General features: G+C 38.1%; 3 protein-coding genes and 3 pseudogenes across 3 annotated transcripts; 5 read left to right on the plus strand and 1 right to left on the minus strand.

Moving 5' to 3' along the window:
• Window positions 1-4,972: 4,972 nt before the first annotated feature.
• LOC119519794 (olfactory receptor 2T3-like) lies at window positions 4,973-5,953 on the plus strand. The gene has a single exon (XM_037817524.1). The coding sequence runs from the start codon at window positions 4,973-4,975 to the stop codon at window positions 5,951-5,953; it is 981 nt and encodes a 326-aa protein (XP_037673452.1).
• A 7,507-nt stretch (window positions 5,954-13,460) lies between these two features.
• On the plus strand, window positions 13,461-23,767 carry LOC119519795 (annotated as a pseudogene).
• An 11,307-nt stretch (window positions 23,768-35,074) lies between these two features.
• On the plus strand, window positions 35,075-36,013 carry LOC119520106 (olfactory receptor 14C36-like). The gene has a single exon (XM_037817865.1). It carries the CDS (start codon window positions 35,075-35,077, stop codon window positions 36,011-36,013), a length of 939 nt encoding a protein of 312 aa, XP_037673793.1.
• A 205-nt stretch (window positions 36,014-36,218) lies between these two features.
• On the plus strand, window positions 36,219-41,220 carry LOC119519796 (annotated as a pseudogene).
• A 16,791-nt stretch (window positions 41,221-58,011) lies between these two features.
• Window positions 58,012-60,994, minus strand: LOC119519797 (annotated as a pseudogene).
• Window positions 60,995-65,260: 4,266 nt separating this feature from the next.
• Window positions 65,261-66,211, plus strand: LOC119519798 (olfactory receptor 14C36-like). The gene has a single exon (XM_037817525.1). It carries the CDS (start codon window positions 65,273-65,275, stop codon window positions 66,209-66,211), a length of 939 nt encoding a protein of 312 aa, XP_037673453.1. The 5' UTR covers window positions 65,261-65,272.
• The last annotated feature ends 5,878 nt before the right edge of the window (window positions 66,212-72,089 follow it).

Raw genomic sequence — 72,089 nt, forward strand, 5'->3', positions numbered from 1 at the left:
CTGAAGCTCAAGAAATCTTCAGGGTCAAGACATTCAAAGGAAGAAAGGCATGGACTTCAGAATCGCCAGATACATATTTCTTATTTTTATTTAAAATATTTTATTACAGAATATTGCATGTGCAAAGGAAAATATATACAGTAATATAATATTCAATATTCAATTCCAAAAATTAATTTACTATATTTAAACTCTTAGCTATATATTATAGAGGCATTGAAGCCTTGTGTGCCCCCCGCTAGAATCCCTTCCACTCAGTGTCATCAGAGAGAGCCTGTTTCCACTGTGTGGTGTATATTCTTCCTATACATTTGATCATTTTTATTGACAATATGTGTGTGCAGATTTAATATATTGTGGTATGTTTTTTGGTAAATTGTATCACACTGATCATTTTTCAACCTAACTTTTCCTTTCAGTTTTATTTTTGAAGTATTTTTAAGTTAATATTAATGTTGACTATTTATATATCCAGTTTCCTGTAGATGAATGTTTAGGTTTCTCCCCTATTTTTCATGTTTTACAATAGTATTTATAGTGCGCTACCATTTATACTGTTGTACAGTCTCCTAGGATAGAAGTGCTAGTTTATAGGATAAGAATATCTTCAATTTTGTGAGATATTATCAAATTCTTCCCCAAATAGTCTGACTAATTTACTCTCTCACTTTCATTTTCCATTAGTCTTGTATTTATTCATCAACAGATATTAATTACTTAGCACTATGTATCAGGCATAGTGCTAAGGCTACAGGATAAATGACAGTCAGCTAAGCACATTTTGCCCTCCTAGTGCAGGGAAAATAAAGTAAAAAAAGGAGAAAACATAGGTCATATAATGACATATGTTATGAAAATAAAATAAAGCAAAGGAGATGGGCAACGACTATGGGCAAGTAGTGTTGTAATTTTAAGTATAATAGTGGATCAGTCAGAATGGACAAGATTATGCTGCAGAAAAAAATAAAAAACAAACAAAAAACCAACCTGAACATCCTAATGGCTGCAGCAAAAACAAATGTTTATTTCTTGACCACACTATAAGTCTGGCAGGTGAGAATGCATCTCCACTCATCAAAAGTCCCTTGGGGATCCAGGATGCTGAAACATTTTGATGGCCATTTTGTCACTGAATTTTCTTGCATTTATTTGTATTTGTTGCTATAGATGAACTTTATAAAAACTCATAATTGAAGTATAATATAAATACAGAAAATATTCATAAGTGTATAGTTTATTCATATTTTATAGTATTTATTGAAAGTTATATATAATTTTGCAATTTTATATCAATCCTCCACATGTAATTTTTTAACACTTATTTTATATTTGTAATTTTATACTAATACATCATTTATATATTCACCCTTTAAAATGAGCTATCATTACTATTATCAATATAGCTATGTAATTCTTCTGGAACTTTTCTTGAAATTTAAAGACAAACTAAAGTATAAGGGGTAAACGACATAAAGCTGCAATTGAGTATAAATGAATAAATGAAGTGCCGTGAAATTTCAGAGGAGTGGGTACTCTCGCTGATAAGTGAGCAGAGAAAGGCTTCATTTAGAAACTGTCATTTTCGCTGACAATTTATGGGCTATTAGAATTTATACAGAAATCGAGGGAGTAAATTTACAGCAAGAAACAGCACCCGGGAAGTTCTGATAGGAAATATGCAAGTGTCTGGCTGGAGGGCAACCCGAGACTTTGGAAGGAAGGAAGCCGGAGGGTGTGGACTCCAGTCAAGCAGAGGATGTGTGGATTCTCGTCCCTGGTGTGGGAATCCACGTATTGCTCAGTGAGAGAGACTTACTCAGGATTGGTACTTTTGGCATGTTGAGAACGTCTTAGCACAGCACCCAGCACAAAATTGCAGGTACTGATACAATGTGGCCCTGTTTCCCAGTTCTTCTCCATTCTGAAAGTATGTGGTTTAAGTTCAGTAACAGTAATCTTCAAGAGAATTCTTTCTCTGAGTCTTTGAGCTTAGGGGCTTAGGAAGGAGGATCACTCTCTCATAGGGGAGCTAAGACCATGTCCAGATGTCAGAATCATCAATGTCTTGGGATTTATAGAAGCATAGAAAGAATATAATGCTCTTTTTTTTTAATTCTCAGAAACTGATATTAGCGACTACACTAAGATTATAGTTAGGAGCAAAGCTAACACTTGAACCATAACTTCTAGTAATTAAGGTCAAATATTCTTTTCTATTATAACATTTTACTTCCTAATGCCTGGAGTTCAGATCACATTAGGCTGAGTGTTCCAATGGAAATAGGAAAGTGGTATTTCACATACAGACTCTTAGAGTTTTAGCACAATGATAATTAGATAGACAATTGGGAAACAATTTTTTACTGTAAATAAGTGTTTCACACATATGGTGAGTTTCATCGGTCAGGTGGTATGGAACAGAAGTTTGAACTGCAGATGTAATCTCCATCTCTAAGACTAATATATTGATAATGCCTAAAGCACCTAAATCCATCACTGGGTGAGAAATGGTGGCACACCAAATCAATGTCTAATTATGAATGTGTGAGGTGAAGAACAGAAGATTTTAAATTATTTCTGGCTTCAAGTTCTGGTTTTAGAATTTATGTTCTTCCTGATACTACCTTTTTGAGATTCAGATACTTTTTTAACAAAGAGTCAGAATATTCCCCCAAATATTAAATATGAAAATATATTTTACAAAATGGAGAAATGAAACTGCTTTTTAAAGTGTACAGTAGCCTCGTGAGAAAGCTGGATTTGCTTTTTGACAGCTACTCAATCTAAATTTCGAGCATTCAATTCCCATGTGTTCCATGAGTGAAAAGTAGCAAAACAAATGGAAACACAAAAACACACACACACACAAAATGGTGGATTCTGGATTCTGAGAGGTCTTGAAAGTAGAGATTCCAGGAAAGATTCAATACCAAGTGCGAGAAATACGAATAAACAAATAAATTGCAAATTCCTCCTGGCTTCCCTAATCCTGTTATTTTTATGCTTATTCCATAGTACACCTAATGTAAATAATGGATGGTTGATAGTACTATTTTAATAATCTTTCATCAGTTGTAGCACATTAGTACTCTTAAAACATAGTACAAATATTAAAAAGTGCTACCATCAATTGTAACAAATGGTCCGCACCAATGCAAAGTGGATGGGAATCCTGTATTTTATTCATAATTATTTTGTAAACTCACAATTTCTCTAATTTAAAAAAAAAAATTTAACAACAGGAACTCATCTCAATTCCCTAATGTGAAGAAACCAATGATGTAACTTACTTACTTTCTACCATGAATTTAAACCCAGTCACCCTCACCATAGAACAGTGACAGCAGCTAGTCATTTCACTTGGCGGGCGAGGTTCAAATTTACTCTCCGGTATAGCAGAAAAGGTATGAGCTCTCCATGCCTGCAGTTGTCTCTTTGCCTGAAATGTGGCTTGTTAACTTGTCTCTTCATATCTTTATAAATGAACAAAATAAGGAACAAAGAAGTCTGATTCCTGTAGGTATCTTTTTTGTAATTCTGACTTTTTACCTCCATGTGTTGCAGTTACTATGCATGCTTTCCTCTGCACATTTCTCTATCTGGAGGTACAGCAACACTGAGGGCTTCTATCTTGTTCTGGATCTCTTGACATTTCTGTAGTATAGAACTCAATTGTCCCCATAACTTAAAAGATTTTAAGATAAGTGAATCAAGTGTGACTCAAGCAGTTGAATTGGAAAATTTAAAAAATGGAAATATTCAGTCTAAGCAGTTGCTGAGCAAAGCTGTGTATTTATAGAGCGGAGGATTTTGCTGGTTTTCTAAACAACCTGAGACCCAGGTAGTAGAGCTGCAGTTGTGTGTGTTTAACCCATTTGTTCCAACCAGCACCTTAACATATTCATTCATTCAGTACATATATCTGGAATGCCTCCCATTTTAGTCACCATTGTGGGGGATCAGGGTATCAGCAAAAGGAAGAATAAAAGCTGTTTAATTATATTTCCAACTAAATATTTGCTGCTTACGGAATCTGCAATCTTTTGTTTTTGTGATTTTTACAAGGAGTTCATATTCTTATGCATCAAATTAATACCTATTTCTCGTAAAAAATCATTTCTCTGCATGACCATTAATAATTTAAATGCCTCACACCTTGCTTTGGAATTACGGGGGAGGGGGGAACTCATCAGCACACTGTGGTTCTCCTGCCCTGCACCAGATCCACAGACCCGAGCTGTTCACCCCCATCAAGCTGGGCTCCCTCTGCTCAGGGCTTCCTGGTGGTGATATTTATAGAAGCCTTTGTAGGAGGAAAATTTAAATGGAATTGATATGTTTTAGTGAGGGGGAGGGAGTTAATGGAAAGACGTGATGGCACAAAGATATTCAAAGAGATTTCGCTGGGTTTCTGAGTTTTCAGAGAACTTCAGTTTTGATATTAACACTATTAGTTCTCGTGCTGTTAGAAATATTAATACTAATATTAACATTGGTTATTACTTCCATTACTGAGTGTCTGCAATGAGCTTCTGTGTCCATTATTGGACCGGGAGCTTTAGTGCATTGCTTAATTTAGCACTCACTGTGCTATGGCCACAATGTGCATTTCCTCATTTAGTCTTTCTAACCATCTAATCAGACGGGTGCTTTTATATTCTGAATATTTAGGGAAATAAATAAGGCATAAAGAGATTAATTACATCCCTCTTTATACAGCTTCTAAGAAGTACACCTCACAGGTCTGTTTGATAATATCCCATAGAATTTAAACCAATATGTTGCATGGCCTCTCTGAGATTTGATGTCATGATTATATATCCATTCAACCTCACTTTTGGAAAAATAGCCCAAAGTACATGAGCACATATCTTACTGGAAAAAGGTAAGAATGTCACATATATATATATATGAAAGATCTAAAAGTAAAGATTATTATTTTCTTCCCTAGGTAAAAACTGGAAACTAGACCATGTACTCAGGAAACCAAATTTCAGAGAATCAAACGTCAAGCATCAGTTTCATCCTCATGGGGCTCTTTGGTGACACCAGGCATGCTGTGCTCCTCTATTCTGTGGCCTTTATCTTTTTCCTGATGGCCCTGGCTGGGAATGCCCTTCTCATCCTCCTGATCCACACAGAAGCCAGGCTGCACACCCCCATGTACTTCTTCATCAGCCAGCTCTCCCTCATGGACCTCATGTACATATCCGTGACTGTGCCCAAGATGCTTTTGGGCCAGGTCACGGGAGATAATGCAATTTCCCCTTTGGGCTGTGGGATCCAGATGTTCTTCTACCTGACCCTTGCTGGAGCTGAGTTTTTCCTCCTGGCTGCCATGGCCTATGACCGATATGTTGCCGTTTGCAGACCTCTCCATTACCCCCTGCTGATGAACCAGAAGGTCTGTCAGCTCCTCGTGTCTGGCTGCTGGTTTCTGGGCACGACTGATGGCTTGTTGCTCACCCCCATTACCATGAGCTTCCCTTTTTGTCAGTCTAGGAGAATCCAGAACTTCTTCTGTGAGGCCCCTGCCTTGCTGAAGCTCTCCTGCTCTGATATCTACCTCTACAAGATGCTCATGTACCTGTGCTGCATGCTCATGCTCCTGATCCCCCTCTCTGTCATCTCCAGCTCCTATGCTCTCATCCTGCACCTCATCCACAGGATGACCTCAGTGGACGGCCGCAGGAAGGCCTTCACCACCTGCTCCTCCCACATGATTGTGGTCCTGCTCTTTTTCGGAGCTGCCGTCTATACCTACATGCTCCCCAGCTCCTACCACACAGAGGAGTGGGACATGATGGGCTCTGCCTTTTACACCGTCATCACCCCTGTGCTGAACCCCCTCATTTACAGCCTCAGGAACAAAGATGTCACAGGGGCCTTGAGGAGTGTGATGCAATCAGGGATGAGCCTAAGAAGAGTTGCAAATGGGAAAACCTGGGAATGACCATCTCCCTTCTTCCCCTTCCTTCTCTCTTCCCCTCCCTGTCTCTCCACTCATTCTGTCCTCTGGTTCTGGGGAGCCCACGCAGTGTCCTTCTTTATGTCCCCTCTTTCTCATTCAAGTGGTATTTGTCCCCCACACTGCTCTCTTCCCAATTTATCTCTTTATCCTTAAGTTTGTTGGAGTCCATTTATCTGTGATGCAATAGATGATGTAAGGAAAACCAGATAAAATGTCTTCATTTTGTCTTCCTTGTCAAATTCATTGATCAATTAGGTATGTCTTGGGGAGTCAACTCTTAACCCTAAATGTGCCTCAGGATGAAGACTTTGGAAACTCACAGAAAACTGGAGGGAATATTGGCTATTCCCTCACCTTATAATATCCTTAAATTTACATGTAGCCATCGCTGCATTGCAAAGTCCGCTGCTGTCTCTCCAGTAAGTGCATTTGAACACATTTTTTCTAAATGTTGAAATGAGGTTCAAAGAGTAAGTGCCAATGTTTCCAATGTTGTTTGGATAGCATTACTACCTGAACCAAATACCAATCCACATCAAATCTGAAGAAAAAGTTAACAGGTTTGTCTAATTTCACAGTCATAGGATTGCAATTAAAAATGGTTCCATATTCACATTCTTTAGAATTTAACTAAACTATAAAGTCTTTGAGGTGGTGTGGATTTAGGAAACCTTGATCTCCTCAGTCTTCTCCTTCTGAAACTGGGAAAATGAATAAAATGCTTTTGGGCTTGATATCAGCTTTACTTCCCCAAATGTTTATCATGCTACAAAGGGAATTTCTTTATACCTATCAGTGGCATAAAATCACTGTTGTCTTCATCAACAAGATAATTCATGTGTCTAGGTGTGCTCAGACACAAAAGATTAGGAAAGAATAACTTGAGCTCTGATTAATTTGCAAGAAGGTGATTTGAGTCCCAAAGTTAAGTCACTACCACTTGACACAGAACCCAGACCTTATCTTATTAAGTTGAGGAATGGATCCCAGGTGTTTCTTTGTCTGCTGCATTTTCAAATAGACTGATAAGTACACTCTTTACGTGACATGCGAAGTGAATTCTTGTGCTTCTCACTGTATGATTATTCCTACTGTGTAAGAATGGAATTCTTCTTAATTTAGAAGCAATCCCATCAACTCAGACAAACAAGGTACAAATGAAATGTAATAAGGGTTGTCAAGACAAGGCAAAACTAATTTTAGAAATCAGCATGATTAAAGAAATATAAGGAGCAAAAGTGCTTAAATGGACATTATAGATCAAAGAGTAAACAATGTTAGTTATTCTTATTGTTATATTATAGATATTATTAGATAAGTAATATTTTCCTTAGGTATTGTGGTTTTCTTTCAGAAATAACAATTTTACTCCTGTGTTTGTCACCCTGGAGAGAAGAGTGATAAGAAAATCTAAAATCTTAAATTTGAGTTACTAATAGATAGGGGAACTGTTTGAATTGATTGAATAAGTTAAAGGGAATTGGATTTAGATCAGCCAGAGTTGGATTTCATTCCTGGCTCTGTCATTTAAAAATCTAAAGTGCTGTATAACACTTGTAATTTTGCCTAAACCTTCAGGGTTTCCCTTACATCACCTGTAAGACGAGGAAAGCAAATTTGAGAAGCGAGTGGGTTAATACACACAGACAGCCCATAGTTCCTGCTCCAACCTGGGTGTTGGTTTCCTTCCTTTGCACTTTCTGCACTTCTCTTATTTCTTCCCAAAATGCGAGCCTTGAAGGCATGGAAGTGTGGGGTGATTCTGCAAAGTAGGGAGACTGTGGGCTAAATCCTAGATTTGCTACTTGCAGTTCCAATGATCAGGTTATTTATTACACAGTGGCCTTGGTTTCTCTATCATTAAAATAGAACTAGCTAAATAAATGTCACAAGGGGCTTTGGATGTTATGTGAGTTTAATATCTACGAGGTGCTCATCCCAGGGTCCTCCCCTTGAAGGGTCTAGAGAAGGTTAACCCTCTCGCGTTCTCCCAGGTGTGAGGGATGAAGGGTGGTTTCACCCATGACTCCACCTCTCCCTTCTGGTCTGGTCCTTCGTTGTGCACCTGGGAACCAGTGTAGCACCTGTCACAGGTAGGGGCTCAGGAGGTGCCTGTTGAATGAACCAACAGTACTTATGGTGATAGTCCATCTTCTGATTAGCTCTCCCTCAGTATTTCATTGGACTGCAAAATCACATGCAAAAAATTTGTTTTGTTTTTCACAAACCTGTTTTTTCACAAATATTCACCCAATCAAACTGCTTTGAAATGCAAATTATCCTAAATGCTTGTACCGTTCAATTATTTGTTTAACCCTTTTTGAGTATGTTCCATGTCACAGAGGCTGTGTAATTGGTGAGGGATACTGCAGTGAAGATAACACACCCCCTGACATCGAGAAGCTTTTATGAAAGTGGAGGAGAGAGCTGTGTACACAGGAGGTCCCAGTTTTTAGGAGCTGTGAGAAGGCGGCATGTAGAGGGGAAACCCAGCTCTCAGCAGTGAGCCTGAAGGAGTTATGCAGGCAAAACAGCTTGCCATGTTAAGAGACAAAAGAGCATTTCTAAGAGAGGGCTAGTATGTTCATAGATAGGAATGTAAAAGGCAGATGGAAATTCAGGAATTTTAAATACCAAATCCAGTATGGCTGGAGCCTCGAAAGAACAGGACAGATATAAACCTTGAAAGAACAGATAAAGGACAGTGAAGATGTTAGCTACAGTCAGATCATTAAGAATATATTATACCATGCTTATATGCTTGGCCTGTTCTTGCAGGAAAGAGGGAGCCATTGAAATATATTTATCAATATAAATTATGTTTATTTTATGTTTATTCTAGATTTAGGATTACTGGAGGGGAATAATATAGAAGCAACAATATCCAAAAGGAAGTGGATTTACATTCCCAGGGAGGGTTATTGATAATACTCTACATTCAATTAATTATCACTTGAAAGGCTTCTAAGGGGAATACCTGATTCCAAACAACATTATATTGTGACAAATAACATTGGAAAGTGTATATAAACCATATGGGTCCAGTTTGTAGAATGTTGTAAAGAGAACTCAGTGCCCATCCCTCAGACCCAGGAGTGCAAAACTCGTGCCCAGGCTCTCCTTTTATTTCCACCACCAGCTCATGCCCCACCTCTTCCACAAGTTACCACCATTCTGGATTTTATAGAAATCATTCTCTTGTGTTTATAGCTTTACTACCTGTAATGCATAACTGACACCCCCAATTAATTTTCTGTATATTGTTGATTAATATATATGCTGTCTTCAGTATTTAGCATTACAAACAATGTTGCTATCCTCATTTTTGTACATGTTTCCTGATAGAGTGAATTAGTATGTATTGCAGAATCAATAAACATATCCAAAATCATTAAATATTGTTTTATTATCCATTTATTTTTCTAGTATCCCTAGTGAGATCCCCTTTTTCACTGATAAAAATGGTTATTTGTGACTTCTTTGTTATTTTTTGTTGAATTTCAACATACGTTTTTCGATATTATAAATCTTTTCAAAGAACTGTCATCTAGCTTTGCTAATCCTCCAGTTTTAGTTTCCTAGGTTGCTTAAAGTAGATGCGGTGAACTGAGTTATCTTAAACAATGGGAATTTATTAGCCTGCACTTTGAGGCCAACAAAATGTCCAAATCAAGGCATCATCAAGATCGTGCTTTCTTCCTGAAGCCCAGCTCCTCCGCCACGTGGGAGGACACACAGCAGCAACTGATGGTCTCTCCCTTCTCCTCCAGGTTTCATTGCTTCCAGTTTCTTGCTTCTGTGGCTTTCTCTCTCTCTCTCTCTGTATTCGTTCTGTGTATAAGGGACTCCAGCTAGAGAATTAACACCTGTCCTGGATGAGGTGGATCACACCTTAACTGAAATAGCCTTGACAAAATGGCCCTAAGTTGGATACATACCCACAGGAATGGATTCAATTTAAGAACATGCCCTTCTAGGGTACATACAGCTTCAAGCCACCACACATCCCTATTCATATTTTATGTCTTCTAATTTCTGTGTTTTCATTTGCTTTTTTTTCCTATATGTTTAAAGGAATGTTTGATTGATTGACTTTGTCTTTTTTTTATATGTAGTATATGTATTTGTTCTAAATTTCCCTTAAAGTGGTAACTGAGTAGTATCCTACTGATGTTGATATGTGGAATTTTTATTTTGACCCATGTGTTATTTAGAATAATTTTTTAATTTACAATATGAGCCATTTGTGTGTACATTTTTGAAAAAATTTTTGTTAGAAAAGTTGTGAGTTTATTAAACAATTATGCATAAAATACAGGATTCTCATATACCATCGTATTATTAATACCTTGCATTGGTGTGGAACATTTGTTACAACTGATTAATAGTCATTTTTATAATTGTGCTATTAAATAAAGTCCATAGTTTAACTTAGGGTTCTCTGTGTAATATAGACCCATGTTTGTTTGTTTTTTTTAATTTTATTATTACTATATATATAATCTAACACTTCACCTTTGACTCACATTCAGATATATATTTCAGTGATGTTAATTACATTCACTATGATGTGCTGTCATCATCACCATCCATTACCAAAACATTTCTGTTATTCCTGTACATTTGAAGCCTTAACTTGTCATTCCCTATCTTCACCCCATCCTCCAGTAACCTACATTATAGAGTCCGACTCTATAAATTTGCTTATTCTAAATTATTTTATATTAGTGAGATTATACAATAATTGTCCTTTTGTGTGTTGCTTAGTTCTCTCAACATAATTTCTTCAAGGTTCATGCAGGTTGTCACATGTACCAGGACTTCACTGCTTTGTGTACACATTTTAACTGAATTCTAAATTCAAGTATTTTGAACTCCTGTAAATGATTAATATTTGTAATATCCACCGTTTTTGTGGGTATTTTGTTCCATATGTTCGATATGAATTTTTCTGTTTAAACCATATTAATTTTTGTCTATTGGGAATGTGATATATCCTACTACTTTTTGTCCCTTTAGTTCTCTCTCTGTATATATATTTTAATGCAATTTTATTGAGATATATATTCACAAACCATATAATCCATACAAAGAATACAATCAATGGCTTACAGTATCATCATATAGTTGTGCATTCATTGCCACAATCAATTTTAGAACATTTTCATTACTCCAAAATAAAGAAAAAATATAAATAGAAATAAGAAAGAACACCCAAAACATCCCATACCCCTTATCCCCTCCTATTATTTATATATTATTTTGTCTTTTTCTGTTTTATATATTTCTTCAAATCTATGCTTGTATCTTTCAAGATTATTTTAAAGTTTTCTGCATTATAAGTTTTGTACTTCTCTGGTTGAGTTTAATCCCTACAATTTTATCATTTTTCTTGCATTTTTAAATGGGATTTTCTCTATGCTATATATTCTAACTGGTTATTTTTGCATATGTGAAGATACTGATTTTAGTATATTAATTTTATATTCTGACCCTTTATTATATCTTATACATCATTTATTTAAGGTAAAGCATGTAAAATAAATGCTCAGTATCATTCTTGAAAGTGAAACATTAGATGGAAGTCTCATTAAAAACAGTAAAGAGATAGATGCTACTTGTCAAAATCAAAGGATATAATTTTTGGAGGATAGTACATTGAATTAATACATGAAACAGAACTAAAATATGCAATAAAAATATCCAGATGCATGAAAATTGAAGTTAACAGCAGAATTCATTAATGTAGACAGATGTAGTTACATAAAGATCAACAACTTTCCTGTCTCTATAAATAATTAGTACGAATAAATGGGGAAATATTCTTTTAAAATAAAACAGAAAGTAACTGAGAATAGTCTCAACAATTAATGTGGAAAAATTCTATTAAAAATTAGTCATACTTTGTTTCTATATAAACAAATCATTTTAATAATCTGGAAGGACTATCATATGTCTGCATGAAAATCCTCAACATTTTAACAATATCAATTCTTCCCCCCAAAATATTATTTATATTCTAATCAAAATTCTAATTAGATTTTCTGAATTAACCAAAAGATGTAGAAGTTGAACTTAAAGTAGAAACTAACGTAAGAATTTGAAAACTTCAAATGCAAGAAATTATCATGAAGCAGCAATCAATAAAACAATGTATTTCAAAAGGAATTAAGCACAACACCATTACTTCATCTCGCCACTTTTGGTCTAAAAGTCATCTTTTCAGGCCTGTTCTCCCCCCAGCTCCTGAAACATGTACCCAGTGGCGCTGCATCACCTCCATACAGAGGCCTACTGGGATTCTAGGGTCTCAAACTGATTTCTAATTTCCCTTTCCAACCTGCCCAGGCCCCGTATTGCTTGGTGCACAAACAGCTCTACCTACCAAACCCCCCACCCTCGTCCAGCCACCATTTCTGTCACTGGGACCAGCTCAAACCCTTGCCTGGACGTTCACTCCCTCATTTGTTCTCCAAAACACTTCCCTGCTGGTGCTTGCACAACTTAAGTTCTATCGTGCCTTCCTCCCTCCCAATCCTCCCATGATATCCCAGAGTGGGATTTATGGATAAACTGGGGAGTGGAAGCTTTAGGCCCCTCACTTTCCAGGAATTTTGTTAGTGCCGGCAGTTGCTGAGGATAGCATGAATCCATCGTACTCTCCAAAAGTTGCTATCCTCGGTGTAAAAGCCCTTTTAAATTTATAAGAAAAGGAATAAAATGCATAAAGGATATAAATGTATTTCACAAATGCAGTGATATAGGTGAATAAACATGAGTAGTCACATAAATATACTAATAACCAAGAAAGGCAAGTTAAATAGCAATGCACCTATCAAATTTTCAATGATGAGAAAGCTTATAAGATTCAGTGCTCATTCAGGTGAAGTTTGATGTTGTAGCACAATTTGCAGAAGCTTTTGGATATGCAGTTCAAAGCTATGTGTTAAGGACTTGAAAGACTTTTTTTAATAGTCTAGTAAGTTATCTTAGGAAAACTTAAATCCAGAGAATGATTCCTATGTAAGCATTTTATTTCACCACAATTTATAATTTAGATATTGGGAACACAGTACATATTCAATATTTTTTTTTTGAATTGTGTAAACTTTATTTTCGTTATCGATAAAGGAGAGGTAATAGTATCTATGTCACTACATTGTTGTGAGATTAACATAGTCAATATTAAGGGTGATTGTAGTTGTGGTATAATTAATTGGATGGAATAGTAAACCCACTGGTCAGTGTACATTTCATAGTAAAGCACTTTAGACGTTTCTAACAGGGATTTAAAGCAGGAGGCTGATTTCAGAGGTGGAAATAGAGCTGGAAGGAAAGACTGGAGAAGTAAGTGAAGAGTGCTGTTTCCCAAGGGCCAGAAAGTCATCACCAGATCCCCACATGCACCTCGCTGCTGAGCTTATGGGGTTGCCTTGCCCAGGGTTGCAGGTGGAACCCACCCTGCTAATGCACAGTTACCCAGGCCCACATGCCCATCAGTGAACTTGGTCCCCATTGCCCACGGCTGCTAATGCAATGGCCAGAAGCAATTTGCTTCTTCCCCCAATCCTTCAGTGCTCCCCCTCCTCCAGTTTCCCTCCTCCACTCTCCAAGTCTTGTAGGAAACCAGTTAGCAGAATGGTGGAAACCCTGTCTGCAGGCTGAAACCCTGGGGATTCAGGGGAAGGTAAGGCAGGCAAGAGTGGACCAGCCAGACAAAAGGCCATGTTTTCAGAAACTCCCTAACATAGGGTGAAAGTGATGAAAATCATCCCACATGCTTCTAGAGAAACAAAGGTTCATAATTATTTGGCTACAAGTTCCACGAGGGTGTGGGTTGCTTCTCTCCCGTTTCCGCTTTTATCCCAGCAACCTGGATGTTGGTATGCACTCAATGAATATTTGTAGGTTTGGGGCAAGTTATTACTTTTAAAGAGTGTTTTGTTTTTTATTCTGGGTGATTATGTGGTTGACTACAAATTTTCTGTATAGATGTTTGTGTTTTTAGATTTGTCTATAATTAGCACATTAATATTTAAAATAAGAGCACACATTTTAAAATTAAATACAAAAACAAGGCAACATAGATGTAAGTGAGCCCCAGGAGAAAGACAACAATAAGTAACCTAACGAAGAGTGATAGGGACAACGATGTTCAAGGAGGTGACCTCAATCCTAGTTGTCCTACAGCACTGATGGGTGGGGTTGGCTTCGATGAGTTAATTGAACTCTGAGTTTCAGGTTCTGTGGCTTTGAAAGTGCAAAGTGCTGTATATAAAGTAACTCATTTTTCATAGATAAGATTTTTATTGAAGGTGAGGTTTGGGATTATTATTAATATTGATTAAGATATTGATTCACTTTGGGTTTCACAATAAAATGGAACTTTTTTTTTAAAAAAGAGATAAGTTGAAAACAAGAAAAAGTGCAGTGGAGATATCTATTAACTTTTTAACCCTCTTAATTGCATTCTACTTCAAAGGCCCATAGGGTTTTATCAACAGACAACCTGCATCTATGGCCCTGAATGGGCAGAGAAGTTTGGGATGATGTCACTGCCCTACTTAGACTTGTGCATTTAAGCCCCTCCACACTCCATTTCCATCTGGATGAGTCCTGCCTCTTCATCTGATGGTTGCTTCAACCAGACACCAGATACAGAGGCTGGAGCAAAACGGTAACCAATGTCCTCGGATCATCTATGCTGACACATCCTGTGCGTTCTTGACAATATCTGCGGTCGCGGTTACTACTTCTAGGGGGAGAGGCGGCCGGTAGCCGAGCCCTCAGCTCTCGGGGCTGCTCAAGGGGTACCGGCGGCGGGGGCTCTTTCCCGGAGGCGAGGGCGAGGCGGAGGACGTGGCCGGGGTCCTCGGCGGGAGGCGTGCAAGGTATGGAGGGCAGCGATAGGGACAAGACACTCTTCATCCAGTAGGAGTATGCGCCAAAGAGATTTATTCAGGGGTGATTACAGGTTATATAGGCTGGTAAGAAGGGCAGGGCTGGAAAGGAGGTGAAGCAGCCTTAAATGGCAATATTGAAGGGATAGGGGCTAGGATTGGTTCTGAGAGGACGCAGGAGCCGTTGCAGCGGGGCGGGGGTTGTTCTGGCCACGGGCATGCGCGCTGGCGGTGGCAGGAGTGGCCTTGGCACCAGGGAGTGTGTGGGTAAGATAAGGAAGTGGGGAAAGGGCAGTTGGGAGAAAGGCGGTTTCCTCCGGCAAGCCTCCCCTGCCAGTGGCATTTTGGGTGAGGAAAAGGGAGCTGCCTTGACCTCGCTCCCCAGGCTCGGGGGGGCTGCAGAGGGCACTCACGCCCGTACCTACTACCCTCCCCAGGGGGTGATATCAGGTCCCCTGGCCCAGGCCTGGTAAGTTGAGGTACAAGCTCAGACACCCGCAATTCCCCTTTCTTTTCTAATTAGAGGAAGAGGCTTTACCGGAGAGGCCCACTACGGGTGAGGGAAGGGGGAGGTTAGGGAAGGGAAAAAGGGGTTGACGGTGGCTCAGCGAGGCTGGAGCTCAGTGTTGGTGTGGTGCCCGGGCGCTTGACAATGGCTTCGCTGCAGCGGGCTGGGTGAAGGTGAGGGGTTTAAAGTTCAGGGGTTCAGAGAAGCTGGAACTCGAGGCGAGAACGATGTTCAGGTAATTGAGAAGGGTCTCGCGGTTGGCGAGTCGACCGGTGGCGTTGAGGTCGCGGAGGGTTGGCTGTCATCTTGGAGTGGGGGGCGTCAGAGGTGGCGAGTCGCTGATACTGGATTTGCACGAACGAGGAAAAAATGGCATCCGTTTGTTTTCTTACAAGCTGGACAATTTTGCGGATGAGGCAGGGTCCTAAGATGAGAGCTAGAATAATTATTAATAGGGGGCCAAGAAAGGGAAGGATATATGGGAGAATGGGAGTGAAAAAACTGGACCAATAACTGGTGGCTTCACGATCTCTTTTACGCTTTTCCAGTCTTTCTCGGACCCTTTTCAGGCTATCCTCGACGAGACCTGTGGAATTGGCATAAACACAGCACTCTTCTCCTAGGGCGGCGCAGAGGCCTCCTTCTTTGAGGAGGAGAAGGTCAAGACCTCGGCGGTTTTGGAGCACTACCTCAGAGAGGGAATTGACAGAATTTTTTAGATGGTGAATAGCGTTTTGTAAGTGATGAATGTCTTCGTCAACAGCCGCCCTGAGGTGAGTTAGGGCGGAGTCTTGACTGGCTAGTGCAGCAATTCCGGTGCTAGTGCCGGCAAGACCTAGGAGGGAGGCAATTGTAAGGACGGTGATGGGCTCTCGCTTTTGCAGAAGGGCAGGAGCCGCAGTTTTTTCCAGACGGAGGAAGAAGTTTTCTTCGCTGTGGTATAAGACCCTAGGGATAAGGACAATTAGGAGGCAAGTTTCTTTATATTCATTGATGACATTCGTGCTGAGACAGGGGGTAAGTCCTGTAGAGGAGCAGAGCCATTGGGAGGAGTTATGAGGAATGAGAAATTTTGCCGAGCTGCTGGGAGATGAATAGCTGGCACAGGCAGTGAGGTCGGGAGAGTTACTGGAGCGAGGGCGGACGCACTTTCCCGTATAGGAGACTGAATGAAAGGTTAGGGGGACGGCAGAGGTATTCCAATTGCATTTCAAGGGGCTGTTTTCTGTGCTTTCTGAAAAGGAGAGGTTGGAGGCAACGGGCTCGTATAGAGAGGAAGAGGTGGAGAGGCAGAGCCAGCAGGATGAGGTAAAATTAGGGTTGGAGGAGTTTACTGAGGTAAAGGCGGCTTGGATGAGGCTGAGGAGGGGAGAGGAATAACGAGAAGGGGGCAGAGGAAGCTGGGGTGGTGGGGTTGGCGATGCGCTGTTTGTAGCTGAGGTGCGGCTGGAGAGCTGTGGAAAAAGAGGGTTAATGACCTTGTTGGGACTAATGCTAGAGGGTGTTTTTAATGCAGTATTTTGGTATGGTTGGCTTACAGCCTCCTTTTTTATTAGAATAAGTGATTCTCGGTCGGCTCCTTTCTTGTAGATTTTGAAGCTCCAAATTTGACCGAGTAACCAGGAGGGATTAGTGGGGAGCTGCACTGTAAGATTAAGATGTGTGCAGGATCCCTTACTTTCTTGGCCGAGCCAGTTAACAGTAGGGAGTTTGCACCCTGTAGGGGCCCACTTTAGGGTAAGGTAATGATTAGGAACAGGAGGCTTCCAATTAGTGGCTAATGTTTCACACCCCCAGTATGCACAGTAGTACTCGTTGGGGGAATTACAGTACAATTTTCCAGGATTTGAGGATGGGTACATGTAATATTGGGCTTGGGGATCACTTACCTTTCGAGCGCAGGTTTCTTCGACTCTGGAGACAAAGGTGGCGAAAGGCTTACTCGGCTCCTGGAAGAGCTTGGTGAATTTATTAGGCCGACAGGCAAAGCAGTTGGCAAACGCGCGTAAGGCGATGCCTCTGAGGACAGTCCAGAAGGTAGCAGGGACATTAATATAAGCAGACGCATTTAGAAATGCTCCAGTGCCCAAATAGGCTTCAGGGGGATGATAGACTCCAAGGGCTGCGTCTTGCTTACTTTGCTTAGCTGCTTCTGCCTGGAAGTGAGCACGCCAGTCAACAAACTGACCGGGGTTAAGAATGGAACGGGCAAGCGAGGCCCAGTCTTGGGGGATGCAATAGTCCATGCCGAGATCCTGCAGTATTTGGGAAGCATATGGGCTACCTAACCCGTCCTCCCTGACGGCCCTGCGAAGTTGCTTAATAGTATCTGAGTCAATGGGACACCAGTCATACGGTTTCTGTGGGGTGGGGGCAAGGTTAAGAGGAAAGCAACGAAAAGCACGAGAGAAAGGAGGACGCGCTTGCAGAAGGCTTGGCGCGGGAGTGGGGGTAGGGGGAGCGTTGCCCCAAGGGTTGCCTTGAGGTGTAGAAGGCAGCCAGGGGTTGTTAGTCGGCAGGGTGGAAGGAGCGGCGGCAGCTGCCGGTAGCGGCTCCGAGGGGGTGCTTGCCGAAGGGGGAAGCGGAAGTGGGAGGCCCCAAGCGTCGCAAGATGGCGGCGCTGTGGGCGTGGCTAAGACGCAAGATGGTGGATCAGCCCCGCCCTGTGAAAGGGTGGGGCCCAAGGCATAAGATGGTGGACTAACTCCGCCCTGTGGAAGGGCGGGGTAAAGCGTATGCGGTTTCCGGCTCAGCTTAGGGCTGATGTCATCGCTGGAGCATTTCCTCCCCTCGATGGAAGAAGAAGGAGGAAGTTCGCCATCTTGGCGTGGCGCAGTGTTATTTTGCTTTTTGGGAGTCACCTCGAGCGCGTTGTTAATCTGCTCGACTAAGGACTCCGTGTCTGAGTCATGATTTGAATTAGTATCGCTATCTGAGTCTGTTGGCTGGGTTGATAGGGCCTCCTTGGATTTAACGAGGCCTCGATCAGGGGGGAGGGAGCCTTGAAGGCAGGAGCGGATGGTTATCAAGGTGGGGAGCAAGCCGGGAGGGAAGCGCTTGCTCTCATGTTCCATGGCATTAGTGACTCGATCAATAAGACGATCATAAGTAACAGGGTCCCAAAGATGGCAAGTGGTGAGCCATGGGTTAAAGGGCAGCAGGAGGTCCCAGTACACCTGCAGCTGCCGGACAGACACTTTACAGCGATGCGTGTCTAGGAGACCCGCTAGAGCACGAACTTGAGGTGCCTGACACGTAGATATACGATTACCCATAGCTGAGGGGGGAGGAGGGGGGTTTGCTCCCGAGCCGGGCCGGCCCGGCTGGCAGGGAGGAGGAGGAGGAGTTGTTTACCGAGCAGAGAGAATGAGATAAACTGTGGCCTTGAGGCCGAAGGAGACGGCGAGAGCGGAAAGCAGTGCCCTTTGGCAACGGGAGTAGTCGGGGGGGGCGGTTGCAAAGAGGCACACGGCACCAAATGAGGAAATAAAGATACAAAGAACTACAGCAAAGTAATGGAGGGGAAGAGGGAGAGTGTTAGGAGGAACAGGGGTCATAGAAGTGCGCATACAAAAGGACGAAGAGAGCGTAGGGGAAGGGAGGAGTTCCTACTGGATGAAGAGAGCGTGGGGGAAGGGATGAGCGGCTTCGGAGCAGTGAACCTCCCACGGCTCCAGAAGCGGCGAAGGAGAGGCGGCCCTTACCTTGCAGGCGAGGAAACGGGAAGCTGGAGAGGCGTCCGGGCGAGCGGGCGACCTGCCAAACTGTTGTGTGGAGACGTTCCTCACACGGGGCACCAGTTGCGGTCGCGGTTACTACTTCTAGGGGGAGAGGCGGCCGGTAGCCGAGCCCTCAGCTCTCGGGGCTGCTCAAGGGGTACCGGCGGCGGGGGCTCTTTCCCGGAGGCGAGGGCGAGGCGGAGGACGTGGCCGGGGTCCTCGGCGGGAGGCGTGCAAGGTATGGAGGGCGGCGATAGGGACAAGACACTCTTCATCCAGTAAGAGTATGCGCCAAAGAGATTTATTCAGGGGTGATTACAGGTTATATAGGCTGGTAAGAAGGGCAGGGCTGGAAAGGAGGTGAAGCAGCCTTAAATGGCAATATTGAAGGGATAGGGGCTAGGATTGGTTCTGAGAGGACGCAGGAGCCGTTGCAGCGGGGCGGGGGTTGTTCTGGCCACGGGCATGCGCGCTGGCGGTGGCAGGAGTGGCCTTGGCACCAGGGAGTGTGTGGGTAAGATAAGGAAGTGGGGAAAGGGCAGTTGGGAGAAAGGCGGTTTCCTCCGGCAAGCCTCCCCTGCCAGTAGCATTTTGGGTGAGGAAAAGGGAGCTGCCTTGACCTCGCTCCCCAGGCTCGGGGGGGCTGCAGAGGGCACTAACGCCCGTACCTACTACCCTCCCCAGGGGGTGATATCAGGTCCCCTGGCCCAGGCCTGGTAAGTTGAGGTACAAGCTCAGACACCCGCAAATATCTTCTCAATTTTTCCACTATCTTCTATTTTAATGGAGAAAAACAAATGTGTCTTCTCCTTTGAATCTATTTATATAACATTTATTTTCTGCCATGTATTATGAAATGGGTGTTTGATTTCCAATTATTTTTGGACAAAAGTGTATATTTTCCTCCAATACTTTATATGGTATTTGCTTTTTTTTCCTGAGACTAAAATTTTACATAGGTATTTCTGATTCTTTTTTAGTAGGGAAGATTTTTTTTTTAATGGTAAACACTATTTTGAAAAGTTTGGATCCTAGTAATGTTTCCCTAATGAAAATGACCTTGGGAGGGAGATTAAAGCTTGTATTGAGGATGGCAGAGGTTGGACTGTGTCTCTGACGGGACCTAGACTTACAGATTCTGGGCCACACCTCTGAGCTGAAAGGAAAGTCCTCTTTCGGCTCATTGTGTGACTTCAGGCTGCACCCTGAGAACCTGCATTTTCTAATATGTAAAAGGAGAACATAAGGTAAAAGTAAGCTCCTCATTGGTTCTTGGGGAATATTACATTTGATAAAACACTAGAAAACAAATAAAGCCTTGAAATTACTTTACCACTACACTCGATGATCCCCTATGTTAAACATTCATTACATTGTTGATATTAAACACAAGCAACTGGGTTAAGAAGAGTGATCAGCACGGTCAGTTGTCTTGTGTGGTGCAGACATAGCAAATCCTCATTTGTCCGGTGTTGAGGGTAGACCCATCAATGTGGTTTGATGGCAGTGACTCTACCAAAGGGCTGCAGAGATTTTCCTGGCACGCTCCTCCTGCCCTCTTTCTCCCCGTCCTCCCACATCGATTTATTCGGCAGCCAGTTTAGAGTTCTTCATATGTACCAATCACTGTGCTTGTCCTTGCTTCATTTATCTATGTATATACACTAGATTAGCAGATTTCTATTGTCATTTATCAGACAGTTTTTAAATTCTGCATAATGCTCAGCTCCCGTCTGCCAGTGGGGGTGGGATTTGATAGAAAGATCATATTTGTTTATGCAAAGGATCCCAGATTTTGTGATTATTTATATCATGGAATCAAATGCATTTGTGTGGTTACCTACTGCAACAGCATCCTAGAACTTGGGGTTCTTCATAAGCTGAATATCATAAGTAGTATTTGGAATCATTACAAGAGCATAAAGTATATATGAAGCTGCTGTAAATTCTTCCTGAAGTATAACTTCCTCATAACCATTTCTAAACTCTACCCAGAAAGAGGAGCCAATATGTCATTCCTGGCGGTAAGGTTTTTAAAGTTTAACATTTTACCTTCCAGAAATTGTAAAATGTACAGGTTTAATCTCCTGAACAGCAAATGTGGAAGAAATGATTAATTATTCTCCTTAGAATGACCAAGTGTATTTTACATCTATTGCTTTTATGTATTTTGTAGCCACTCTTAGTTCTATTTTAAATCACATTTACATAACTTTATTTTTCTGAATAGGCAGTCTGTTACCCCTTAGATGTAATGAAGGTAAGTTTAGCTTTGATTTGTCTCCAGGGTCTAGCACGCAGAGAGCTGCAAGCAGCAGGATACGGAGGGAGACAGTGAACTGCACTCAGTCATCTCCATTCTGTTCAGTTTCCCTGAAACTGCACATCAGTTTCCATTCTTGAAAAATTGGTGTGGCAAGCAATATGGCAAATGATTTTTGCAAAAACAAACGAAAGCCTCCTATGTAAATGGCAGTGACCCTTTAGTGCTAGTTTTTCCAGTCCCCCACTAAACTGAGAGAAAATGGTAGGAACTTTAAGGACATGAATTGCACCTTGGAGAAGCATGGGATGGACAGAAACTGGATGCAGATGAAATTCTCCATAAAGCACCATTTAACCAAGGGTCAAAAAAAAGAACATGTTGTCTGGGACTGCAGAAATGACCAAATCCAAATACTTAAATCTATGAATAGGATACTGAACTTGGAGACCTGAAATAATGGATCTCATATCATAAGGCTATAATAGAACCAACTCCTGCTTATTTTCTGCACAGTAATATGCTTAGATATTAATATATTAATTCTGTGCATTAATGGAATAAATGTATATCCACCTGTGACTGGTAATATTCTGAGTATTTTCATTGTGTTACCTCATTTAATTCTAACCACATGTAAATGTCAGGCTTTGTTCTTATCCCATTTTCATGCTGAGTGGACTGAGGAATTCAAGATTTAGTAACTTGCAGGGCACAGTGTGGGTAGAAGGGAAGCTGGTTCTGCGGCTGCAGTCTGGCTGCAGAGTCTGGCTCCTCACCCTCTATTCTTGGGTTCCCTGAGTGCCAGTTGAATTGTAAGGACTCTACAATATGTGTGAGACAGCATGCCTTGGTCTGAGAAATCACAGAGCCTCCCAGGGCAGGCAGAGCTTCTTGACAAACGGCAGTCAAACTTTGGTATGGGTTTACCTCAAATAAAGTTTCAGTTATTTTCTGAATACTTTTTACATAGGATACACCTCCAATAGTTTCAAAGATCACAGGTGGATCCTCAAACCAATATATTAATTCAATTCCTATCTCCCTAACAAAAACCCCAGGAATAAGGTGTTCAGTTTATCATTTTTTCAATTTGATTGTGTAGGACAATGACCGTTCAAATTCCCAGTACATGCTGACATATATTATTGTCAGCAAACCTCATCACTCTGAACTGTGGCAATTTCAATGTAAGTTATAAATCCTTTCAACCCACATTTGTGAATCTATTCATTTTCTAAGTAAATTGGGAATTACAGGTAAAGTCCCCAAATCAACAGGCCTATGGAACTTTATCTGTTTAGCGCAATTGAGATGGCATACACACACACACACGTGCACGTACACAGATGCACACACACACTTGCTGAGCATACCTGTCAGGTTGCAACCCCATAGGTGATCTATGTAACCCCAAAGCTCTCTTGGTGCTCTTAGGTGAAACTCACAGACACCACCACGTGACTGGCCAACTACACTGGAAGCTCTGGTTTCAAGCTGTTGGGACTCTTCAGTCAATCCAAACACCCAGCTCTCCTTTGTGTGGTCATTTTGGTGATTTTCCTGATGGCGCTGTCTGGAAATGCCATCCTTATCCTTCTGATACACTCCGATGCCCGCCTCCCCACACCCATGTACTTTTTCATCAACCAATTATCTCTCATGGACGTGATGTCCATTTCTGTCACTGTCCCCAAGATGCTCACAGACCAGGTCATGGGGGTAAATAAGATCTCAGTCCCAGAATGTGGGATACAGACGTTCCTCTACTTGACACTAGTAGGCTCAGAATGTTTCCTTCTAGCTGCCATGGCCTATGACCGGTACATGGCCATCTGCCATCCTCTCCACTACCCTGTCCTCATGAACCACAGAGTCTGTCTCCTCCTGGCATCGGGCTGCTGGTTCTTGGGCTCAGTGGACGGCTTTGTGCTCACTCCCATCACCATATCCTTCCCCTTCTGCACATCCCGGGAGATTCGTCACTTCTTCTGTGAGGTCCCTGCCATAATGAAGCTCTCCTGCTCTGACACCTCACTTTTGGACACACTCTTGTACCTGTGCTGTGTCTTCATGCTCCTCATCCCTGTGATCATCATTTTAAGCTCCTACATTTTTATCATTCTCACCATCCGTAGGATGAACTCAGCAAGGGGCCGGAAGGCGTTTGCCACCTGTTGCTCCCACATGACTGTGGTCTTCCTGTTCTACGGGGCCGCCATCTACACCTACATCCTCCCCAGATCCTACCACACCCCGGAGAAGGACATGGTGGTGTCTTTCTTTTACACCGTCCTCACTCCTGTGCTAAACCCATTAGTCTATAGTCTCAGGAATAAGGATGTCACAGGAGCTCTGAAGAAAATGCTGAATGTGGAACCTATCATTCAGGAAACTGTAAAGTAGGAAATTTATGTAGTGACAAACTCTTTTCCTTTTCATTACACATCAGAATTTTAAATCTTACTCCAGATTTTTATACCATCTTGCACTTCCTTCTTTTCACCATCTCTGTTTAGGGATCTGTTTTCCTGTACTAGAAAGCTTTTCATTTTCCACTGCTTTTCCTTTTAACATTTATTAGACAATCATATTGTATAAATGTTATTTTACTGCAATTGATAACTGTACTGTGAGTCTGTAGGAAATATAAAGTTAAAACCTTTAGAAGTAAAATTTCGTGGGGTGTGCAACTGATGCTCCAATAATAAAGAGAAAGAGGCAGAGAGAGAGAGAAAGAGAGTGGTTGAACGTGGTTAAAATGGTGGAAATTTGAGTTGTATATATGTTTCCACAATAAAAAGTTAAAAAAAAAAACTGATAAAAATGGTGTACGTGTGGTTTTGTACTATTCTTATTTATGCCACTTTTGTGAAATTTTGAAATTATTTTCAAAAAAGAGTTAAAATATCAGTCTTTCTTATATTTACTTGAGTTCCTATCACATTTGGTGGCAGAGTAAGCAATAAACCTGCTGTTGAACCCCTCAAGTGAAATTTTCTTTTCATCTCCTGTCCTCTTTAATGCCAGAATTTCTATGTTTCCTTCTATTAATTTTGATCTTTTTATAGGTATTCTATATTTTTAATTCTTATTTTCACTTTTTCTGGTACAAGGAAAGTGTTCAAAAAATAGACTGTGGTGATGAATGCACAGCTATACAATGGTACTGTTAACAACTGATTGTACACTTTGGATGATTGTATGGTATGTGAATATATCACAATAAAATTGAATTAAAACATAATACCTGAAACTATCAAACTATAACCCAGAACCCATGAATCTTGAAGATGATTGTATAAAAATGTAGCTTATGAGGGGTGACAACGTGATTGGGAAAGCCATAAGGATCACAGTCTCCTTTGTCCAGTGTATGGATGGCTGAGTATAAAAATGGGGGCAAAAAAAAAAGGCACCCCCAGTGTTCTTTTTTCCTTCAATTGTTCTTTTTCACTTTAATTTTTATTCTCATCATTTTTGTGTGTGTGGTAATGAAAATGTTCAAAAATTAATTTTGGTGATGAACGCGCAATTATGTAATGGTACTCTGAACAATTGAATGTATGCTTTGTATGACTGCATGGTATGTGAATATATCTCAATAAAAATGAATTATTAAAAAAAAAACAAAAAGAAAAAAAACACAGTCAATAATGTCCTTTACCCTTTTGATTGATTTGCCTTAGTCCTAAGCAGATCCACTTCATTCATACCTCTAATTGAAAGTCTGAACTCTTTTTCAGCATTTTAAGCAGTTGCTATATAAAGTAATACTGATATTCATACTTTCCAAGCACTATCTCCGAGTTTCAGGTGTCACACGGATACCCAAAGTCCCAGAGACTAGCCAGGTTATACACAAAGAACTCAGCAACTCAGAAATGGAAGATAACCATTACAACTCAGGAGGAGATGCGACTGCTTAAGAGCTTGCAATCTAAGGACCATTACCATAAGCATTCACTTGATAAGCTGTGCTCTAACATTCAATTCCCAGAGTTTACACATTGTAGTTAGTCCATATTAGTGAGACATTATAATGTTTGTCTTTTCATTTCTGGCATAGATAAATATTCACAAACTCTCTCAGTGTCTGTTTGTCTGGAAATATTTTAATTTCTCTCTCATTTTTGAAGGAGAGTTTTGCCAGTTATAGAATTCTTAGTTGGCAGTTTTTTCTCTTTCAGTATCTTAAATATATCATACCACTGCCTTAAGACAGGCCCCTATACTACTTATAACATTTTTATAAACAGTTCACTCTTTTGCTACAGAAATGCTATTTTGGGATGTAATGTTTTATTTCCTGAATATATATATATATATATATATATATATATATATATATATATATATTTATGCATAGACATCACACTAATCTAAGTATAGGTGTGTGTGTGTGTTTGCTAGTAGGTGTAAATTTCTATATATGCATGGGTATTTGTGCTATGAAGATAGATATTTAGAAACACACTAATCTAAGTGTAGGTACATGTGTGTTTGTATCTGTAAATTTCTATATATACATGGGGATTTGTACTACACAGATAGATATACAGATAAAGATACTTTTTTTCTCTGAAATTCTTCAAATTCTTCTTTGAATTCTAAGTGAAGTGCTTAATAATTTGGTAGCAGGGACAGGAATAAGCATTGCACACTGGGGTAATTGCAACAGTATTCACGGTTTGCAGTGGGTGAGGTGGCCTAAGGGTACATTTATGGGTGAACAGAAGGGTGAGCTGTGGGAAGGGTGACAGTGGTGTATACACAAAATAGAATATTGAACAGCTGCAAGAAGGAATGAAGTTGTGACACATGCAACTAGGTGAATGAAACTTGAGGACATTATGTTAAGTGAAATAAGCCAGAAACAAAAGGACAAATATTTTAAGTCCTCACTAATATAAACTAATTATAATGAGCAAACACTGAGGCTTGAATTTGAGAACATAGATTATCAGGAGATAGGACATGGGCAGAGATTGGGCAACTGATGACAAAGGAGAACAGAATGTTCAGTAAGGCTGATTGCAAAACTTCCTAGATTATAAGCTCTTACAGCATTCACATTTTTTCATGAGTTTTAATTGTTATTTAAGAGATATTTATTTGGTATAAAATTTATAGTCTCTGTAGCACACTATCTAATTTAACCTGAGATATTTATTTGGTATAAAATTTATAGTCTCTGTAGCACACTATCTAATTAAACCTGTATGGTCAGTTTATTTAAAAAACATAATTATATGGAACCTAGAGTAAGGACTGAGATCTTGTTATTCTGTATAGGTTAATGCAATATCCTAATACATCCCAGATTGCTTTGGGCCAAAAATAAAATTATTTGCAAAGACCCCTTGAGGGATTGAGGAAAAATGTGGAAATATGAAACTTCCTCATCTGGAGAATTCCTGATATTCTCCCTTGCATTGGGGACCCCCAATTTAATCAGTGAAGCCCTCAGTCTTGGGGCTTGCCCTTATGAAACTTATTCCTTCAAAGGAGAATCTAAACCTATTAACAAGTATGCCTGACAGCCAACCACAGAAAACTTCTTTTGGTCTCTCTCTCAGTTAACTCTGCAAATAAACTCACTACCCTCCCTCCTATGTGGGACATGACTCCCAGAGATGAGCCTGGCCCTGACATCGTGGGATTGAGAAAGCCTTCTTGTCCGAAAGGGGAAAAGGAATGAAGCAAAATAAAGTTTCAGTGGCTAATAAATTTCAAATAGAGTCAAGAGGTCATTCTGTAGGTTCTTCTTATGCATTATGTAGAGATTCCTTTTTAGTTTCTATTAGATATAATATTATAATATTATATATATAATATAATAATATTATATATATAATATTATAATTCTATTAGAATAAATGGAAGGTAATATGTAAATCTATTGAACTGTAATCCAGTAGACTTGATTGTTTATGGTGATGGTGTAACTAAATAGCTTGTATCATGGGACCCTGTGATTATGAAAACCTTGTGACTGATATGCCTTTTATCCATTGTTTAGGCATATAAGTAATAAAATAAGGACAAAACATATATATAAATAATAGGGGGGATAAGGGGTATGGAATATTTTTGGTGTTATTTTTTATTATTTTATTTTGATTTTTTTCTTTATTTTGGAGTAATGAAAATAGTTCTATCATAACTATATGATGATACTGTGATCCATTCATTGTATACTTTGGATGGATTATACGGTTTCTGACTCTATCTCAATAAAATTGCATTTGTAAAACAAGAATAATAAATATGTATGAATCTCACTATCCTACTTTAAGACTGCCACTAAGGCTATGATTTTCGGTATAGTAATATAAGCAAATAGAATAATGTACATATAGTGAGAGTCCTATAAACCAATACATAAACACATTTGATATTTGACAATGAATTAAAGTATAGTTAATGGAAAAAAATAATAGTTTTAAAAAAATTGATGTGGGAACATTTGGACATCCATATACAAAAAAATAATACCTTCTTCCTAAACCAACCAGTGTACAACAAAAATTAATTCCAAATGTCAATTTGTAAATTATAATATTTTATTAAAAACATAGAAGAAATTCTGCACAAATAAGGTTAGTCAAATTCTCTTAGAAATGACAACAAACCTCAAATCATGAAGGGGAAAATACATTGGACTTAATTAAAATTAAAAATAAATTTCTCAGAAAGAAAGAAAAGACAAGGTATAGATTGGGAGAATTTATTTGTAAAGCACATATTTGCATCCCGACTAGTTCACAAAACGTATAAGGAACACTTAACACTTCAGAGGAATAAAATAAACAATACATTTGAAAATTAATACACTTTACCAAGAGGATAAATGATTGAACATAAGCACATGAAAAGATGCTCAGCAGCAGCACCATTATGAAAACGCAAATTTAAACTAATGTGAGATACCATGGCTAAAAACAAATGTGACAACAATGCTAAAATATGCATGGCATGTGTAACAACTGGACTTCTCCTACAAATGCTGAATGTATAAGGGCACAGCCACTTTGGTACAATTTGTAATTTCTAATAGCATATACCCATCACAGGACCTCAATATTCCACTCCTAGGCATTTATATGAGAGAAATGAAAATTTATGTCCAAGCAAAAACTAGTATTTATATCTGTAGAGTCACTCTATTTATAATCACCAATATCTGCAAATTATCCTAGTGCCCTTCAATATGAGAAAGGACAAAACAACTATGGGAAGTTCATTTAATATAATATTATTTACCAATAAAAGGTTTAAAGTATTGATAAATGCAAAATCTTAAGTGAATCTTAAAGGCAATATTTTGAGTGAAAAACAAGAAAAATTCAGAAGGTTACATAGGGTATGACTCTATTTATATGAGCTTCTTGAAATGGCAAAACCATATGATGGAGAAAAGAACATTAGTTGCCAGGGGTTAGTGTGGGAGGTTAGTGCGATTACAGAGAAGTAGCAACAGGGAATATCCAGAAACTATTCTACATCCAAATGTGGTGGTGCTTACAAGAATCTATACATGTGTTAAAATTCATGGAACAGGCTGCCTAAAAATAGGCTTTTGTACTGCAATTTTAAAATGATATTTTAAAAATAAAATGAAAAGAAAAATGGGCAAAATTCAATGAGCTATAGTTATTCTCCGCTCTGTATCTATTTTTACTTCAATAGTAATTTTATAATTAAATGATTAGTCTGATGGAACAAGAAATGTTAATAGAAGTTTTTCAGGCTGTAGAAATAACACACCAGGTGGACACACTAGATACAAGAAGCAATGAAGAATACCAAGAGGATAAATACGTGGGTTCCAGAAGTCGTGAAGTATATATAATAGGAAGACATAATAATCCCAAACTTGTGTGCACCTACTACCATTAGCATCTAAACATGGACTGCATAAAATGACATAACCCAAAGGAGAATTTTTAAACAACCAAATTCACAGTTGGAGATGAAAATGCAATTTATTCATTATGTAAAATATGAGATAAACATCAATACAGGCATAAAGCACTTGAAAAGCACAACTGACTAAATTATTCTAATTAGCACGTTTATCGTTTAATGCTCCCAGGGTACACAATGCACATATTTCTCAAGTGAATTTTGAGCATGTTTCAAATTAGGCCATATATTGGGCTAATAATCAACATATCACAGTGGTTTAAAATCACAATAGGTGCATTGTCTGAGCATAGTTGCTTTAAAACTGAAATCAATGACAGAAGGATAAGTACTTCTAAGAACTGTGGAAAGGTTTCTGCTTTCCTGATAGGACCTGACTAATCCGCTCATACCACTATTGTGAAAACTGAAGAACAGATATCATAACACTTCCTGATAAGTATCATATGCCAGGTAATCATCAAATGCTCTCTGTCCTATGTGTCACTCTCTCAAGAGTCTCCTGAGGTGGACACTTTGCCAACACATTAACCGAGGAAGAGCTGAGACACAAGGGATGATGAGAAAGGTGGTGACTGCAGCTCACAGACCCCCGTGCTGGGCTTTGGCACCAGGCTAACAGAAGGCATTCGATCCCTGATGCCAGCATTTTGGACAATTCCATAAGGGCCATTTGTCCATTCATCAAATCCTGTGTTTGGCCTCATGAATGAGCATGAAAATCACTTAGAAGGAAGCCATGAGGACGACAGGAAAACCTAGTTTTCAGGCTCTGACAGAGCCCAGGATACGGGCCTCTCCTTCTCTGCTCCTTTTTCCTTAGGATCCACAAGAAACTTCCACATTCAGATATATTAAAATTTATTGATATACAAAAGTTGCTTAGGCACAATTTCTACTTGGAACCTCTTCCCTCACAAACCGGAGCCAATTATTTCCTTGAAATTTCCCCTGGGCAGTGGCTATTAGTGGCACAAAGGGCTGTGTTCCCAGGGGCTTGCTCTAATGTCATTGTGTCCACACTTTTTCAACTAAACCTGAACCCAGGGTCCATTGTAAGAAAATATACCGTTTTCTGCTACGATCTCAGTCATCTTAAATATGCCTTCTCATCCTTGCCTGCACCTGAAAAAGGACTGGACTCAAACCAGAAATCCAGACTTGCCTGTTTGCATAAGAAAAGGCTATTCACTTGTGTGTGTTTGCTGTTATAATTTTATTCATTTCCTTTTCTTCCCCTCTCTTCATGAATCACCCCCACATCTCTCCTGCACTGCTCACTGTTTTACTTTATTAGAGAGGCTGTAAATTAAATTAGAATATAAAATACAGATAAGGAAGGTTCTGACACAAGGAGACCAACATCTTGTTTTATATTCATTAGATTGAAAACTCATTCCATGAGATTGAGCAGAATTGATAACTACTAATGGAAGTCATGAGTGAGAGAACGACAGCACCTGACAGAGCCAATGCCAGCAAAACAGGTAGGGACAGGAGCAGCTCTGCTGGCTGCCCGTGGTTTCAGTGTGCAGAAGGCTAATTTTAAACACTCAAATTTAATTTTGGTGTGTTTTGTTTTATCTTAAAAATTGGAAATAATTATTTTCACATATTATTGCTATTTAACTAATAATTACATCTGTCACCTATTACCATCACTTACCAAGCTCTGTGTTACATATTCCAGTGGTATAAATAAGTAAATGAATTCCTGTCATAAAAATAAAATATATGCAAAATCCCTTATATTTTAGCAGAAATTCTGGAGATTTCTCATAATATATTATGAAAGAGCATGCAGGCATTTATAACTGAATCATCCACACAGCTTACTGTACAGTTTCTGCATATAATTTACCCAAATATTGAGTTAATAATAAACATATTTAATATGATATGGATGGGTGGATGAAAAAAATAAATGAATACATATATTTACAAACAATATTTCTTGCAACTCTTCAGATTTGAAATATAGTCTTCATGTCTTTGCAGAAAAGGCAATAAGTAACTTGCTTTTGCTCTTGGAGAGATGACAGCACCCATGCAATATTCTACTTACCCCAGGAAAACTTTTCTGAGCACTGTATCCTCCTGCTGCTGCCAGTCTATTGGTAAATAAATGATCTCGGTTTTACAGTTTCTATTCAAATAAGTTCAGAAGTTTTTATATTAACTCATATTCCTTTTAACAGAAAATTCTGTTATCAAATGCAGAGCACTTGGCTTTCCTTATATGTCTTTGCATGTTTAAAAACAATAGGAGAATGGGTTTATGATGGAAAAAATGTAAATGCTGAAGGAATCACACGCTTAATCCTTTTGTCAGTGATTTATAATCACATTTTTTACATTTTTGTTGTGAAATATAATGTATATACAGAAAAGTAATAAATTTCAAAGTACGATTCAACAAGTAGTTAGCAAATTTTGTAATCCCTTTTTATTTTTCTTCAGCATAGCTACCATTTTCAGTTCCATCTATATGTGGAATATTCTGTAAATATTAAATTCATGAGATAGCCATTATTGCAAATTCTATACAAAAGGAAATCAGGTTTCAAAGAAATTCAAGAGATTCCCAGACTACAAAGCAATTTCATGGCACGGTTGAGGCAAAAAAACTGTTCCCCTGAAGTTCATATATTTTTATCTTGGCTGCATTGACACATGGAAATTTAATCTAGAAAGCTAAAATTGGTGATTATAAAATAATAAAAGTCTTTTACTCTCTGTTCAAACTGTGAAGCCTGTTGCATTTCTACAATATGATAGTATCCAGCTGATAATTGTTTGTAAATGTAGACTGATATGTAGAAAAAGTCAAGAAAATCTTCATACAATCTTAACTTCAGCATGAAACTGACTTCAATAGGATAGAGCTATTTATAAATGTAAAAGTAACAATTTTAACCAAGTTGGTCATACAGTGCTATAGATAAACTGTTGGCATAAAACCTCAACAATAACAAAGACAAAAGGTACTTAGTGAACCATTTTTGAGGGTCCCACACTGATGATCACCAGAGAGAAGTAAAAGATAAAATTTTTAGTCTTGCAGGTGGAAGGTCAAACTTGTGCAACCTTCTGGCATTTAGCAGAGGTTCTCTATGTTATAACTGGCTACATTCATCATGAAAAAATGTGAATTATAGAGGCATGATGAATGTTCCATTTTCAGTAAGTTGAGGGTAAGGAAAAGCAGATCTGGACTGCTTTTTCAAGTCTTTTTCAGACTGTTTGAATTCATCAAGGAAAACAGGTACAGGAGAATATGTTCTGTGCTTTGTTTTATTAAAGGCTTTGTATAGGTACCTGAGATTCTTCTTCAAGGGGTCATATAAATACGTTAAATCTCCACAAATAATAGTGATGTTATTAAAAGGAACATTCACAAGGGATCAGGTGTGAGTCAACATCCACAAATTACTCTCATATTACCAACAATGCACAATTTTTCCTCTGAACAGAAAACTCTCTCTTTCTGTCTCAGCTTTCTCAAGTTTTGGAAACTGTTCGGGATTTTCGTGAAAACATAACCTTTTATACAACACAGAACACATCACTTTGTATTATTCACTTCATATTGTTCTACTTCATAATGTGATTAAATAAATACTCATTCCCACAATTAATATCTGCTTATCGTAAGTTGCAAGAAAAGATACAGCAGTAATTGCTCCTATTTTCTAGAACTGTGAAGATGGATTACAATGAAATTAATAATTGCCTGAATCAACAAATCAATCAATCCACTGCTTTTTCTGGTAAGGTCATCATTCCAAAATATTGAAATATGTACATCAATGGTGATAAAACAAACTTAATTAGAAATTTCTAATAATACAAATGAAACAAAAGATAGTCAGAAGCACAACCACCAACCTGTAGCTGCCCCCAAAGGACTGTGTTTTGATGATTTTTGTAATATTTTCAGAGAACTTAATTTTGATATATTTTGATAATATTAAATTAATACAGTGTTTGTTATTGGAGATATTATCTTGGAGACATTTTTTCCACAGGTTTTAGCGATGCCATATATTATATCTAACTTGATCTTAGTTCAATAACTCATTGACTGAACTAATGTATTTTATAACAAACTGATGGAGATCCATGACATAATCAAACACGATTTTAAGTAGCCTGAGATCTTTAGAAAAAAGAATATTGCAAGTGAAATGTTACCGGAAGTCAGAAGGTTTGCATTTCATCATATGTGACTAAGGGTATTGTCTTTCAGAAATGTAATGTGAGACACATCTTACTGATTTGCCAGAATTATTATGGCAAATGTTTGCCATCTGTATAAGGGATAAGGGGGAAATAACAGTGATGTTTTCAAAGATGGAGAAAGGACAGATGCAGTGCTAGAAAATTCGATGAAAGCAGAATAATGAAAAAGATAAAGTAGAAGGGGAAAGAGGCAGAGGGGAAAGTGGAAGAAGAGAATTCCAAACTGAGAATTTTGGAATGTCATGAAAAATGCAATTTGGACCTCACTATTGAGAAAGGAAACTTTGGATCCCACCCCCATGTGCCTTTAATGAGATGAGTGTCTAAACCAAGATAAAGGTGAATCAAGGGAGATCAGAAATGTGGCACCAGTGGTGTTAATCCTAATGGCACATTTCAGAGTTGAGTAGCGTCAGGAAAGCTGAAGATTGAAGTAACAGCCAGCTGGTTTCCTGATGCAGATGCTATTGGAATGAGATATTTAGGTGCTGGTAGGAGCCAGATTATTGTTTCAAATCAAAATCTGAGGTGGATGGATAAATCATTGTTGAAAAAGAAAGTAGCAGAATAATAAGATATCTAATTAATGGATCAGAGTTTCTGAAAAATATTTTGAACAAGGAAAACAAAGCATTTATGTAAGTCAGGAACATATGGAAAGAATGAAAAATACAATGGCATATAATGCGAAACATTGGCATCAGTGGAAGAGAAGAGAGAATGAAAACTAGAGTGTTGTATTAGTCTTAGAAATGGATGGTCCCATTCATTCTAAAACAGCAACTCAGGAAGAAAAGTGAGTGAAAATACATAGCAATTGTTTTTATTAACATATTCAATAGAAGAAGATATCTTAGGAATTTTAAATGGATTAAATTATGTTGTTATTTGGAAAATCCTGGGGAACAGATATTATATTGTACTAGATGGGTTGAAAACAGATAACAAATTATCCTGATTGAAACCGTCATGTACTGTAGGGAAAGGATAGGAAATATGGAAATATGACTCACATTGTAATGCTAGTATGTGAAGAAAATTAACAAAACTTGGGGACATGCTCTAAATTACTCCATTATTTTCTTTTTCATTGTAGTAACATATATACAAGTAAAAATTTCCCATATTAAACACTTTCAAACATACAATTCACTGATATTAGTTACATTTAAAATATTGTACTAGCATCACCAACATCCATTACCCCAACTATTTCATTGCCTGAAACAGAAACTCTGCATTCATTAAGCAATAAATCTTCCCCCTTGTCCTGCCCACTGGGCCCTGGCAACCTGTAATGTACTATGAAATTCTATAAAATTTGCTTTATTGCCACCCCTATCCTGGAAGCAACAAGACTAAAGGAGCTTGAGACAACACTATGTTACTTACTACTAAGCAATATGAACTACAAAGAATAAAATTGGATAAATGTTGGTTGATAATTATACTTAGGCTATTTTTATCCCTCATGTTGACTCTCCATGTTGTTTATGTATTATCTGACTTTGTCTCTCCATGTCCAAAGCACAGTTCTCACAGATGCCCAACTCCACTATGGTGACTGAATTCCTGCTTACAAGATTTTCCAATGTTTGGGAGCTCAGAGTCGTACATGCAGTGATTTTCCTATTGATGTACTTGGGAACCCTGATGGGCAACTTTCTCATTGTCATCATAACCACCTTTGACAAGAAACTTCACACCCCCATGTATTTCTTCCTGAGGAATCTGTCTGTCCTGGACATGTGCTACATTTCTGTCACTGTACCCAAGGCCTGTGTCATCTTCCTGCTTGAGAACAGGGTGATCTCCATGGTTGGATGTGCAGCTCAGGTCTTCCTAGCAAATTTATTTGCTACACTGGAGCTGTTGTTCCTCAGCATCATGGCCCGTGACCGCTTTGTGGCCATCTGTCAGCCCCTCCACTACCCTGTCATCATGAACCCTCATGTCTGTGTCCAGATGACACTGGCCTCTGTACTCAGTAGTGTGGTCTACTCTGGATTCCACACTGGAAACACTTTCCGGCTGCCCTTCTGTCAGTCCAACGTGGTCCAGCAGTTCTTCTGTGACATACACTCTCTGCTGAAACTCTCCTGCTCTGACACCTTAAGCAATGAAATTTTAATTTTTATCTGTGCAGTGGTGATTGCTGGTGGCTGCTTTGCCTTCATCACCAGGTCTTATATTCGCATATTTTCTACTGTGCTGAAGTTTCCAACCAGGGGAGAACAAGGGAAGGCCTTTTCCACCTGTGTCCCTCACATCCTCGTGGTGACCGTCTTTGTCAGCTCAATCGCTGCTATATACATGAAGCCAACCTCTAACTCTCCCACAATTCAGGACATGATCACCTCTGTGTTCTATACTATAGCCCCTCCTCTCTTGAATCCTATTATCTATAGTCTTAGAAACAAGCAGATAAAGGAGGCTGTAAAGAGAATTATAAACCAAAAACTTTATTCAGAAAAGCGATAGGATAATTATTTTGAGACTCCTTTGTTGATGTGATGAGTTGCAAAATGTTTCAAAATTAATTTTATTGCTTATTTCCAATTTTGGTACCTTAACATGAGTTCTAAAGGATACTCATTATATTATGTGTCCAGCTAGAAACAACACAAGCGTATTTCATTTTGAGGTTTCCTCTCCAATACTTGCACATACACTGATGTCTGAAGCAATGGTGCGTAAGGCTATCTGCCAAAGCCTGTATGCTAAATTGTTTTCTCTCCAATTATTCTCCTGTACATCTAGAGATCTTATAATAGAACAGTTACATATTAACCTTGCCTGCTTAATTTATGCAATCATAAAACAGAATCATTTGCTCATTCAGCATTTAAAAATATACCTAAAATGTAAACAATTATATCTTTTATCTTAAAAAAACAGATGCATCTGTTGTGGTTGGTAAGATAGCTCAACAATATTTCATTCTGCTTTTAATAATATGAAAGGATAGATTTTCAATGAAAACATTTTGGTAAAGGCAAAAAATAATATTTACACACTATTTTTCAGTTGTACATTTAGAAAATTTATGATTAAAATTACATGTCATTGGGTATTTAAATCCTCATGACAAGAATACAAAAAAATAGGGTAAGTTTATTTCCATTTCAATTATAAAGCTTCTAATTCATTGTTTCAATATATTAAGAAAATAATATGACGGAAATACAAATTTAAGTAGAAGTTCATATAGGTTTATCATATATAAGGGCCCAGAATTCCCACAGTAATCCTTAATGTAAGCACAGTAATCTCTAGTGAGTGAAAAAATAATTAGCAATATTGCATAAATATATTCAAAACTTATGCAGTATTTCATATTGCAACATTCAGTTTCTTGATCTGTAAATTAGGAACATTATTGCATTCATTAAAAACAGCAATTCCACTCTTCTTAATTCTAAGACTGTTAACATCACAGTGTATTGATGTGATTATTAATTGAGAAAATATAATGCTTTGAAAACTATGATGCTGTGTGTGTATTTTTATTGCAGAATATTTGCAGCAAAATGATTCTACACCCCCACATTTATGAGTATGCATTTATCCAATATCTATGTTTGCAACTTTAGAAATGCATTGTGTGTCTAGTAATGTGTAAACATTCATTTAATTTAAAATAATAACAGCAAAGTAAATTTAAATACAGGTTCTCATATATTTTCCACAAAGACAATTTATACCCTAAACAATGAATATCCTAGTTGTGCATAAAATAATTTGAAGGCTGGTGTCCTAACACAAACAGACATCTTTATCTTTACAATTTAACATGTCATTTTAAAATGTTCATTGAACAAGATGGCATGACAGGTTTATACACATAAAAACATAGCATGAAGCAAAAATTAAGAGAAAGAATGGAGAAGTGAAAAAAATGCTTCCATATTTAAACAGCTTAAGAAATGGCTTATAAAAACAAATTAAATAATCAGATTAAAATTAAGGATACATATTGTTTTAGAACACAGTTTATCAAGGTTGACCTAATTGATATTTTAGAACACAATACCACAAATTTTTATACTAAACATTGTTTTCAAATGTACATTGAACATTTACCAAATCGGCCATATAGTGAGCTAAAAGTAAAGTTTCTTTGGTATTCAAAAGGCTGAGCCCATTCAGAATATGATCTTTGACTTCAGAAATTAAAGGAGAGAAGAGAGGAATCAAAATCTCTTACTATAATTGTTCATATGTCTATTTCTCCATGCAGGTCTTATCAGTTTGCTTCATGTATTTTGAAGCTATGTTTTTGGTTATATAAGCATTTAGGATTTTTATGTTATCTTGTTTGACCCATTAATTGCTATGGAATGAACTTCTTTATCCCTGAAAATAATCTTGCCTAAAATGTACTTTATATTACCATTAGCATTTACAGTTTTATTTATCCTTTATATTTTGAGCATATACATGTCTTTATGTTTAAATTGCATTTTTGAAGGCATCATGGAATTAGGTCTTATTAGAGAATCTCTGCTTTTTAATTGTGGTGTTTGACTATTTAAACATAGATAGATAGATAGATAGATATGATTAGGTGTAATCATATCATATTACTATTAGTTTTGTTCCATCTGTTTCTTGTTCTCTGTCTCCCCTTTTAGGTCTTCATTTTTATTGATTAAGTATACCTCATTTATTGGCTTGTTGTCTAAAGTTCTTTGCTATCAAATGTATATTTTTGCTTAATGGTTTTTCATAGGCATGCATAACACATCACAGTCTAACTTCATTTGATATTACACAACTTGAAGTATAATATAAGAAACTTCCAATAGTACGTTTTGGATAGTAATGTATTCATCATCCATTTCACTAATAGATATGTTGTAAAACACAAAACACTGTTATTATTCCTGTGTAAATGATTTATTATATTTTCCAGAGATTTTAAAAATAAGAAAATAATCTTATATAATTAGATTGCATTTATATGTGTGTGTGTGTGTGTGTGTGTATATATATATGTATGTATATAAAACTTCTGGTATCCTTCATTCTTTCTTTAGATCATTACTTTCAAACCATAGCACATCATATTTCTCCATAAAGGACTTCCTTTTACATTTCTTGTAGTGTGGGTCTGGTGGTGATGAAGTATTTCAGCTTTTTTATATATGGAGAATTCTTTGTCTTCATTTTTAAGAGTTTATTAGGTATCGTTTTTGCTGACTTTTTTCTTTCAGTTAATTAAAGATGTTGCTCCATTACCTTTCCTTTTCCTTTGTTCCCATTGAGAAATCTATTGTCATCTCTATCTTCATTACTCTTTAAATAATGATTTCCCCCTCCTGGCAATCTTTATTACTTTCTCTTTATCACTGATTTTAAGGAAACAAATTTGATGTGCTTTGCTGTAGTTATCTTCATTCTTCTTGTTCTTGGGCTTCACTTAGCATCTTTTATCTGTGGCTTTATATATTTCTATCATTTTTTGAAAATGTTCACCCATGTTTTCTTCAATAATTTTCATTCCACAACCCCTTTTTTTCTTCCAGGTACACCAAATGCATGTATGAAAAGCTATTTGAAGATGCCTTAAAACACTCATATTCTCATACTCTCATAATTTTTATATCCTTTTATTTCTGAGTTTCACTTTGGATACTTTCAGATGCAATTTCTTTGATTTCATCCAATCCTTGATTGGATTCCAGATATTGGGGATTTTACCTTTTTTCATATTGGATATATTGCATTCCTATAAATATACTTGATCTTTCTACAGATTCATATTTAAGTTATTTGAAAACCGTTTCCTCCTTTTTGATGTTCCTCCAGTTGCTTATTCTAGGACTAACTAACTGAGGCAAGATCTTCCTGAATATTCCATCAGATGTTCCCTCCTATGTATGAGTCTAACATCTGCCTACAGTTCATTCAAAACTTGGCAAAGAAAATATAACCAAATATTATGTTTACACTTAATTTCCTTTGGATGCCACATGGCCCCTTTCAGTACCAAGTCTTAAAATGAATCTGTTGTTATTCTGAGTAATTCAATTTAACCATTGCCACCATTACCTGGCTTTGTAGATGGTAAATACCACAAAAAGCAATATGGTCAGAAGTCTCCAGGAGTTTACAATAAAGGAAACAAGGGACAAAAAAAAAAAAAAAAAAATGTGGCATACAAAAACAAAAAGAAAAAATGGCTGAAGGGCTGCCTTTACAGTAGTAATACTAAATGTTAATGGATTAAATTCCCCAATCAAAAGGCACAGGAGTAGAGCAGCGCAGTGAGCTCTGAGTGCATTGGGGCATGGAAGCAGCCTGCCCAGCCCTGCATCATTTTAAATATTATAGCTGTTACTATGGTTATCTGAGTCAAAGTGGTGATGCTAACTGAGGGAAGTTTCTGCAACCCATAAGTCAAAGATTATATGGCTGTGAGCTGTGCCCTCGGCAAAAAGGAGCATGAAGCTCCCACACTTGTGCCATGGAGCTCTGCCAGTAACAATTACCTGTCAACTTTAATGCATCACCAAAGCACACTTGTTGCTATCAAATGTCAACTATTTTGTGAGTTGTTTGTTGAAGCTAACAACTTCTACATCAGAACAAATTCTCTTCAAGACAGAATTCACAACTTTGCCATCAGTTATACAGCTGGATTCAACAGTGGAAGAGGTGTCACTAATAGGATATGAAATAAGCCACCTCCTTTAGAATATCCCTAAACCTTACAGAGATGACAAGAAGGACAGGCTGAAGTTTAACACAGTCCTTCCTATATTTTGACTTATAGAAATAAAAAATGCTACAGGTCACAGAAGACAAATGGAAAGATAAAAGGTAACAAAATCAGCAATGGAGTGTAGATGGCACAACCTGTGAGGTGAAAAAGTTTAGAAAAGCCAGAAACAGGCACCAGGAGTGGAATATGATGGCAATGACAAGGAACTTAGACCTGATAACAAGGTGTCTCAGAGGGTGTGCCACGGGCCATCTTCCTAGGGAAGGCACTAGATCTCAGGCATCTGATGTCACAGACTACTCTTAACTTGCCACTCCAAACCACTCTGCCTCTGCAGCCAGTGACACCTTTTTACACAGCAGGTGGAGAGCTGCCAACACAGGCAAAGTGAAACAGTCCCCCAAGCAGGAGTACAGGCAGCCCTGGCTCCCTAAGGTGCCTGGCCCTCCTACCACAGCTGCTGCTGCTACCACACCTTTGCCTTCTGCAGACCATGGGTATGGTCAGCAGAGATCAGGGAGTGGTACAACCCATGGAGACTACCTCCTCCACCGCCACCTCCTATGATCCCTGCAGCACAAGCTGCATTTGCTAGTCTCTGCAGATGCACAAGCAGTCACCCTTCCCTGCATCAGCTGGATCCAGGTACATGGCTCCCCTCACCCTCCCTCTCCTGGGCTGGTAGTGATGGACCGCATCCTCCGGACCCCCCACCCCCGGGTCCTCCTGGGTCCACCTGTTCACTTTCACCCTCCCTCATGAAAAATCCCTCACCCTCACCCTAACAGTTGAGGTCAAGTGGGAAGAAACTACATAATAGCCAATAAGCAATGCTCTGAGTGATCTTGCTGCTACTCAAATGGGAATCCAGCTGAAAAAGGTGCAAGAGCAGCGTGAACAGAAGGCCAAGTGTGAGCCTGTCAGGAATGATGTGGCTTCCCGTAGAGCATGGAGATTTTGATGAGTCAGAGTCTGATGGAAACGACTGGTCAGATTTAGGCGGTGTTCACAGAAGAGCCACAAGCCTTCAACCCGTGATGATGCTGTAGTCAACCAGTTTCCTTTCTGTGATTGATTACTAGCTTTATTCCATTGTGTTTTGAGAAAATGCTTTATATAATTTCAATATTCTTAAAATTCTTGAGATGTATTTTGTGGCCTAAAAGGTGGTCTATCCTAGAGAATGGTCCACCCGCAATCAAGAAGGACGCGTATTCTGCTGTTGTTGGGTGCAGTATTCTACACATTTCTGTCTACTCTAGTTAATTGATAGAATTGTTCTAATCCTCTATTTCCTTACTGATCTTAGCTATAGACATTCTATTGAAAGTGGTGTACTGAAATCTCCAATAATTATTTTATAACTATATGTTTCTCCCTTCAGATTTTTAATGTTTGTTTAATGTATATGGGGCTCTGCTATTGCACATGTATTTGTAATTGTTTTATTTGTTTTATATCCTTGGTCGAGTCACCCTTTTATTAAAATACACTGTGCTTCTTAGTCTCATAACAACTTTTGTCTTTAAGTCTATATTGTCTGATATAAGTATATCCACTCCAGATCTCTGTTTGCTACTTTTTTCATGGAATAGATTTTTTCCATCCATTCATTTTCAACCTGTTTGTGTATTTGCATCTAAGTTGAGCTTCCTGTAAACATAATATAGTTGGATCATGCTTATGGATATGTTCTGTCAATCTGTATCTTTTGATTGGAGAGTTTAATACATTTGCATCAAAGTAATTACTGACAATGCAGAACTTACTTCGCCATTTGTCCTTTTTTCTTGTATGCCATATAACTTTGTTCCTCATTTCTCCGTTGCACTTTCTTTTGTGTATGGTTGATCATTTGTTGTGAAGCAGATTGAAACCCTTCTCATTTGTGTTACTGTTTTTATTTTAGCTACTTTATTTGTGGTTACCATCAGGCTTATATTTATCCTCCTAAATGTATAAAAACCAGTTTGAAAAGATAACAACTTATCTTCAATAATATAAAAAAATCTCTGATCCTATCTCTGTTCCTCTTCTTTTAATTGTTCTTGTCATACATTACCTCCTTACTGTTTGCATGCCTAATGAAATAGAAATATGCTTATTTCTTATGTAATCGTATTCTATATCTTGTAGTAAATAAAAAGTAGCATTACAGACTTTGAATAAAATAATACTGAAATTTGCATTTACTCCTGTAGTTACCTTTACCAAAGACATTTATTTCTTTACACAGCTGAAAACTACTATCTACTGCAGTATCCTTTCAACCTACAGAAATCCCTTTATGTTTACTTTCAGGGAAAGTCTAGTGGTGATAAACTCCCTCAACTTTATTTACCTGTGAAGATCTTAAAACTCTTGACATTTATGAATAACAGTTTTACCAGATGTATATAGTGTTTATTTTGTTACTCATCTGTCCATATACTGGTAAAGGGAGTGTCAATCACAAGGTTACCACAATCACACAGTCACACGATAAAGACTGTATCATCAAGAATCAAATGTACTGGATTACACTTCAACAGATTCAAGTATTTCCTTCTAGCTATTCTAATACACTAGAAATTAAAAAGGAATATCTATTTACTGCTTAAGAATAATTTCCAGAATGTCCTCTCAACTCTATTTGAAATCTCTTTTTTTTAATATATTTTTTTATTAGAGAAGTTGTCAGTTTACAGAAAAATCATGCAGAAAATACAGAATTCCCATGTATCCGCCCCCCCCAGTTTTCCCTACTGTTAACTCTGCATGAGTTGGTAGCTTTGTTACAATTAATGAAAGAATATTATCATAATTGTACTAATTAACTCTAGTCCATAGCTTACATTATAGTTCACTGTTTATGTTATGGAGTCCTATTTTTTTATTTTTAATTTTTAGTCTAGCAACATACCTATAATCTAAAATTTCCCTTTTTAACCACATTATTTTTAACCATTTTATTACATTTTTCCATGTAGGTCTGCTAAAAATACTAACATAGCAATATATAGAGTTTAATATAAATAGGACACATTCTGTCCCTGCTTTGTAACTATTTTTTCATTTGTGACTATTATTCTGCAATAACATACCAGTTTTTTTCCCCAAGGTTTCATAGTTTTCCATTGTGTAGACTGAAACTCAATTTATTAAACCAGCCCTCAGATGACAGATGTCACCTTAATTTTCTTTTTTTTAATTTACTTTTATTGAGATATATTCACATACCATGCAGTCATGCAAAGCATAGAATCACTTGTTCACAATGCTGTTATATAGTTGTGCTTTCATCACCAAAATTAATTTTTGAACATTTTCATTACCACACACACAAAAATAAAGGAATAAAAATTAAAGTGAAAAAGGGCAATTAAAGTAAAAAAGAACACTGGGTGTGTTTTTTTTGTTTTTTGTTTTTGTTTTTTTTGCCCATTTTTCTACTCATCCATCCATAAACTAGACAAAGTGGAGTGTGGTGCTTATGGCTTTCCCAATCACATTGTCACCCCTCATAAGCTACATTTTTATACAATTGTCTTCAAGATTCAAGGGTTCTGGGTTGTAGTTTGATAGTTTCACGTATTTACTGCTAGCTATTCCAATTCATTAGAACCTAAAAAGGGTTATTTATATTGTGCATATGAGTGCCCACAAGCGTGACCTCTTGGCTCCTTTTGGGATCTCTCTGCCACTGAAACTTATTTCATTTCCTTTCACATCCCCCTTTTGGTCAAGAAGATGTTCTCCATCCCACGATGCCAGGCCTAGATTCCTCCCCGGGAGTCATATTCCGCATTGCCAGGGAGATTTACACCCCTGGGTGTCAGATCCTACGTAGGGGGTAGGGCAGTGATTTCACCTGCCAAGTTGGTTTAGCTAGAGAGAGAGGCCACATCTGAACAACAAAGAGGCATTTGAGAGGAGGCTCTTAGGCAGAATTATGGGCCGGCCTAGCCTCTCCTTTGCAGCAACAGTCTTCCCAAGGGAAGTCCCGTGGTAAAGGGCTCAGCCCATCAAACCACCAGTCCCCAGTATCTATGAGTGCATCAGCAACCATCGAGGTGGGGAAGCCCAACACCCCTGCATTCTCCACCAGCTCCTCAGGGGGGCTCTGCATATATTTTTTTTTTTATTAAATTCAGTTTTATTGAAATACATTCACACACCATACAATCATCCATGATATACAATCCACTGTCCACAGTATGATAACATACTTATGCGTTCATCACCACAATCTATCTCTGAACATTTTCCTTACATCGGAAAGAACCAGAACAAGAATAAAAAATAAAAGTGAAAAAAGAACACCCAAATCATCCCCCCATCCCACCCCATTTGTCCTTTAGTTTTTATCCCCATTCCTCCACTCATCCATACACTAGATAAAGGGGGTGTGATCCACAATGTCTTCACAATCACACTGTCACCCCTTGTAATCTACATTATTATATAATTGTCTTCAGGAGTCCAGACTGCTGGGTTGGAGTTTGGTAGTTTCAGGTATTTACTTCTAGCTATTCCAATACATTAAAGCCTAAGAGGTGTTATCTATATAGCACATAAGAATGTCCACCAGAGTGACCTCTCGACTCCATTTGGAATCTCTCAGCCACTGAAACCATTTCGTCTCATTTTGCATCCCCCTTTTGGTCAAGAAGATACTCTCAGTCCCATGATGCCGGGTCCACATTCATCCCTGGGAGTCATACTCTGAGTTGCCAGGGAGATTTACACCCCTGGGAGTCGGGTCCCACGTAGCGGGGAGGGCACCGAGTTCACCTGTCGAGATGGCTCAGTTAGAGAGAGAGAGGGCCACATCTGAGAAACAAAGAGGTACTCAGGGGGAGACTCTTAGGCACCATTACATACAAGTTTAGACTCTCCTTTGTGGTAATGAGCTTCATAAGGGCAAGTCCCATGCTCGAGGGCTCAGCACATCAAACCGCCAGTCCCAATGTTTGTGACAACATCAACACCAGTCCAGGTGAGGATGTCCAACACATCCGCACCTTCCCCCAGATCCTCGGGGCTAGGGAGGGGGAGGCTGTAAATATATTTTTTATTATCTGCCCAAATTACTCTAGGATGTGTCACTATTTCACTCCAGCCTATACTAACCTACCGTATCTCACTTCCTATTCAAAGTTCCATGCAATTGTGGTGTTTGAACAAATCGACTTAGAGTTGTACCGTTTAGAAAATTTAGATCCTGTACCAAATAGATATCTATTCCCTTGGTCTCATATGAAAGTTGAAGTTTTAAAACACAATCAGTTTCAACCTTTATCCTTTGGCCTGGCTTGCCCTGGTCTTAACCTGACCTGCTTCATTCATATCACTAATTGAAGTCTGGGCTCTTTTTCAGCTTTTTTTTTGACAGTGGCTGTATGCACTAATACTGACATTCATATCTGCCGAGCTCTAGCTCTGAGTTTCAGGTGTCTCAGAGATATGCATTGTTCCAGAGACCAATCAGGTTATACGCTACGGGATCAGCATCTCAAAGTTTAGAGATAGGCCTTACAATTCAGGGAGACTTAAATGCTGTAAGAGCTTACAATCTGGGGACTATTACAATTATTGTGTCCATGTTAGGCTATGTTCTAAGATTCAATTCTGAGTTTACACATTGTAGTTAGTCCATATTGGTGAGGCATCATCCCTCTCACCATGTTTTCTCCAACACTTTTACTCCTATATATATATTTTCCTACAATTTTATAGAGTTATATTCACATACCATACATTTATCCAGTGTACAATCAGTTGTTCATGGTATCATCATAAAGTTGTACATTTATCACCACAATCAGCACTTGAACATACTGATTACTACAAGACAAATTGTTTTTTTTTTTAGCAATAAGAAAAAATGATAAAAAGAAAAATAACATGTCATACAATACAATATACTAAGGACAACAAATAACACCACTACCAAGATTCCCATATTACTCCCCTATATCCCCCTCTCATATACATTTAGCATTGGCATATTGCCTTTGTTACATTTAATGGATGTATATTACAATGTTACTGCTGACCATAGACTACAGTTTGCTTTGATTATGTTTTTTCCTGAATACCATCCCTTTTTTAAATTTCTACATGGTTGACATTCATTTGCTTTCCCACATGCAAAAACCTTTTTATATTTGTATATTTAGTAACAGTCATTGGCCACTCCAGTTTTTGCCACGTTATACAGTCCCAGTCTTTATCATCTATCTTTACCTCTGGTGTCATACATTCTCCTATCCCACCTCTTTCAGCTTTACTCACAGACATCTTTGTTCAGTGTACTTACAATACCGTGCTACCATCCACAGTATTATGCTATCTATTTCTGGATCTATGCAATCAATCCTAAACATTCTGTAGTCCTTCAGCATCAAATGGCTGATCTCTGCCCTCTTTCTAGCTCCTGGTCGCCTGTGTTGTCAGCTTTTAACTCCCAACGTTTGTTCATTAATGTCTGTTCATATTAGTGAGACCATACAGAATCTGTCCTTTTGTTTCTGGCTAACTTCACTCAACATAATGTCCTCAAGGTTCATCCACATTATTCCATGATCCATGTCTTTGTTCTGTCTTACAGCTGCATAGTATTCCATCATGTGTATATACCACAGTTTGTTTATCCATTCGTCCTTTGATGGACATTTGGGCTGTTTCCATCTCTTGGCAATTGTGAATAATGCTGCAATAAACATTGGTTTACAAATGTCTGTTTGTGTCTTAAGTTTCAGTGCCTCTGAGTATATACCCAGCAATGGAATAGCTGGGTCATATGGCAAATCTATATTTAGCTTCCTGAGGAACCTCCATACTGTCTTCCAGAGTGGTTGCACCATTCTACATTCCCACCAACAATGAATAAGTGTGCCTGTTTCTCCACATCCTCTCCAGCACTTGTCATTTTCTGTTTTTTGGATAATGGCCATTCTGGTAGGTGTGAGATGATATTGATCACAATGTGGTTTTGATTTGCATTTCCTTAATAGCCAGTGAAGTTGAGCATTTTTTCATATGCTTTTGAGCCATTTGTATTTCCTCTTCAGAAAAATGTCTGTTCATGTCTTTTGCCCATTTTTTAATTGGATTGTTTGTCTTTCTGTTATTGAGATGCAGGATTCCTTTATATATTCGGGATATTAAACCCTTATCTGATATGTGGTTTCCAAATATCATCTCCCATTGTGTAGGTTGCCTTTTTAGTTTTCTGACAAAGTCCTTTGATGTACAAAAGTGTTTACTTTTGAGGAGATCCCATTTGTCTATTTGTTCTTTGGTTGCTCGTGCCTTGGGTGTGAGGTCTAAGAAACCACCTCTTTTCACAAGATCTTTAAGATATTGCCCTACATTTTCTTCTAAGAGTTTTATGGTCTTGGTGCTAATGTTTAGGTCTTTGATCAACTTTGAGTTAATTTTGGTATAAGGTGTGAGATGGACAACCTCTTTCATTCTTTTGGAAATGGATATCCAGTTCTCCAAACACCATTTATTGAACAGACTGCTCTTTCCCAGTTGCTTCGGCTTCACTGCCTTATCAAAGATCAGTTGTCCATAGATGTAAGAGTCTACTTCTGAATTCGATTCCATTGATCAGTATATCTGTCCTTATGCCAGTACCATGCTGTTTTGAGCACTGTAGCTTTGTAATATGCTTCAAAGTCAGGTAGTGTGAGACCTCCCACTTCATTCCTCTTTCTCAAGACATTTTTGGCTATTCGGGGCAACTTACCCTTCCAAATAAATTTAGTTATTGGTTTTTCTATTTCTGTAAAGTAAGTTGTTGGGATTTGAATTGGTATTGCATTGAATCTGTAAATCAGTTTAGATAAAATTGTCATCTTAACTATATTTAGTCTTCCAATCCATGAACATGGTATGTTCTTCCATTTTTTTAGGTCTTGTTCAATCTCTTTTAGCAGTTTCTTATACTTTTCTATGTAAAGGTCTTTTGTGTCCTTAGTTAAGTTTATTCCTAAATACTTGATTCTTTTGGTTACTATTGTAAATGGGATTTTTTTCTTGATTTCCTCCTCTTGTTGCACATTACTTGTGTATAGGAACACTACAGATTTTTGCGTGTTGATCTTATAGCCTGCTACTTTGCTGTATTCATTGACTAGTTCTAGTAGCTTTGCTGTAGATTTTTCTGGATTTCCTACATATAGAATCATGTCATCTGCAAAGAGTGAAAGTTTTACTTCTTTCTCTCCAATTTGGATGCCTTTTATATCTTTTTCTTGCCTAATTGCTCTAGCTAGAACTTCCAGAACAATGTTGAATAACAATGGTGATAGTGGGCATCCCTGTCTTGTTCCTGATCTTAGAGGAAAGGCTTTCAGTCCCTCCCCATTGAGTGTGATGTTAGCTGTGGGTTTTTCATATATTGCCTTTATCATATTGAAAAAGTTCCCTTCTATTCCTATCCTTTGAAGTGTTTTCATCAGGAAAGGATGTTGAATTTTGTCAAATGCCTTTTCTGCATCAATCGAGATGATCATGTGGTTCTTCTGCTTTGATTTATTGATGTGATGTATTACATTAATTGATTTTCTTGTGTTGAACCAGCTTTGCATACCTGGAATAAATCCCACCTGGTCGAGGTGTATAATTCTTTTAATGTGCTGCTGGATTCGATTTGCGAGTATTTTGCTGAGGATTTTTGCGTCTATATTCATTAAAGAAATTGGTCTATAATTTTCTTTTTTTGTAGTATCTTTGCCTGGTTTTGGTATTAGGGTGATGATGGCTTCATAGAAAGAGTTAGGTAGCTTTCCCTCTTCTTCTATTTTTTTGAAGAGATTGAGCAGGATTGGTACTAATTCGTTCTTGAATGCTTGGTAGAATTCACATGTGAAACCATCTGGTCCTGGGCTTTTCCTTTTTGGGAGCTTTTTGATGACTGACTCAATCTCTTTACTTGTGATTGGTTTGTTGAGGTCATCTATGTCTTCTTGAGTTAATGTTGGTTGTTTATGCTTTTCTAGGAAGTTGTCCATTTCATCTACGTTGTCTACTTTATTAGCATATAGTTGCTCATAGTATCTTCTCATTATCTCCTTAATTTCTGCAGGGTCGTTAGTTATATTTCCTTTCCCATTTCTGATTGCATTTATTTGCATCTGCTCTCTCTTTTTTTTTTTTTTTGTTAGCCTAGCCAGTGGTCCATTGATTTTATTGATTTTCTCAAAGAACCAACTTCTGGTTTTGTTGATTCTCTCTATTGTTTTCCTGTTCTCAATTGCACTTATTTCTGCTCTAATCTTTGTTATTTCTTCCCTTCTGCTTGCTTTGGGGTTAGTTTGTTGTTCTTTCTCTAATTCCTCCAGATGAGCAGTTAACTCTTCAATTTTTGCTCTCTCTTCTCTTTTAATATAGGCATTTAGGGCAATAAATTTCCCTCTCAGCACCACCTTTGCTGCATCCCATAAGTTTTGATAAGTTGTGTTTTCATTGTCATTTGCCTCGAGGTATTTACTAATTTCTCCTGTAATTTCTTCCTTTACCCACTGGTTTTCTAAGAGGGTGTTGTTTAGCCTCCATATGTTTGTGAATTTTATGACCTTCTGCCTTTTATTTATTTCCAACTTCATTCCATTGTGGTCTGAGAAAGTGTTTTGTATAATATCAATATTTTTAAATTTGTTGAGACTTGCTTTGTGACCCAACATGTGGTCTATCCTAGAGAATGTTCCATGAGCACTTGAGAAAAAAGTGTATCCTGCTGTTGTTGGATGTAGTGTTCTATAAATGTCTGTCAAGTCTAGTTCATTTATCATACAATTCAACATCTCTGTTTCTTTAGTGATCCTCTGTCTAGATGTTCTATCCATTGATGAGAGCGGTGTATTGAAGTCTCCAACTATTATTGTAGAGGTATCTACTTCTCCTTTCAGTGATCGCAATGTTTGCCTCATGAATTTTGGGGCATTCTGGTTTGGTGCATAAATATTTATGACTGTTATGTTTTCTTGATGAATTGACCCTTTTATTACTATATAGTGTCCTTCTTTGTCTCTTTTAATTGTTTTGCTTTTGAAGTCTAACTTGTCTGATATTAATGTAGCTACTCCCGCTTTTTTCTGGTTGTTGTTTGCATGAAATATCTTTTTCCAACCTTTCACTTTCAGTCTATGTTTGTCCATGTGTCTAAAGTGAGTTTCTTGTAGACAGCATATAGATGGGTCCTGTTTTTTAATCCATTCTGCCAGTCTGTGTCTTTTTATTGGGGAGTTTAATCTATTTACATTTAGTGTTATTACTGTAAGGGCAGTACTTTCTACTACCATTTTGTTTTTTGGAATTTATATGTCATATCTTATTTTTTCCTCTCCTTTTACCTTTCCTGATAATCTTCATTTCTGCACTCTTCTCCAACTCTCTCTCTCCTGTCTTTTCCTTACAGCCTGTAGCACTCCCTTTAGTATTTCTTGTAGTGCCAGTCTCTTATTCACAAACTCTCTCAGTGTCTGTTTGTCTGAAAATGTTTTAATCTCTCCCTCATTTTTGAAGGAAAGTTTTGCTGGATATAGAATTCTTGGTTGGCAGTTTTTCTCTTTCAGTATCTTAAATATATCATGCCACTGTCTTCTTGTCTCCATGGTTTCTGCAGAGAAGTCTGTACATAGTCTTATTGACCTTCCCTTGTATGTGATGGATTGCTTTTCTCTTGCTGCTTTCAGAATCCTCTCTTTGTCTTTGACATTGGACAATCTGACCAGTAAGTGTCTTGGAGTAGGTTGATCGGGATCTATTCTATTTGGGGTATGTTGTACTTCTTGAATCTCTAATTTTCTGTCTTTTATAAGAGTTGTGAAATTTTCAATGAATATGTCTTCTATTACTCTTTCTGCTCCTTTTCCCCTCTCTTCTCCTTCTGGGATACCCATAACACATATATTTGTGCGTTTCATGTTGTCACTCAGCTCCCTAAGACCCTGCTCATATTTTTCCATTTTTTTCACCATCTGTTCTTTTGTGTGTATGAATTTGAATGACCTGTATTCCAGTTCACTGTTCCTTTCTTCTGCCTGTTCAAATCTACTGTTGTGTCCCTCCATTGTGTTTTTCATCTCCTCCATTGTGGCCTTCATTCCCATGAGTTCTGCCATTTGCTTTTTTAAGTTTATGAATTCTTCTTTATGGTCAGCCAATGTCTTCTTTATATCCTTCAGCTCTTTTGCTATATCTTCCTTCATTTCATCAAATTTAGTTAGCATTAGTTGCCTCCACTCCTGTGTCTCAGCTGAGCTATTAGTTTGTTCCTTTGGCTGGTCCATGTTTTCGTGTTTCCTGGTACGGCTTGTTATCTTAAGTTGTCTAGGCATCTGATTTTCTTGATTAGTTTATTCTGGAGCTTGTTTTCTGTCTTTTACCTAGTGGTTTTCTTGTTGGTTGGCTTTGTTCTCTGGCCTCTGTTATTCAGTTCAACTTATTCTAGACCTCTAACTTAGGTTCTATTTAGTTGATCAGAATTTTTCCCCTCTTGTTTTTTCTGTTTCTTGCTCTGCCTCTATGTAACCTTTTGGTGAGTGGGTCTCCTCAGATATGGTCGACCCTAGTCAGATTTTCCCAGTCTAGTGAGACCCAGGTCTCATTGGGAGGGTATGGAATTTTCCTGAGAATGAGACCCTCCTATGAGGTCTTTAGAATTTGTGCTTTTCCTCTCCTGTCCAGCAGGTGGCACTGGCCAGCCCGCAGCTCCCCCACCAGTGTAAGGAGGTGTGGGGACTTTAGTTCTCCTGGTGACTCTGATCCTGTCGGTGGCATGGCTGACTGAAGCCAGAATCTGAATTCCAGCCCCTGGGGTCTGAATTCCCAGAAGGAGGACTGCCAGTTGAGCTGGGCCTCCCTCCACTCTCCCAATCCTCAGAACTCCAGTTGTCTCTCAGGGGCACTATTCCCTTCTCCTCTCTCCTCTTTGGGGCCTCTCCAGGTAGATTCCTTGGTCAGCCTGAGTTGCCAAGACGGGGGTGGAGACCTTCAGTAGTGAATACGGAATTCAAAGACACTGTAGGTACTCTGTCTCCCCCAAGCCCAGCCTAGTCCCTCAACCTGGGCTTTCCGATAGAAAATAACCACATATATTACTTTTAGATTAAAAAAAAAAAAAAAAAGTAGAAAAGAAATCAAGAAAAAGAAAAAAGGAAAAAAAAAAAAAAAAAGAGTCTCTTTTAAAAGTCTTTCCCCAGCCTGGAAGTTTTGTCAGTGTCAGAATAGAGCATTTAAAGATATGCTTTGGGCTACTGTCTGATAATTACTTTCCAGCCACTTCAGTTCCACCCCTGCAGGGGGCTATTGAAATGCGAAAAGATAAGGGATCAGTGAGAAGCCAGAAGGGACAAAATGTAGGGGGAAAAAAATGGCTTTTTTGGAGTCTGGGAATGGGTGCCTGCTTTTATGTGCCCCCCCTTCTCGGAGCCCAGCCCTTCTTTAGCACCCCAGCTCCCAAAGTTAGTTAATTAATTTGTTAATTAATTCTGCATTTGAGGCTGGGTTGAGCCTCCCTTCTTGCCCTCAACAGATTGCTGTTTTTTGTTTTTTTTCCCCCCTTTCAGGGAGCCGGCAGCAAGACAGGCTGTGAGGTCTGGGTGGGGAGGGGTGCCAGACCCCTGGTCCGGGGAACTTACAATGTTCGCTGTGATCTCAGCTTTTCCTCCAATTCCAAACTTATGTCCAATGTGTGACTGGTTACTGGAGACCCCAAAAACACTGTTTCATATAGTTCTTGGGTAATTGCCAGCTGCTGTAGGGGAGAGACGAAATTCTGCTCCTCACCACTCTGCCATCTTGCCCCGCCTCCCTATTTGAAATCTCTTAGCCTCTGAAAGATTTTGTTTCTTTTCCCCATTTTGGTCAAGAAGATTTTCTCAATCTCATGATGCCAGAGCCAGGCTCATCCATGGAAGTCATGTCCCATATTGCCAGGGAGATATATACCCCTGAGAGTCATATCCCATGTATTGGGGAGGAAAGGATCTTTAATTGCAGAGTTGACTGAGAGAAAGTGGCCACATCTGAGCAACAAAAGAGGTTCTCTGGGGGTGATTCAGACATAATTATAAGTAGGCCTAGCTTCTCCTTTGTGGGACTAAGTTTCATAAGGGCAAGCCCCAAGATCAAGGGCTTAACTTATTAAATTTGGAGTCCCTAATGCTTATGAGAATATCAGGAAATCCCTAGGTAAGGATGTTTAATAGTACCACATTTTCCTCCAGTCCCTCAAGGAGACTTTGCAAAGTTTATCTTCTATATATACAAAGGAAATGTGTGTTTATGTCAACCAAAAAAGACATGTACAGCCATTATATAGCCAAAATCTGATAATGATCAAAATGTTCATTATTAGGAGAATGGATGAATAAGAAGTGAATTCTTCATATAGGAAAATACTCCCAGTGGTGAAATATAACATCAATGATACAACAAATGGAATAATCTGATAGACATACAGTGAGCAAATGCAGTCAGATAGGATAGACAGCATAATCCTTATTTTTATTTTGATATACTTCAAATGTAGTCACAGACAAAAGTCAAAATAATGGATACCTCGAGGGGATGTTGAGAGTTATGAGCAAGTAAAGATATATTCAAATTAACAAGAGCAGAAAGAAATACAATGCCATCAGTCCTATGGGATGACAAATGTTAACAGAAATTCTTTAATTTTTTTGAAGATACGGATGATGTTATCTAGAGTACAAATATAAAAATATGTTCACATATTATGTATATAGTTTTATACAGAAATAAAATATATATATTAAGCACCATTTGAGTAATTTAGCAACATAATATCCACATTTTATAGAAATAATCTGAAAACCTAGAGAATGCTCTGACAAATTTTAAACATCACATACACAATGAGGTAAATGTACCTTGATCTCTTGAGAGGTAATCCAAGTTTAAAGCAATTGACATTCTGAAGCATATCCTTGACATTTAAAGAAATATCAAAACATCTATGCAGTGATTCCAATGGCACAATATGAAAAAGGGATCTCAAAACACGGTTTGTGATGTTCAGATCACAAATCTTGTTACAAAACAAAACAAGCACCCTGACTTATTTTTAAGCTTTAAGAAACAAGTTCAATGTTCTTAATAACATTTTGAAAAGTTTACAATTTTAAATACAAGTGCATAATGGGACTGAATAGTTTAAATGCACTTAAAATCCCCATGGTGTCCTGAAAGTCCAGCATTCCCGGAGAGAGGGACATGGGTATTCCAACCTTCCAAAACAGACACAAAAACTTCAGTACACCTCCTGAGCTATTCTTTAGGATCACAAAATACCTGCACTGGCATTTTCCACTGAGCTGTAACATAGCCATCATTTGGAATCCCTACCATTTGGATCCAGAACACTGCCATGGTCAAGAAAAGATAAAAGGAACAGTTGACTGACATTCACTTTTTCAGTGCAAGCATGATAGGATAGCTGCAATGGGAGGCAGGCTTTGTTGCACACTTTTATTGGCACCTGGCCACCTTCTTTCACAACATAGTCTCTAGTTGACAGCTCTCAGATGTAGAAGGAAAAGGGTTAACTTACACATGGGCTACAAAATAGACAAGTGACCTACTTAAATTTCTGAGCAGGACCTGAAGTCTGGAGTTCTTATTGGCCACGACACTATACACTGACTTGAGGCACTTCTGGAGCACAAGTGTAACAGAACCACAGGCTCAGCTCGCCAGGCCTACAATGCCCTGTAGGATCACAACTGGCCATGGATTCTGTGCAACTGCCATGCCATAGCTACCACCTCACTGCTCATCCACAGCTGATGTCAAACAATTCAGCCTTGGGGGCACCCCAAACCTCTCCACTCTGTCTGCCAACTTCAAGACTCCTCCTGCCAACATCCAACAGCTCAGGGATGACCAATTTGAGGTCATCAAATCATCACCAAAAAAGGGAGCTTGCTTTCGAATTATGTAAAACCAACTTAGAACTAAATTTCAACTTTTACAAAATTTCCCTGACTCATCAAAAGTACATTTTATCCACTTAGGCAAGAATAACATAATTGTAACTCAATCTTTGATTTAACAGAGAGTTTCTTCAGTAAAAGTTGATGCTGACTGTATCACAATTATCATGTATCACAATTTTAAATCAGATGAGAATTTTTAGTATGCTCTTGAAATGACATAAAAATAGTGGTAGTGATAAAATGCACTGGTACCCTGTGTTTCATAAAGCATATCTGGTAGGCACTTAAAAATGGAAAACAAAACAAAACAAAACAAAAAACAAAAATACACACACATGTGCACACCTGATCACAGACCTAGAGATTATAAGCCAACACAACTATAAACAGGAACCTCTCAAATTCATTTATTTGCTTCAATGAAATCATGGTAACTACAGAAAAGAAATCAAATTTGTAGCAAAATATTAATATCTAAGCATGTTTTCCCCATGATGTTTTTAATCACACAAAATTGACAGTAAATTCCTATGTAATATCTCATTCATTCTAAGATTACTTTGGATTTAAGAGCAAACAGTCTTTCAAATATATTCTATGTATAAGAAATAAGACATTATCAGAATGCAATTCAGTGTAAATGGCAGCTATCTCTTACTGACCAAAATACTGGAAAGTTATTCTGACCCTTTTATCAGGTAATAGATAGCATTAAAAAAGGTAAAGTCTTGCCTCACAGCTATGAAGTTCTTTTTCCCCAGAACAAGTCCATGATGATAAAAAGGACTTTGAAAACTGTAAAAATCCTGCAAAGAATTTATAGCATTGGAGAAAGCAAAAAGTAAAAAGAAGTAAAAACCAATTATCAATTATCATAAGAAGCAAAAACCAACATAATGAGAGAAGACCATGAAAAGTTTACTTTAAATAATTTGCTTGAAAATATCTATAAATGGAGAACCTATACTCAGAATATTCTTTAGCTACCATCTCTCTCAACTGAATCCATGAAATAACCATGAAAATTAAACAGTTCCAGTATCTGCAAACATAAGAAGGAAAGACTGAATTTAAAGCTGCGTTCCTCAAAGTGTAGTGAGACCTGAAAACCACAGCAACTCTAACCTTAGTGGCAAAGACAGAGAGAATCCACTGAACATTTACTTCTACATAACAAATGGGACTCTCTCCTTGCACACCTGTTATCTATTCAAATTATTAGCTATTTTCACCTTCCTAGAAAAAGGGCTATTATTTAAATTTCACCATATTCTAATTTTAAATGTAATTCATGTCTTAAAAATGCTGACTCTGATCAGATAAAGAAAAATATAGCTTATAGATAGCCACACAATTTTGCAACAAGCAATGAGACAAACTTTCCTTTTAAGAACATTTAGCCTGTATCCACAAATTTTAAATTATTAAAGTACTTTAAACATCTACAGAGTGCCACTTGATTTTATTTAAAGTATACTTAGACAATAGAGTTAAAATGCAAAAGCTCGATGTGAGAATATGCAGACATGACCATGATGACTTACTAATTAAAGCTACTTCTTTTCTTTAGTGGTTTAAGCAAATTTTGGTAGGAGAAAGTCATTTTAAAGAGGGAATTCCAAATGACATGCCACAAAAAACCTTCCAAAGAACAAAATAGAAAAAGTAAGAGCTTCCCAGATAAACAAACTTTTTGAATTCAAATACTACAGGTTTTTAAACACACAGGCTTTAAGCAGTTCTACCAATTTCCATTAGAAAGACACAAAGTGGCACCTACTGGTTTAGTACAATTCCATTTGAAGGCATGTAATGTTCTGAAGATATGAAAGAACGATAATAGTATACAAAATGCAGTTGCATAAATTATGCTCCTTACTGCTGTATGACATCATTTTTAGGCTCAAAACAAGAGTGGAGTGTTAGTTTTAAGATCCTGAAAATTGTAGGACAGTACATTGAAAGTCTGAATCAAGGAAACACTAGTGGTTCAGAATCCTCTGAGAACGTACTTACCAGGAATATTTCACTTTCTTTAAATACAAGAAGTATTTCATAAAACCCAGCAATCCAGCTCCTTTACCGAGAAAGATAAGCTCCAGCACAGCAGAGTTACCTAAAGTTGAGAATAGTGATCATCTTTTAAAAAAAAGTTTCGTGCTAATATAAAGTAGAGGTCTACTATGCAACATTTCGGAAGTGTCCTGGGAAACAAGTGTTTTTAGTGTACAGAAACTATCCACACGGATGTTTCCTGCATCCAAAAAAAAAAAAAAAAAAAAATCCTGAGAAGATTGTAATTGACCTTATTACACTGTTGCAAAAGGAAGCAAAATCCTCCTGTTCTCTCTCAACTAGGTGGAACAATTGACCCCCTAAATGAAGACCCAGGAGCATATCTGAAGAAAACACTGAGTTCAGGCAAAGCCACAGAATTACATTTTGATGCCTTCCTGTTGGCTGAGCTGTGATAATGTTTTCTTAATCCACAAAGCTGTGAGCCTAGCTGCTTCATTGGCATATCAACATTCTCTCGTAGTCTCAGCCACTACTCTCAAGGTTTCAGACCTTTGCCATGTGTCTGGCCTTAACTTCTGTTCGTAAACAGCTTTTCTCATGTCTTCAACTGATGGATCAGAAGGTACAAGATCATAGTAAAGCCACCGGTAGCCTTTGTGAATTTCACCAATGGAATATCATTGAGCTACTCCCCAGAATACTAAGTCCATCACATAGATGTCAGCATGCTTGAAGGATTCAAAGTGTTCCAATTTATGGAATCATCAGAACTTCAGGAGTCATGAACATTTTGTTCCCACTCTGTAGTTTAGAGAAGTATCAATGATATCTGAGACTGAATCATGTCTTACTGCCAGTCCTAAGTCTGCAATACAGCAAGTTCCATTCTTCTATACCAAGACAGTCTTTGATTTTAAAATCTCTCTGAGCAATGGCTGGTTTTCCTTAGGAACTGAGAATCTCTATGTGAAGAGTGAGTTTTATCATTCCATCTACAATAATTCTATAGCTGTTCAAGTAATCAAAAAGAGATCCATGCTCATGATAATCTGTCACCAACCAGAGCTGATTCCATGTACCATTGTCTTTATCGTCTGCTGCTATGAATCCAAGGTTGTTTTCATGATGTAACATTACAGTTTGATAAACTTCTGTTTCACAGAATCATGAACATTCTTCTCTAGAGGACACTATTTTAACAGCAGCTTCTCTCCCCCACTTTCCCAACCAAACTTCTCCAAATCGACATTTGCCAATGCTTCTGTGTAACAAATCGTTCTTGCAATTATTTTCTGAATGAGCAAAGGTAAACCTGATCCAGAAGCCAATGTCATCATATCAAAAATTAAATCTTTTAGTGTAATCCCTCTGAAATGAAAGGGCGATCTAATGAAGGGTCCTCTTCATTTGGCACTGGATGGTAAAAGTCAATGTGGTTATGGCAGATCTAGACCATCAACATGTGAGAAGCAGATGAAGCAGACTGGTCTGCAATGACAGCCACCAGGTCAAAGGGATCAAGGCCAGATGGCGGCTCTACAGCAGCTGGGAACTCTGTTTTATTGGAATGGCCATGACCAAAGCAATAGGCTGTAGTAACAGACCCAGGTTTTGAAGAGGGTGCACACACAAATGGCCTGCTTCAAGGAATAAGGTCAATTTAGGCTGTATACGTGCCATTGTGTGTAATTTGTCTGTGGTCTCTGTGACGGAGACAAAGCAGAGCTGATTTGTCACACACGTACAATTGTCTTTTGTACAGATGTGGCAGAAACTCTGTAATGCCGCTACTGCTATAGCCACAGCTCTGCAGCCTGTGGCTGTCCACCCTCACCACTGCCACCTTGCTTCCTTAACAGAAGTTCCTGAAGTTCAAGGAAAACCATACCAGATCAAATCACTGGATGCATCCAGGAATGACAGGCGCTGGGAGGCTGAATACGTGCATTCTAGAAGTTGTGGAAATACTAAGTAAAGGCAGATAGTAATGAGTGGAAGATGAACAGTGAAATATCTAGTGTAATAACTAAAAAATGAGATATATGGTTTTTGACTAAATGGCTATTAGAGAAGAAAAATAATAATGTAAAATATATTTTCTTAATCCATTAGGAAAAAATAGGGCCAAAAACAGATGGGGCAAATGTCAAATGAAAAACCTTGAGATGGTATGGAATTATGTACCCCAGAAAATCATGCTCTTAATCTTAATCCAATCCTGTGGGTGTGATCCCTTTGTAAGTAGGAAATTCTGATGAAGTTACCTCAGTTAAAGTGTGGCCCCACTGAATCAGGCTGGGTCTCCATCCTAGGCTGGAGTTCTTATAGAGAAGCCCACTGTAAGAAATACCAGAAGAAGCAGCCAGAAGCTAGAAGTCAATGGGACCAGAAGTGAAGGAGCATATGTGCTGAATATAAACTGTAAAAAATGATGGAAAAAAGAAATAATGAAAGCACAAGCCAAAAGACATGTGGTGGGAATGAATCGCCAAATCCTTGTCAGTAACGGTATGCCTTAAGGCAAGAAATATTTCAAAATGTTAAGAGCAATTTTGCATCGTGATAAATGGTTCAATTCAATAGAAACACCCCACAATTCTAAATTTTATGTGCTTACCAAGACTTCCTATAAATAGATACTGTACAAAATGACATGGCACAACAGAGAATTTTTTAAACATCCAAAAATATAGTTGGAGACATAAATACAATTCAATCACTATATAAAATATGAGTAAAAATCAGACATATAAAGACTTCAGCAGTGCAATTGACTAACTTGTCCCAATTAGCACATATACAGAGTCATGCCTAAGGATCCAGAATACACATTATTTTCAAGTTTGTGTCACTATGTACCAAAATAGATCATATATTGTGTGAAAATTCAACACATGCCAGCAGTTTTGAATCACTGTGACTCAGTTGTCAGCCCCGTTAATTAAACTGGAAATCAAATACAAAAATTAATAGTATTTCTAAGAACCAGGGAAGACATCCACTCTGCTGACTGGATCTGACTGACAGGCTCATAGTGTGGTGATGACTAAACAGCAGATAATTTAGTGCCTTGTGATATGTATTTCACTAGGTTCCAGGCTACACGCATTCCTGCATTCTGTGTGTCACATCCTCAGCAGGCTCACGAGGGTGGACACCACGTTCACATGTTAACATACGAAGGAACTGAGACACAAGAGATGAAGTGGGGTGAAGAGCTGAAAAGTGGCTCACAGAGCTCACAGAACTCTGCGATGGTCTTTGTCCAGGCTAATAAATAGCATTCAATACCTTTATGTTGAAATTTTGGGCAATTTCAGATGGGCTGTTTTGCCATTTAATCAAGTGCAAACCTTGAGGTTTTCACCTGAACTAGTGAAACCAGAAGAAAATCTGAGAAAATATTTCACCAATATGAAACCAGAGGCACCTGATTTCTGGGGTTGGGGTGAAGCCAGATTCCGGGCCTTTCTTGCTCTGCTGTTTGGTCTTTAGGATCCATCAGCATTTCACCATAGGAATCATCATAATATTAGGAGAATTTCAGTTTTCTTACTGTTTAAATTATTGTCTCATCAATATTCACCAATTCATTTCATAGACTGAAATATACTAATATTTGTTGATATACAAGAGTTGTGTTCATGCAGAGATTTCATTTTTGTCCTTTTCTCTCATTATCTAGAGTCGATTATCATCCACAGATTACCTCTGGGTATTGTCTATTACAGATGCCAAAACTGTGCTCCAGTGAACTTCCATAATGGCATGTGGAACCAAGTACAGAGGTACTTGTTATAAAACAGAATCATTCCCCCACTCATAATATCAGAATTTCAAGTAAATCTGCCCACTTGTTCTTGCCTGCACCTGAAACAAGACTGGACCCTTACCAGAAATTCTGGCTTGCCTACCAGCATAAGAAGACAATATTAGCTTGTGCGTATTTTTGTTATTTGTTTTCTTTTTACCTTCTCCTTTGAATCATCCACAGTGATCACTTATTTTTTGAAAGAGAAACACTGCAAATAGCAGTGAATAGGAAATATAGATAGGGAAGGTGCTCACATAATGAGACAGATGTCTTCTTTTTTTTACTTATTGCATTAGAATATTTCATGCCAGAACTTTTAGGAGAATTGGCACTTCTTCATGGAGGTGAAGAGTGTCATGTAACAACAATAAGTGGAGCTGATGTCTGCAATGCAGACAGGGGCAGGAGACCTATGGCATTCAGAGCTACCGTATGCATAATGATAATTTCATTTTTTAAAAATAAATTCAATGACGGAGGTTGTGTTTATCTACAAAGTGGAAATGCATATTATTCGTGTTTAATTAATAATTTCAGGAATATTTGCCTGTTAGTTTCTCTTTGCCAACTTATACCAAAGAATGTTCCATTTATTCAAAGTGAATCAGTGAATCTCTGTTATAAAATAGAATTTAAACACAATACCTTATATTTCAGGTGTAATTCTAGGACTTTGTAACATGAAAGAGAATGTAAGAATTTTTAAATTATTCTTCCCACAGTTTCTACACTAGTTCTGCTTACAACACACTCAAAAATACTTTGAAAGCTTGAGTTAATTATAAATAAATTATGATTAGACAGATGTGTGAATGAATAAATTAATGAAGAAATATGATAATGCAGAGCTTCAAGCTGAAGAATGCATCTTTCAGGTCTTGCAGAAAAGGCAATGCGTAATTTGCAAGTACACTTTAAGGGATGAGAGCACCAATGCAATGTTCTGGCCACACCAGGAAAATTTAAAGCAGGGAAAACTCTTGGCAACTGCAGATTAGGAAATACTTTCAACTTCTCAAAAATTTTTCAATACTTTTTATACTGATTTTATATTGTCATATTACTTGGAAAAAAAAGTAATAGTAAATGCAAAGCATTGGATTTGCGTTTTCCTCTTTCATTTGCTTGGTAAAAACAACAGCACTCTGTAGACTTAAGGTGGAATTAATGTAAATGCTGAAGAGATATTTGCTTAATCATATTGACAGTGATTTGTAGTTATTATACATTTTTCAACATAGCTATCATTCTGAGCATCTCCCCTTTGAAATGTTTTACAAATGTTAAATTAATAATTTAGGTATTACTGTATATTTTATACATAAGGAAATTTATAAAGAAGTTTGAGAGTTTCCCCAGTGCTACAAAGCAAGTAAATGGCAAGGCTGTGATGCAAAGCATGTCTTTCCCTGATGGCTGTGACTTTTCACTCTGATACATCGTCACGTGGAAATTCAAGGTAGAAACCTAAAATGTTTTGTTGAATGTGACATAATAAAATAGTATTCACTCTGTGTTCAAACTGTTTGTGATGGATTGAATTGTATACAACAGTTTGGATCTGTTCCTGGGCTTGCTCAACATTCTGGTGGATGTGCACTTATTGTAAATAATTTCTTCAGTTCAGGTGTGGCACCACTGAATCAGGTGGAGACTTCATTCCAGATTATTAGAGTCCTTGAGTAGCAGAGTGAATGTCAGATGGAGAGAGAAGCCAGGAGAGGCTGCATGTGCATTGACATGTGATAGAAAACCCAAAGAAGGAGTGCCTACAGCCAGACCCAGAATGCCAGTCTTCTAGAAAAAACCAACACTCCAATTTTGGACTTCCCCTAGCCTCAAAACTGTGAGCCAGTAAGTTCCCATTCTTTATGACAACTCACTGTGTGGTATTTGTTTTAACAGCTGGGAAACTAAAGCACGGTGATAGTCCATTGCATTTCTACAACATGGTAGAAGTTATATGGCTAGACTTTTATTAAGCAATTATTTTTAAGATCTCAACCAACTGAATGAAAAGGCTTAGCTTAGGATAAAGCTAGTTACATACATTGAGCTAGCCATTTTTAACCAAGATGACTATACAATGCTATCAATAACTTGTCAGAAACGAGTGGGTATAAAAGAGCAAGAAAAATAAAAGCTACATATTGAACCATTTTTGAGGGTCCTGAAATAAAGACCACTAAAGAGGGGCGAAAGAATCTTGACACAGGAGGTCAGTCTGCAAGTGGCACTGTCCCTGCCTGCTGGCATTTTGCAGAGGTTCTCTGTGTTACAGGTAACTACATTGGTCATGATAGAAAAGGGAGATAGGGAAGAAGAACCTAACATGTGGAGATATAACAAGTGTTCCGTTATCAGTGAGAATTCTACGGTACATGGATAAGGACTTTATTTGACAAGTGCATCCAATAGCTTCAAATTATAAAGTAAAATAGTCTATGCATGCCAGGACAATATGTGTTATTTATTATGGTTTAATAAATGTTTAGGATAGGACCCTGCAATTCTTTCTGATGGGGGGTGCAGAACACAAACTAATTATTTACTACTTACATTAACAATTATGAAAGGGAGGGTTATGAAGGAATTAGGTGTGAGTACAACATCTGTTAATTTATCATTCATCAACAATCCATATATTTTGCAAATGCACAGAACACAATCTCTTTATGTCACAGCTTATTGAAATTCTGAAATATGTTCAAGTTTATGGGAAAACATACCATTTTTTACACAGAACAGAAAGTTAAACATACTTCATCTTTGTCACATGATAATGCTATTCAATAATAAATACGGACTCTTACAAATAATATGTACTTATCATAAGTTCAAGGTAAGATATTAAAGTCATTGTTCCTATTTTCTAGAGCCATGAAGATTAATTGTCGTGAAATTAATGAATACATCAATCAATCAATATAGTCATCACATTGTCAGTAAGGTCTTCATTTTTTGGTAAACTTTTGTCCCTAAAATATTAAAATATATAATAATAGGAAGAAATATTTACAGTTAGAAATTCAGATTACAAATGGAAACAAAAAGTCAAACAAAATTTCATCTCTGCCAGTAAGTGCCCCCAAAGATTATGGTTTAAGAATTGTTTTATTATTTCTAGACATCTTCAAATTGAAACATTTTACAAATCTTAAATTAATGAGGAAGGCATTATTGGAGTTATTTCTTGGAGAACTTTTTTTGGGGATTTTCAGTTATTCCATGATTTGCTTCTAAAATGGTCTTAAAAGTTTTATAACAAATGGGAAATTCTAAGTTATGTAACAAAGTTCTACCAATTTTAAATTGTATGACATCTTTTCTAAAAAATGTTGTAAATGGAGCACTATTGGGTGTCAGAAAATTATTCATTAGATCTGAGGTCATTAAAGGCAGTGTTATATTTTATAATAAAAATGAGTTAGATCTTGTTGACTTGCTAGATTTGTCAGACACTGATGGCATTCAGTAAAATGCATCAGAGGGAAACAAGAGCAAAGTTTCAAAAGAATGGAAGACAGGGCAAGAAACGGTAAATTAAGTGAGAGCAGAACAAATAAGAGGAAACTGAAGGAAGACAGGGAGGAGAAGGTGACAGAGTAGAATCCCAACCTAAGGATGATGAAATGTGCTAAGAATGTAATTTGGAACTGACCACTGAGAAATGATATCTTGCATCCACATGTATTTTTAATGGAATGAGTTACTGTGATAGTCTTGGGGAACAGAGATATGGTCCCAGGGAAGGAAAACCTTGTAGCCTACTTCAGTGTTGACAGATGCTCAAAAACGTAAAAGTGGGGGGGTGGGGAGAAGGTACTTGTAATTCTGATGAAGATGATATTGGAAGCAGAGCCTTAGATGCTGGCAAGAAGCCAGATTGTTAAATTTCAGGCAAATATTGAGAAAAAGGAATAAAGAGCTGTTTGAGATATATTCACATACCATACAATCATCCAAAGTATATAATCTATGGCAAAAATTCTTAAAGATTGCATTTAACTGCTAACATCCTCTCTGAAAATAAAGAATGAGGCCGGGAAACTAAAGAAGGATGAATCAATATTATGTTACAGTCTAATACCAACTGATACACAGCACGAAATTGAATAATCATAAGTCAATAAATGTGCATAGGCTAATTTCTTTTCCCTTATTTTCCATGTTTTTCAGGAATTATTTGCCTTTGGTTCTCCACATCCATTGCAAATTACCTAAAAATGCCCAACTCTACCACAGTGACTGAATTCCTGCTTACAAGATTTTCTGATGTGTGGGAGCTCAGAGTCTTACACGCCATGCTATTCACAATCATGTACTTGGCAACCCTGATGGGGAACTTTCTTATTGTTACCATAACCTCCCTCAACCAGAGTCTTCACACCCCCATGTATTTCTTCCTTAGGAATCTGTCTGTCCTGGACATGTGCTACATTTCTGTCACTGTACCCAAGGCATGTGTCGTCTTCCTGCTTGACAACAGGGTGATCTCCATGGCTGGCTGTGCAGCTCAGGTCTTCTTTGTGTTTTTGTTTGCTTATACCGAGTTGCTGTTACTGACCATCATGGCTCTCGACCGCTATGTGGCCATCTGCCAGCCCCTCCACTACCCTGTGATCATGAAACATCGGGTCTGTGTCCAGATGACTCTGGCCTCAGCACTCAGTGGTGTGGTCTATGCAGGACTCCACACTGGAAACACATTCCAGTTGTCCTTCTGTCAGTCCAGCGTGGTCCATCAGTTCTTCTGTGATGTCCCCTCTCTGCTGAAGCTCTCCTGCTCTGACACCTTCAGCAATGAAATTTTAATTCTTGCCTCTGCAGTGCTGGTTGGTGGTGGCTGCTTTGCTTTCATCACCATGTCTTACATTTGCATATTTTCTACTGTGCTCAAGCTTCCAACCAGAGGAGAACGAGGGAAGGCCTTTTCCACCTGTGTCCCTCACATCCTCGTGGTGACCGTCTTTGTCATCTCGTCTTCTGCTGTGTATGTGAAGCCAACCTCCACCTCACGCACAATTCAGGACATGATCACCTCTGTGTTCTATTCTATCGTCCCTCCTTTCCTGAATCCTATAATCTATAGTCTTAGAAACAAGCAGATAAAGGAAGCTATAAGAAGAGTTATGAGCAGAAAGCTTTATTCAAGAAAATTATAGGATAATTATTTCAAGACATTCCCACTTAAGTGAGGTGAGTTGAAAATTCATCAAAGTTAAATTTTTGCCTATTTCTGACTTTAAGTGGCATGGTTTGAATTTTCAGGGACAGTGATTATATTATTTGTCAGCCTAGTAACAACCTAAACACATTTATTTTGAGATTTCTCCTTCAAAAATGTACATTCTCTAATACCTGATCCATCACTGCAAAAGACTTGTATCTTTTACCTAGTGCTGCTGTTTCCATTCATTCTCACTGAAAATTGGAGGGTCCTAGAAAATATAAATTATACATTATCTTTCTTAGATCTTTGTGTGCACTTAGCAGAGACAAAGTATCATTCATTCAGCATATAATTAAAATATTTCTAAAAATTATATAACAAAATCTGAAAGCTGTTCATAAAATAACATTAAAGATTTTGTTCTGAATAAAATGTGAGCCTCTGAGGAAGGTGTGTTTGGTAGTTGAGATCAAAGATACATCTCCATATATTTCCTAATGTGGAAGGATAAATTTTAAATAAGAATTACTTTTACTCAAAGGAAAACATATTTACAAATTTGTAAATTACAGGTATGTTTAGAGAATTCAAGATTAAAACTGTTGGCAGGTTGTAAGTTCTCCATACCAAAAGAAAAAGTGAGGTAAATATTTCCCATTTCCACCTTATCACATTTCAAAATCCACCAATCAATTTGTGAAGAAAATTAAATGATGAAAGTAGGTATTTATGTTGAGTGCTTTTATATGTGTCTCATATATTATGGCCTACAATCCATGGAGTAATCCTTGAGTTAGGAGCCGAATTCTCTAGTGGATGACATATAGTTTGCCAAAGAATGTATTTATTTTAAATAGAAAACCATTAAAATATTACAGTTTTCAGTTTTGTAAATTGGGGTCACAATTGTGACTCATTTAACTTGGCACTCCTTCTGATGATTGTAAGCTATATATTATCACAGGGCACTGTTATATTGTTAGCTGGTGGATTATATTTCTTTTCAATCTGTGATCTTGTCTGTGCAATTTTTTATTATGTAACTTTGCATTAAAGTCATATACAGTGTGTAGTATCATATCTGAATGGGTATTTACACATTATCTACGTTAGTAATTGCAGAAATATATTGTTGTTAAAATGGACATTTTAGGCTGTATATATGTTGCTAGAATAAAAATTAAAAAAAAAACAGCATTGGTCTGTACAGCACAGACAACCCTGTTGTATACTATGGAGTACAGTTAATAGTGCAATTATGATAATATTTTTTCATCAATTGTAACACAGGTTGAGGTGTTAATAATAGGGGGTGGGTATATGAGAACTCTATTTTCTGCATGGTTTTTCTATAAACCTACTTCTCTAATTAAAAAAACACATGATCAGAAACCAAAAAAAAGAAAAGTGTTGTGTAGCTGGTAAGGTGTAAAAAATAATGTAATGTGCAATCCAATTTGGAGACCAGTGTCTTAAAGCAAATACCTTCATTTCCTTTAGAATTTAGATACATGATTTTGAAATACGTATTCAAATGAGGTGGTATAACATTGTATACACATAGTTATATAGCATGGCAATACATAAAACAAACATTAAAAAAGAAGAAATTGAAAAATTATGTCAAAATTAAACAGTCTAAAATATAGCTCACTACAACTGAAAGAACAAAGCAAAAATTGAGGATTATGTACGTTTTGAGCATGTAATTTACCAACTTGCCCAAACTTACATTCATAGGACACTAAAACCTAAATGTGCAAAATAAATTTTCTTCACAAACTGATATTGTTAATTTACTAAATTATACCATATTTCAGGCTATAAGGAAGACTGCATGAATTCAAAATACAGAAAATGTACAGAATATTCTCTTTGACCTCAGGTATCGAAAGAAAGGAGTATCACAATCTGTCTCTAATTTTTCATATACATATTTCTCCTAGCAGTTCTATCACTTTGCTTTATGTGTTTTGAAATGTTTTTTTTTTTATTTATTCATTTTAATAAAATTATTCTAATAGAAGTAGGGTAGGCAAGATAGGAAGGGAAGGAGAATAATATCAGGAAATCAAATTAAGATTGTATAATATATAAACCAACAATGGCATAAAGCAGACTTTAATTTATATATATATGTATGTATGTATATATATATATACAAGAAAGTGGATTGGAAAACAGAAGGCTTGAATAAGGACACTGCATAAAATAAGTGGGAAGTTGTGGTGATGTTAAATATAAATTTGGAGAAAGAAAGATTAATAATTACTTCCAGATATGGATCCAAAATGCCAGGAATATATTAGAGTGTGAAAGGGAATTCAAATTTTTTTGAAGTATGAACCCTGGAATATTTGAAATGAGGAAGTGTGTCTAACAAGTAGATCCAAAAAAATTTATAATTGAAGAGGGACTAGAACACTTTGTTAAAAAACAGAATTTATTGTTTCAAAAGAAATAAAAAATAAAAGAAGGGAAAAATAACGCTAGCGTACATCATCTTAGTCATAAGCACAGGGCTGAGCCAGGAGACAACGGCCTGATGTGCGTTCGTGTTTTAGGAGTTGGCAGATGGTAGTGCCATGGGCTGTAGGAAGAACTTTCTGCAAACCAGTAAGATCCAAAAGCCCAGCTTTGAATGGATATGCAGGTGCTTTCAGAAGGTGTGTTACAACTATTTTTGTAATCAGTGGGAGTCATTAAACATGAATAAGAATAAATGAATTATTCATAATGAAATAGATGCTGTGCTGGTTTGAATGTATTGTGTCCCCCAAATGCCATTATCTTTGTGGTTTTGTGGGGCAGACGTTTTGGTGCTGGTTGGATTTGCTTGGAATGTGCCCCACCCAGCTGTGGGTGATGATTCTGATGAGCTGTTCCCATGGAGGCGTGGCCCCGCCCATTCAGGGTGGGCCTTGATCAGTGGAGCCATATAAATGAGCTGACTCGGGGGGAGGGAACGGAGTGCAGCTGTGAGTGATGTTTTGAAGAGGAGCAAGCTTGCTGGAGAGAAACGTCCTGGGAGAAAGCCATTTTGAGGCCGGAGCTTTGGAGCAGACGCCAGCTGCCTTCCTAGCTAGCAGAGGTTTTCTGGATGCCATTGACCATCCTCTGGTGAAGGTACCCGATTGTTGATGTGTTACCTTGGACGCTTTGTGGCCTTAAGACTGTAACTGTGTAGCGAAATAAACCCCCTTTTATAAAAACCTATCCATCTCTGGTGTTTTGCATTGTGCAGCTGCGGTCGCAGTTGACTCGTCTGGGGGAGGGTGGCGGCCGGTTGCTAAATCCTAGGCTCCCAGGATTGCTCCGAGGGTACCGGCGGCGGGGGCTCTTTCCCGGAGGCGAGGGCGAGGCGGGGGACTTGGCCAGGTCCCCGGCGGGAGGCGTGCAAAGTATGGAGGGTGGCGAGAAAGGAACAGGCGGGACACGTTTCTTTTAGGATGAAGAAAACCAAGAGAGAGAGAGAGTTTATTAGGGGAGAGTACAAGCTTATATCGGGCGGTTTAGAGGGCGGGGTAGCTGTAGGGGTTAAAGGCTTGGATTGGTTCTGAGAGAGCGCGGAGGTTGATTGAAAAGGGGCGAGAGTTGCTCCGGTAACGGTGTCTGGCAACAATGTATGCGCACTGGTGGTAATGGGAGTTGCACCGGCAACGGGGAGTGTCTGGGCAAGATAAGGGGGTGGGGAAAAGGCGGTTCCCTCCGGCAAGCCTCCCCTAACAGTGGTGTATTTTGGGTGAGGAAATGGGGCCTGCCTCCGGCCTCACTTTCCCAGGCCCGGGGGGCTGCGGAGGGCGCTGTCGCCCGTGCCCACTACCCTCCCCAGGGGTGGATCCGGTCCCCCAGCCCAGGCCCGCCAAGTTGAAGCACGTAATCAGTGTCCCGCATGCAGCATTAGCAAACTAGGACAGATGCTGATGTGAAATATCTGGTAAAGAAGAAGAGTATATTCCTTTTAGAGCTGTCAAGTGAATGAGTAAAAACAGAGCTTGTAAGAACGTTAGGTCTATCACAGATTTGGCGTCTGTGAAGGGCTGAGACAGCCCTATCAGGTTGGCTATTTCCTTTGATATGAGATGCAGGTTCTGTAAATAAAGTTGGGAAGAAGCGTGAATAAATTGGTTATATAATCATGTACATGCAGCTACATATTGGACAAATATGAGGTTTGCTATTACTAAAACATAGAACTTCCATGATGCATTACTTTTTCTTCACACACCAAGATATCATTGAAATATGTGACAAGAAAATATGGGCTCAATGAGAATGGGAAATATTTGGGGGTTTTTTATTTAAATTTGCTGGGTTTCATTTTTCATTCTGTTGTTTGGATTTGATATCTGTTTCATTATAGCAAATCTCATGACTTCTTCTGTGCACTGTAAATTTAGGACTTTAGCCATTGTTAGATTGTCTTCCATTTGTGCCATATCCAAATCCCTTCTTTTCCTTCTCTGAAGATAGAGCATAATTGTTCTCTTTTTTCGTGAGCATTTCTTTGTCTTCTCCACCAGCTCTTCACTGTTTTACCCTCACCACTGCTGCTTTGCTTCTTTACCAGAAGTTCTTGAACTTAAAGGAAAACCATACAAGATTTATCCAGGAATGACAGGCAATGGGAGGTTGAATATGTGCATTCCAGAAGTTGAGAAAATACTAAGTTAAGGCGGATAGTAATGAGTGGAAGATGAGCACTGAAATATCTATTGTAATAACTAAAAATGAGTTATATTGCTTTTGACTAAATGGCTACTAGAGGAGAAAAATGATAATGTAAATTACATTTTATTAAACCATTAGGAAAAAATAGAGCCAAAAACAGATGGGGCAAATGTCAAACGAAAAACCTTGAGATGGTATGGAATTATGTACCCCAGAATCATGTTCTTAATCTTAATCCAATCCTGTGGGTGTGATCCCTTTGTAAACAGGAAATTCTGATGAGGGTACCTCAGTTAAAGTGTGGCCCCACTGAATAGGGTGGGTCTCCATCCTAGGCTGGAGTTCTCATAGAAAAGGCCACTGAAAGAAATACCAGGGGAAGCAGCCAGAAGCTAGAAGTCAAAGATACCAGAAGTGAAGGGGTATATGTGCTGAGTATAAAATGTAAAAAAGATGGAAAAATATAAATAACGAAAGCACAAGCCAAAAGACATCTGGTGTGGATGAATGGCCAAATCCTTGTCAGTAATGGTATGCCTTAAGGCAAGAAATATGTCAAAATGTTAAGAGCAATTTTGCATCATGGTAAATGGTTCAATTCAATAGAAACATCCCACAATTCCAAATTTTATGTGCTTACCAAGATTTCTTAAAAATATATATTACACAAAATGAGGTAACACAACAGAGAATTTTTTAAATATCCAAAATTGTAACTGGAAACATAAATACAATTCAATCAGTATATAAAATATGAGAAAAATCAGATATATAAAGACGTGAACAGTGTAATGACTAACTTCTCCTAATAAGCACATATATAGTGTCATGCCTAAAGATCCAGAATACACGTTATTTTCAAAGTGTGTGTTACAGTGTCCCAAAACAGATTAAACAGTATGTGAAAATTCAAAGTATGTCAGCAGTTTTGAATCACTGAGACTTGGTTGTGTGGCCAGTTAATTAAACTGGAAATCAAATACCACAATTAATAGTATTTCTAAGAACCAGGGAAGACGTCCACTCTGCTGACTGGATCTGACTGACAGGCTCATAGTGTTGTGATGATTAAGCAGCAGATATTGTAGTGCCTTGTGATATGTATGTCACTAGGTTCCAGTCTAAAGGCATTCATGCATTCCGCGTGTCACATCCTCAGCAGGCTCAGAGCGTGGACACCATGTTCCCATGTTAACATA

The sequence above is a fragment of the Choloepus didactylus genome, chromosome 24 (genome assembly GCF_015220235.1).
Source record: "Choloepus didactylus isolate mChoDid1 chromosome 24, mChoDid1.pri, whole genome shotgun sequence".
Classification (NCBI taxonomy): domain Eukaryota; kingdom Metazoa; phylum Chordata; class Mammalia; order Pilosa; family Megalonychidae; genus Choloepus; species Choloepus didactylus.

Bases quoted from the DNA above. Each gene is read 5' to 3' on its own strand.
- LOC119519794 (XM_037817524.1), top strand. From the start codon at position 4,973: ATGTACTCAGGAAACCAAATTTCAGAGAATCAAACGTCAAGCATCAGT.
- LOC119520106 (XM_037817865.1), top strand. From the start codon at position 35,075: ATGCCCAACTCCACTATGGTGACTGAATTCCTGCTTACAAGATTTTCC.
- LOC119519798 (XM_037817525.1), top strand. From the start codon at position 65,273: ATGCCCAACTCTACCACAGTGACTGAATTCCTGCTTACAAGATTTTCT.